This window comes from Coffea eugenioides, chromosome 5 (assembly GCF_003713205.1).
Source record: "Coffea eugenioides isolate CCC68of chromosome 5, Ceug_1.0, whole genome shotgun sequence".
Classification (NCBI taxonomy): Eukaryota; Viridiplantae; Streptophyta; class Magnoliopsida; order Gentianales; family Rubiaceae; genus Coffea; species Coffea eugenioides.
In genome coordinates, this window is record NC_040039.1 from 4,959,665 (window position 1) to 5,023,359 (window position 63,695).

The window sequence follows — 63,695 nt, forward strand, 5'->3', positions numbered from 1 at the left end:
ACTTGTCGAAGGCTTTCTCACATTTGTCATCGAATTCGAAGGTTACATCCTTTTGTAGGAGTTGGAACAACGGGGCTCCAATTTTTGAAAAATCTTTGATGAACCTTCGATAGAAACCTGCGTGTCCAAGAAAAGAACGCACCTCCCGCACGCTCGCAGGGTAAGGTAAAGTAGATATAATATCTATTTTCGCCCGATCAATCTCGATACCCTTAGCAGATACAATATGACCTAAGACTATCCCGTGGTCAAACATAAAATGACATTTTTTCCAATTAAACACAAGATTAGTCTCTATACACCTTATCAGGACCAGTCTCAGATTATCTAGACATGTATCAAAACTATCACCATGCACATTGAAATCATCCATGAAAACTTCAATTATTTTCTCCACATATTCAGAAAAAATACTTACCATACACCTCTAGAATGTTGCAGGTGCATTGCACAACCCGAATGGCATTCGTCTATAGGCAAAGGTCCCGAACGGGCACGTAAAGGTCGTCTTCTCTTGGTCCTCTGATGCAATTGCTATTTGAAAATATCCTGAAAATCCATCCAAGAAGCAATAGTAAGCTCTACAAGCCAAACGTTCAACCATTTGGTCAATGAAAGAGAGAGGGAAATAGTCCTTTTTTGTGACGGCGTTTAGCTTCCTATAATCGATGCACTGCCGCCACCGGGTGGACTTCCGAACTGGTACTAGTTCACCCTCTTGATTTGATTCCACCGTTATCCCTGCCTTTTTCGAGACCACCTGTACTGGACTCACCCACGAGCTATCCGATATTGTAAAGATTATCCCCACATCCAGCAGCTTCAGAATCTCCTTCTTTACTACCTCCATCATGAGAGGATTCAGTCGCCTTTGAGCCTGCCGAATAGATTTAGCACCATCCTCGAGTCGAATCCTATGCGTACAGATGGCATGGCTAATTCCCTTGATATCGGCGATGGTCCATCCTATCGCCTGCTTATGGTCCCTCAGGACCCGAATCAGTTTTTCCTCCTGAGTTTTTGATAGTGCCGATGAGATAATTACTAGGAGTGTCTAGTTGTCGCCCAGATACGCATATTTCAAGTGCGGTGGTAGCGGCTTCAACTCCAACACAGGTGCTTGCACCATAAATGGCAATACCCTTTGGTGAGGTTCGGGAATAAAAATGGGTGAGACTTCATACCTGTTCGTTGTGATCGGCAATGAGTGTAATGCCCCTACTGTACACTTCAAATTTTCACTCCACTCCACCTCAGGAGTTGTCTTCAACTCGAGGTGCTTGATTAGACAGTTTCGAACACTTCCTGCTCCGCAGGGTCAATAGTATTCACAAAGAAGACAGAGCTAAAGTTAGAGTTTGAAGGGTATTTCATAGCATCAAAGATATTGAAATGCACAACTTCCCCATCAAACTCCATAGATAAGGTACCCTTATTAACATCGATTTAGTCTGTGCTGTGCTCAAAAAGGGTCGACCTAATAGCAAAGGTGAGGGATGGAGAGAATGATCATCGTCTATGTCAAGTACATAAAAGTCAGCTGGAAATACCAAATCATTAATTTTTACCAACACATCTTCAACTAACCCATCAGGATATGCATTAGTTTGGTCAGCTAATTGAATGATTATCCCAGTTTCTTTTAAAGGACCTATATTCAAAGAAGCATATATAGACTTGGGCATCACATTAATCGAAGCTCCTAGGTCCAACATGGCCTTCCCAATCAAGATATTACCTATCTTACAGGGAATGGTGAACATACTTGGATCCCCGCATTTCGGTGGAAGCTTCCTTTGCAGGACCGCAGACACATTCTCCCCCACAATAACCCTTTCATCCCCCCTCAACCGCTTTCGATTGACACACAAGTCTCTTAGAAACTTGGCGTACTTAGGTACTTGTTTGATTGCGTCTAAGAGGGGAATATTAATCTCAACTTTACGGAACATCTCTAGAATTTCCTTCTCCGTATCCTGCTTCTTCGGTTTCTCTAACCTGCTAGGAAAAGGTGGCGGGATAGTCTTAACTGTAATGAGTGGGTCCGGGAGTACCTGTGGATTTGTGCAATTGATGTCCTCCTTCTCGAGCTCTTTCTCAATCTTTTCCTCATTTTTGTCTTTTGGAATCACGAGCTCTGGTCCCTGAATTTCTTTCCCGCTCCTTAGAGTCATCGCACTGACGTTCTTCGGGTTCAATTCAGTTTGAGATGGCAACTTCCCTTGAATCTGGGACTCCAGCCGGTTGATTACCACAACCATTTGATTTATCTGATTCTGCATGGATTGCATCTGACCCATATGATTTCTTATATCCCGTAGTTCGGAGTCCGCGTTCTGTTGATGTTGTGCGGTGGTTGCCAGTAATTGTTTCATCATCTCCTCCAGAGATGAATTAGAGCTCGATGGCAGAGGTGGTGGTGGACGCGGTTGATACTGCTGTTGATGCCCCTGCTGCCGGTTCGGTGTGAAATTCGATTGCCTATTTCCTCCATAGCTGAAGTTGGGATGATCTCTCCAACCCGGATTATACGTATTCGAGTATGGGTCACAGGGTTTTCTTGGCGCGGGCACGTGACCAGCCATGTTCACTTGCTCTGCACTTTCTTCCTGAATCGCTGGGTACATGTCTGTAGAATGGCCCATGTCAGTGCAAATCCCGCACACCTTGGCCTGAGATGCATTTCCTACAGCCAGTTGCCTAACAAACGAGGTCAACTCAGTTAGCTGCTGCTGGATAGAAGATGTCTCTACCTCATTCACCTTGCGTATTGGGACATCCTCCCTCGTACCGAATTGTTGTGAATTTTCTGCCATCCCCTCTATTAACTCTCGTGCTTCCCGAGGGGTTTTGTTCACCAGTGCCCCGCCACTTGCAGTATCAATTATGCATCTGTCTCTGAAAAGGAGCCCCTCATAAAAATATTGTATGAGCAACTGCTCAGTTATTTGGTGCTGGGGGCATTTGTTGCACAACTTCTTGAACCGCTCCCAATACTCATAGAGTGATTTCTCTGGGTGCTGCTTGATCCTGCAAATTTCTTTCCTTAGACTTGCAGCTCTAGACGCAGGAAAATATTTATCTAAAAATTTTTTCTTCAATTGGTCCCACGTGGTGATGCTATCTGGTGGTAGGTAGTACAATCAGTCTTTTACTGAATCCTTCAGGGAGAAGGGGAATGCCCTCATTTTTATTTGCTCTTCTGTGATTCTCGGGGATTTCATACTATTGCACACCACATCAAACTCCTGCAGATACTTATACGGCTCTTCACCTGGTAAACCATAAAAAGAGGGTAAAAGATGAATCAGTCCAGATTTTAGTTCAAATGAAGTGTTATCATTTAAGGTGGGAAAGGTAATGCATAAAGGTTGCTGATTTAAATCAGGAGCAGCCAACTCTCTTAATGTTCGTGCATTAGCCATGGTTCCTTCCTCCTGGTCAGAGTCACTCGAAGTGTCTCCAAACGAATCTGTTAATTCAACTTCTGGCTCAGGTCTCTGAGATGTAGCACTCGAGTGCTCCTCTCTGAGCTGTCTAGTCTCTTTTCTTGTCCTACGCGCAGTCTTCTCTACCTCAGGGTCAAAAATTAATTCACCTGTACGAGAAGAACGAGTCATACACTCGAAAAGCACCAGAAGATTGAAAACAAATTTGAAATTAAAAAGGAACAAATATTTAACGCCAGTCCCCGGCAACGGCGCCAAAAATTGACAGGTTGTCAGCCTGTGCAATAATAAAAATAAAACCTAACTACCATTAAAAGCAGTCAAAAATTAACCCTAGGTATTGGAGCAGAGACTCTAGGTGTGCAATGGGTTACTTGATTCATCCTGTTCCCGAAGAGTTTGCTTAATCCGATATACCCGAATTAATTAATTGACAAAAATTACTAAATAGTAGACAGTGACAAGTAGGGTCGTCTTCTCAGTGACTGGAGATATTTGTCTCCTTTAAATTCCAATTGGTAAGGGGGGGATTTCACCGGTGTGAAACTAAAAATAATTAAACAATTCAGCTAAAAATAAATAATTAACTAGCACGAATATAACAGGAATTAAATCAAGAATAAATAAATTCTAACCAAGGATACAACTACTCAGACATAGTCCATTTATCCGATCATTGATGCAAGAGAGGTCCACTTAATTTATTAATAAGCTAGTTATAGTCGCCGATGAACTCTAACGACCAATTCTTCTATAATTTATAGGTAACCAAGGTACGATCATTGATCACCCCTAACCAGAAAATACACCTAGGTACGACCGTAGGAATTAATTTTTCAATTGCATTAATAACTAGAAGAACCTAACCCTAATCAATAACACGCTACGAGGGTTATTTAAACTAGATCGCACGTTCCCCTGATGTGTAAACACACCAGTTGCCACTAATATTAATCAATCAAACAATTACGGATTTAATTGACTAAATTGGCACGAGATTAATAAATCACATTGAACATCGGGCCCTTGACATCCAATTAATAAAACAATCTCATGAAAATTCAAGCAGATAACGTGCAAATATTAATAAATTGAGGAACGCGTGAAAACTAATTGGATCTCACAGATTTTCGGGACTGCGCCGTCGAGTTGACCCTTGACTAGATGGTTAACTTAGCCACGCCGCATAATTAAATCACCACACGAATTACTTGATTGCAAAGGCATTGTATTTTTACTCGAAAGCTAGAAATAAAAGATATTTTTCCCGTTAGGGAATATTGTCGAACACCTGGCGTGTTTCATAAGCCAGTCCGAAGAAAGGAAAACTAGAACTAAACTAAAAACTAAAACTGGAGACGTCTGTCCCTTCTTTTTCGTCACTTAAAAGCCAAAAGAAAGAACCTAATCTAATCTCCAGTGGTCCCCACCCAATTGGTAGTCAAAGCTACCCCAAAAGAAAGGCCTGCCGATTTGCTAATTTTGCTTTTTGTTTTCCTTGTTTTGAGCCTCTGTACGTTCTTTCTCTTAGAGGCCAAAAGACCACTTTCTAATGCTTTCTCCCGTGGGACTTGAGCCAATGAAGTACAAAATGTGGACCCAATTGTCTCTTGTTTCCTTTTATGGCCCATGTTGATGGAGCTTTGCAGAGGACTCCCGTGTGAAGTAATTTGCTTCAGAAAGTCCCTCCTATTTTGTGTTTTTTTGTTTCATTTCCTGAAATTGAGTCCAATACCAAATATAAATAAATATTACTAATTAAAACAATATTTGGCAAGAATCTAAGGGGAAATTAATAATAAATTTGTTAACAAATAATACCCTATCAATTGTGTACTAATTATCTGTTGAAGTGGAAATGTGCAAAGGTTTTGGAATCAAGTATATTGGACTGTTTTCCCTGTTGTCTTTTCGATACATATTCGCTTGGAAATTTCTTATTCTCATGCTTTATCCCCACCGCCACATGAGAAAAGATGTTAACAGCAAAGGATGTCCAAAAAATGAAAGAACGCGAAATGCAGCATATAAAATGAAAATGGCTTTCTTACTCTTATTTGAGCAATACTTTGTTTATTCATTATTATATATGTTCAATACTCAGTAATTCTTCTTTTCGACGTGGAACCAATGCGAATCTGTAATCTTCTTGGTCTCCAACACTACACACTTTTGTCCTTTTATTTCAACCAAAAATTAAATAGTATCAGTTGTTTTCTATTCTACATATTTCAAGGATTAATTTCACTTTACACCACTCAATTATGCCTGAATTCCTACTTAAACCACTGAACTTTAATTACTTTATTAAAGTATAATATTTGTCTCACTTTGGTCTTTTAATGTACAAATTCTGTCCTATTTTAATTCCTAAATTATAAAATCTATTTCACTTTAATCCTAAAGAACGATATTTGTCTCACTTAACTATAATATCTTATCTCACTTTTGTCATTAATTTTACCAAAGTGGGACAAAATTTTTATTTTAAGGACCAAAATGTCTCATTTTACAGTTTAGGAATCAAAGTAAAAATCTGAGCATGGGTAAAAGGTGAAAAGTGTAATTAACCCTATATGAATTAGCAGAATGTGTTTTATTTTTTATTACCATTGTTTGGATGTATTATTTGGAATAATTACTTTAGTACTTTTTGTGATGTGATGTATGTGAGATAAAAAGGTGATTGAGAATATAAAAAAGTGGGTTAGAAAATGTGTTTATAATACAAGGAAAATATTATTTGAGATAATTTGTTATCCCAACAAACTCTTTATTAGAATAAAAGCAAAGCAGTTTGACGCGGTTGCTGGTAGTCATATGAAAAGATCCAAACTGTTTTCTGATTTTCTTGTTCGGCATCCTGCAGTGATTTTCATTCAATTCTGACCACCCACTCTATATTTTTGTATTCGAGCTAAATAACTCGTAACGAGGCGAACAAAATTCCCAACCTTTTTCCTTTCTTTTGCTGGAAAAAATGTAACAATTTTTTTTTTTTTTAAAAAAAGGACTGAAATGCATTGTCAAGTTAGAAGTGCAGAAAGTGCACTTCATTTATAAGTTTTGTGGAGCCAAGAATTTCAGAAGAAGATAAGGCCCATGTGCAAAGTTACAAAGGGTAAAGCAATTATTAAATATTTAGTAAGACTTTCTTACTAGTGCCTGAAAGGCTCTGATTCAGGCACCGGTTAATCAATTCCCACATCTTTGATTTTGAAAAAGGTAAAATTAATCCAAATTCTTCTAAATGCATGAAGTTTGGAAAATAACTGTGATTATAAACATTATTAAAATCTTAAAGAACCCACTCAGTACCATTAAACAAACCTTAAAAATATTCTAAACTGACCTGAGTATTTGTCTCCAGTCTAAGATAACTCTCTTTGGAAATATGATATGTAACGCGTTTTTACAACGGACAAGTTGAGACCGTCCTTCTGAGTAAATGGATGCCTTTGAATCTGAAAGTTCAGAGCAGCTTCCTTTCCTCAAGCATTTCAAATAGTACTTAATAGATTCACCATTAATTCAATAGACGAACTAGAGGTTTTTCAATTTCGCTTAAAAGCTTGAGTAGTAGGTAGAGCAGTCTATTCCCAGGTATGGAATCCAATTACCAAATACCCCTTCAATTGCAAATAGTTAGTGTAAGAAACGTTTGGGGATCTACCGTCTCAATACCTTAGCAATAATAATTAAATAAAAGTTGGCTGGGAAGACTCAAGTAAGTCGTCAACTCCACTAAGAAAACAAGTAGTATATAAACAATGTATAACCCACCAAGGGAACATGGATCCATCCCATTTTATATTAAATAAAAGTTGACTGGGAAGACCAAGTCGTCAAGACCAGCATGTTGGTGTAGCATGAAAACAAGTATATAACAATTGTTGTAGGAGTGGTCCTAAGTAACCAATCTGGTTGTCTGCCTTTGTATCAACCTTCTATTTGCAACCAAATATCCTTTCCAAATCATATTAGTAGTATTCTATCCTCGCAACATTTTATTGCCAATACTCCTTGTACCCCAAAAACAAAAAAGCAATGGCTGAATTGCTTGTTCCAAAGATAATAGGTGAATTGGGTGATGTTGCCGTGAAGCAGTTTGGAGCGAAGGTCAACTTGGTGATGGGGGTCGAAGAAGAGGTGGCAAATATCTCCTCTAAGTTGGCAACCATTGAAAAAGTGCTATATGATGCAGAGAGACGAAGGCTGAAGGACAGAAGTGTTGGAATTTGGCTAGAAAAGCTCGAGGACATAACATATGAGATGGATGATGTGCTGGACGAATGGAACTTCAAGATTCACAGAGCAAAGAATGAGGGAACTAGTCAGAATGCTAGAATACAGCCTACACTGCGGAACAAGGTTCGTTCCTTTATCCCATCCCTTTGTTCTTGTCTCAAACAAGTTCCTGTGCGTAGTGATATAGCTCAGAAAATAAAGAAAATAAATGAACAGCTAGAATTAACTTTGAAAGAGGCAGATCAATTCAAGTTTATTACAAGTGGGGGGATTTCTGATTCTCAAAGATTTCAGTGAATTATGACTACCTCAATCATAGACGAATTAGAGGTCTATGGTCGAGCAGCTGATATGGAGAAGGTTCTTGACCAAATTTTGTCCAAGAGTAGTAGTCAAGGAAGAGATGGGGTTCAAATTATCTCTGTTGTAGGGGCCGGGGGTAGTGGAAAGACCACACTTGCCTAGCTGCTCTTCAATAATGATAAAGTGACGAACCACTTTGAACTTAGAAATTGGGTTTGGGTATCAGATCCTTTCGACCAGAAAAGGGTCACGAAAGCTATCCTTGAGAATGTTGGAAAAAGTTCTCCTGATTTGTCAGAGTTGGATCCGTTGATCCGACGTATAAAAGAAACTTTTTCCGGTATGAGATTCCTGCTTGTCCTAGATGATATCTGGACAGAGGACGACTCAAAGTGGAAGCCTTTCCAATACTCTCTCAAGGATGGAGCTCCGGGAAGTGTAATATTGGTAACAACGAGGAGTCATAAAGTGGCCACAGTGGTGGGATCGACTGATACTCACGACCTAGGCATGATCTCTCACTCTGATTGTTGGTTAATAATGCAAAAGATGGCGCTTGCCGGAAAATCAGGGGACTTATGCAAGAAGGTGGAAAGAATTGGGCAGAAAATTGCAGAAAAGTGCAAGGGGTTGCCACTTGCGGCAAAGACTATGGGAAGCTTGTTACGGTTCAAAGATACTGTACAGCAGTGGCAGAATGTTTTGAATAGTGAGGTATGGCAATTGGAGGAAGCAGCTGTGGACCTTTTCCCTCATTTGTATTTAAGCTATAACGAGTTGTCCCCGGAGCTGAAACGTTGCTTCTCATATTGTGCTGTCTGGCCCAAAAATAGTGTGATAAATGTAGAAGAGCTTATTAGGCTGTGGATGGCACAAGATTATGTTCATCCAGGACTAAGAGGTGAGCGCTTGGAGCTGGTGGGCCGTGAGTACTTCAACAATTTGGCAATGCGTTCCTTTTTTCAAGAATTAGGAAAATTTGGTCATCAATATGGCGAATGCGTCATGCATGACATAGTGCATGATTTTGCACAATTTCTCACAAAAAATGAATGTCATACACTTGATGGAATTGGAAGAAATTCATCTAGTGAAAGACCACGTCATCTAACAATTATGGAAGAAGGCACTGAGGAGGAGATGTTTAGTTCTCCAGTCGTTGATTTTGGAAGGCTCAGGAGCTTTTTTGCTTTTTGTAGAATTGGAACAGCAGTAGTTCCCCAAAATCTGTTTTGCAGTTTAAAGTGCGTGAGGACTCTGACTTTAAGTCGTTGTGAGCTGGCTGAAATCCCAACCAAGATCGGAAGGTTGATTCATCTTGGGCACTTGGTCTTAAGTGGTAATCCTTTCATTACAATGCCAGAAGCTATTTGTGATCTATATTATCTGGAAACTCTGGATATCAGTCTCTGTGATAAGCTTTCGTGCCTTCCTGAAAGGATTGATGACCTTGTACACTTGAGGCACCTTGAGAATGCCGCGACCAATGAATTACGTCAAATTCCACAAGGACTCGGGAAGCTGACGTCACTCTGTAGTTTGACTTGGTTCATCGTCAGGTGCAACTCTGATGATTTGGTGATTCTGAAGGACTTGAACCAACTGGAAAGATTGGGCATTAAAATTGAAGGAGAAGTAGATTTTGGGAGTGCGGAACTTGGCAAGAAAGTCAACATGCGTAAAATGTATTTGCTCTTTAGCTATGGAACCCACTTTATAGAAACTCCAAGTTGCATTGAAACCATGCAACCACCTCCAAACTTGGAAGAACTTAGGCTAGATAGCTATCCAAGAACCCAGTTACCAAGTTGGCTTGTGACCAAGTCTCACGCCAATAACTTGACGAAGCTGTGTATCTATAAGCTCCGCAACATCTCATCCTTGCCTGCTTTGTGGAAGCTATCATCCCTAGAAGTGCTTGTGCTCGAGGGACCGGAAAAGCTGGAATGTTTGGGTAAGGAATTCTTCGGAGTTACAAAAGCACTACATGAGAATAGTCGTGATGCTCTTGATACATTGTCGGACTCCGAGTCATCATTCTCAGCTGAAGCAGTGGCATTTCCAAATTTGAGAGAATTATATTTTCGCCACTTTCAAAATTGGACAAATTGGGAAGACTTAAGTGAAGATGATGAAGAAGTTGCTATCTCTATCATGCCATGTCTGGAGGAGCTAGAAATTAGTCAATGTACAAAGCTCGAGACTCTGCCACATCGCATCCTCAGCAAGATACAATCTCTCAAAAATCTGGATATTCGATGTTGCGACAAGTTGAGGGATCGTTACTTTGACAAAACAGGAGATGACTGGATAACTATATCACACATTCCTCGAGTTGACATATCTGACAAATATTATTAATCTGCTCAGGTATTGTTATTCACACTTTTTTTTTTATGTGTCATCATCTTTGAAGTCAAATAATTACTATGTATAGAATTACAACAAACAAAGGCCTGCTTTGTAGAATATGACGTGCTTAATAATGAATCAAGGGTTGATAGAGCCATATGTATAATGAAAATATGATATATTCATTAATAATTTAGAGTGTTTTTTTTTTATTGAGAAGATGCAAGTCATTAACTACTAAATACAACACTAAATTTCTAACAATATCTAACTGTAAATTCTTGAGTTTGGAATTCCATTTATGTCTTGTCTTTTTATCCTTTTTTTTTCGCTTTTGTCCTTTGTTTTCTAGATAATGCTCATTGATGGCTCAAAGTGAAGCTACAGCAGAAGGCATTGATGGATCAACCTCTACGTCAACTTTTCACTTGGGTTCATGTAAAATTTCAAATAATTGTAAATATGGTTGAAGAGGCACATCCACTTGCTTTGTTCAAAATCATTTGTTGAAACGGTATGTAGCCTTACAAATTTTCAGATTGAATTTCAAGTGGTTATACAACCAGTCTTTATTTCTTCAAATTATTATTGTCTTATTGTATATAAGTTTGTGTAGATTTAATAAAAAAGAAAGTTTGCACATTGTACTTATCTGTATAGTGTATTATTGACAATCTATTATTAGCGCACCTATTTTATGGTATTATTCTAAAAATAACATGAATTCAAATTTGAAATTCAATAATACACATGTAGCATACATCCAAAACTATTAATAATAAAAAAATCACTACACTATGAGTGTATAAAAAGTTAATCCTTATTCTAATGGTTAAAAGTAAACAAATTGACAAATTATTCTTTATCTTGTTTCCTTTCTTAAAAAATGTTTACATAGATAATTAGAATAACAAAAACTCAGACTACAAAAGTGCATGTACACTTAAAGGCACCAAAACTCATGATACTTTTATAGTAGTAGCAGCAGTAGTAGTCCTAGTAGTAGTAATGACAATGATTTGTTAATAATACTTTCTTCTAATTAACTTTTTTTTAAAAAAAAATTTTAAGAAGGGAAGGAATAGAATTTAAGAAGCGGGGAGAGGATAAGGTGAATAGAACAAAATATCATAATAAATCTTGATAATTTCATTCACAAGACAAAATTACGGCCAGCAGAATTTTGAACTAGAAAGGTTGCAAGACATATCATAATAAATCAATTACTTGCATACTTCACATATATGAATCAGTTTAACAAACTATCCAAATTCTAGATTTGAATATCATCCTTTGTTCAATACTTAGTTGAAAATATGCCTTCCCCATCCCTGCTTCCTAATCATACCTCTTCATGATAGAAACAATTTTTAAAAAATAATTGAAAATTTCAGACATGTAATTAGTTATCTTCAAGTTGATTGAAGATAAAATGGACTTTGACACATCAGATTTCATTGTATTTATATTCAACTCCAGCAGTTAGTTATATTTTGATTCTTTCTATAAAGGCTGTTAAATCATTTAATTCGTAAAACTCACATTTTAACTGTGAAAATTGGGCAGCCCTGGCCTGATGACTTTCATATATTGAAGTCACTCTCTCTCGAGTAGACATTACAACAGAAAATCGAAATATGGATTATGAAAGAATTCCCAAAGAAACAACAGAACCTTGCCCAATGTTACTAGATTGCTACTTAAGTTACCAAGCTTGACAAGAAACTGGCACTGGTTTCACCAACAAGTTTGTTTACAAATTGACAAAAATCCCTACAAACATCAAATTAGAAACCAAAGTAGTGCATAAGAGTATAGAAGAAACTGTTATACTATAAGGTTTACAAAAATCCCAACAAATATTCCATGTAACCCAATGTAGCCCACGACTGAATGCATGCTGAAAGGAATTACAGCACAAAATCTTTGGAGAAAGGAATCCTATTCTGCCTGCTGAGAAGAGTTCAGAAGAGAGGAATTACAACAGTACAAAGCTCTAATGTTGGTCGACAGCGCCTGCTTCCTAAAATTTCAGATGGTGTTCAAACAAAGAAGCCATTTCAATCTGCAATACAACTCAAACAAGGAAACAAATTCATCCTTAGAGTCCTGCTGAGAAACTCTGGTTGGGAAACCACCAGCATCCCAGAGAGACCCACCAATGGTCGTTATGGAGTTCAACCCCTTATTTGCCTTCTAACTCCCATTTTTAACTCAAAAAATAATTTATTTTGGATGATCCATACCTCACTGCTTCAGTAAGAAGGCCCTTTCCAAGCATTCCTATTGGCTGTATTATACTAAATTATATTGAAAGAAAGCCAGTTACAAGGGCAAAACCCAGCAGAGATGGAGAAATTCATCAAATCACCCCTGGCCAGCATGCCGAGAAGTACTTATTATTCACGCGGTTCAGTAAGAACATATGAGACATCTCAAGGCTCGAGGCTCTAGAGTTATTCCTTAAAAGTTTTTCAAAAGAAAATTCTATGTACAGGCGACCATCTCAATGTTTCAAACTGCAAATGATTTGTCGTTTAACCAAAACGAAGAAAAAGCACACATCGAAAAAAAAAAAAAAGATGACTTAGAATCATGATACAAGCAAGAAATAGTAGCAATTGTCATTCAGGCTTTGTGGCTGTCAAATTGAGCTTGAGTTTAGATATAGGTAACACTTTGCTTTAATTTTTATAACGGTTCTTTGATATTATAGTTGGTATTAGATAGAGAAACATTAATAAATTTCTCTTCGAACTTTTGAAGAGAAATTTTCTAGTTGTATGAACTTTTAATTGACATCTGAAATTTTAGCAAAAAAAAAAAATCCTAATTTTTTTCTTGATTTTGGGATTTTATATGGAAATGCATTAGAATTTCCTGCGTAAGAGTTAAGATCAATGAAGGAAGGAAGAGTTCATGAGAAAATCATAACCAACGTGGCTCCCTCAACTAGTTGTTCTGCACTAGGCGCAAGGATGGATTTTGTGGCAAGTCGGATGGGAGAGCATGACTATTTGCAGAGATTGTACAGCAATTACAGCTACTAGGGAGGAGGACGACTGTAGAACAAGATGAAACTCCACATTTGAGATCCGAACCAAAAAGAGAAACAAAAAGGTTCTTTATTGATGACATTTGATTTGAACGGAACACAAACCAGATACTATTCACAAAGCAAACAATTCACCAGACAACAAATAAATACTCATGGAGTAAAATGACAAGAAAATGAAGAGACATGAAGAAAGCAACTCAACAAAATGAAATTGACTTACAGCTGTCAGCGCTGCTTCAGCACCTTTATTTCTGGACTTGCCACCAGCTCGATTGAGAGCCTGCATTTATCATAATGTAACTTTAAGAAATGGGGTACCAATGGGAAAAATTGTAGAATGCTGGTAAAGATCAGGGCGACAATTTCCGTCAGCATAAAAATGTGGCCAAAAACACCCACAGGACGATTATCATATTCAGCAACATGACAATTATATGATGAACTCTTTGATGATTTTCAATGCAATAACTCCCATGAAAAGGAGTATAGGAGATCAGAAAGGTCAACCATAAGTTTTCATTGAGTTGTATTAAGCAAAAGAGAAATTTCATGAATTTACCTGCTCCATGTCATCACAGGTCAAAACACCAAATATGCATGGAACACTTGGAATTCATTGAAAGGAAAATTACATATTTCACCATTAAGGTACTGTAAATGTTTTGAGACTGCATTCCACGGACAGAATTGTCTGTATTTGAAACAAAAAAGTGAAATTATAAGTGTGCACACAACAGAGCAAGTTGATGATTCCTAAACACCTCAAGTACCAGTTATGAGGTATGTATCCGTAAGTTCCTACACTAAACAATTTTCTCATCTTCTGACATTTGTGAATATAAGAACCTCTGCTTCTGTGTCTATGAGCACAAAATGAGAAAAATAGGTACAACCACTATGCAGTGCACTTATTACAAATCAGACAATTTCAAAGTGGTTCCAAGTTGCAATAAACCATGAACATCTTTCAACAACACAAGATGAGTGCTTTTAACACAAAAACCATCTGTCAACTAGGCAAAAATTTCCATCACTGCTACCACCTATGGATCTGTAGTATTACACAGTCACCAATATTTTGATTTCTTTCTTAACAAAACTTGTTTAACTAAGCTACTGGATATCTAGCTAATACAATCAAATCTACCAAAGCTCCTCTAATGACTATTTCCCCTAGGGCTGAATTCATGCTTTTAGTATTTCAAGTTAGTAAGAATTGTTTCTCCAGATCATATAGTGGTTTAGCTAGAAGCCAATCCCAGTATATGAAAACATTAAGATCAAGAAAACTTGCATATCATTTCCATTTTGAAGGGCAATAATATTATTACAGTTTGTAGGTTGACATTTATTGCTTCATTAGGTATTGAAATAAACCATACCCTGGGCTAGTAATCCATACGAAAATGTAGGCAGGATCTGGACGATTTTCTTTCTTGGAAACCAGACCTCTTCCTCTTCCCTCCAAACTTGTCAACAAATATAAAGTAAGAGGGAAGAATAAAAGACATCGTATTTTACTTGCTTTGCACAAACTCCATTTTCATATACATTAAAGTAAACAAAGTCACTTCTGATAATTATATAACTAAATCATCTCTCTTCTGCCCCCAATAAATTAAGCCTCATGCTTGGTATCCCAAAAATTTGAGAGTCAATAAGCGGAAAAAAAAACTAGGTAAATCACGAAAATCTACTATAGAAAGTTTTTTTTCTTACACAGCATATGAGGAACAGAAATCTCAGCTGAGCAGTGTACTATGATAATGCATAAATAAAAAGTGAATTAGCAAATGTGAGAGCTATAATACAGAAAGTTACCGCCAACAGTGGAAAGATATGCAAATAGTATTTCATCATTTCTTTTTGCGTTTGACTGCATTAACATTGACTAACCAGAATTAAGGCCTGCAGACAGTACTCCGGATGCAGCTGAATTAGCCACAGCATCATAATAGGAAGTATCGCCTCTAATCTACTGGCCAGAAAAGAAAGTAACAGGAAAAAAAAAAAACACATTAACATTGATTCATGCACTGACAAGTGACAACTGGCATGAAATAAGAAACTAGTAGCTGGTAATGAAGTAGAATGGTGCCATAATTCAGTAATTAAAATGAATGAACTCAACCCATGAAACCTCATGCAAATAACTGAGGATCTAAATGACCTACAAGATGTTTTGGCAGTCATTACATGTTTGTACTCTTTAAGAAAAATAAGAATCATAGAATCACTACTTTAAAGCAGAAGCGTAAAGTTACAAAAGTTGAAGTAACAATTTGTTCCCCAAATAGAACATTATCATCCAGATGCTCTCATATCCAGATTCAGGTTTTCAATTCTTCAAATGAGTATGAAGAAACATAACCACCATTTCTCTCCTTTTAGAAACTATAAGCAACCTCTTATAGTCTAGCTTTGTCAACAGCCAAGATCAAAAAAATATAAGTACAGGGGAAGAAAATAGGTCCACAGATGTATGTGCGCATGAGAGAGAGACAGATATATATATATATATATATATAGAGAGAAAGAGAGAGAGAGAGAGAGAGCATGACCTTATCATTATGTTTTAAGAGCCCAATATCCACTTGTATCCAATTTAGAAAGCAGTAATCACACCAAACCCCAATGAGTCCTCTTTTCATCAGCACAATCAAAATTGTTTCTCTACTTCCAACTGAAATTTACATTTTCAATTTTTGGAATACGGGTTCAAATGTGGAAGAAGAATTCGATAATGATGGTTGATTTTATCAAGTTTTATGTGAAGTTAGAGCCATCATCACCATTCAAAAGATAGGAATTCTATTACAATTAGTAAATACCAGAGAGCCCACTACTAAATAATCTAGCAGTATATTATCAACCCAAACATAAATCAGAATCACCATGACTGCTGTGAATTTTCATTGGAAGAGCCTTAAGTATGTGATTTTGTTAATGGCAGTAATGACCGAACTTTTCCCTATTATATTTGCTGCCTTAGAAAATCAATCCCGCCCATTCTACCCTTTTTTTTCCCGCGGGACAGCCAATACAATCAAGAAAGGCAAGGAAACGAGTGTTACTTAAGGTAATCCTGAAGCTCGCAAGAACAGTCAAAATGTAGATTAAGGAAAACTTAGAAATCTCATTAGCAGCAATAAGAAACCAGTCCTAAGTAGATATGCTTGAAACAAACAACCTAAAATTAAGTAGAATTTCTGCAAAAACTCTCCGTGCCCTTCTATAATGGAAGTTATATTATATTTGTAATTAGTTCATATCAACTTACTACTAACAAACGTTAAAAACCATTTTTAAGCATTCATTTTTAAGCTTCATTTTTAAAGACAATATTATATCAACTATTCCACAGAAAAAGCTTCATTTTTAAGCATTGCTAGAAGATTCCTGATGGTAACTACAGTGGCTTACATAGCTTGAAGCATAAGACAGCTCCTTCGGCCTACGGCCTCAAACAATGGCTCAGGTCTTAAGCCAAAGACATCTTAGGAACAATAGTAAACTATTGTGTCTTTGGTATTCAACAACACTGATCACAACAATGTTTTATCAAATTTAAATTTATGCTTGTACAATGAAGGGTGCATCTTAGGAACAACAGAAAACTATTGTGTCTTATGTGTTCAACAACACTGATCACAACAATGTTTTATCAAAGTTAAATTTATGCTTGTACAATGAAAGGTGCATCTTGAGCCTCCTTCTGGTTGTCAGCCAAAAAACAAATGTTGGTTATTTAACTTCCACGAACATGGCCAGTAAAATGCTCCTAAAACAATTCTAATTTTTAGTATTTGATCAAAATTTCCCAAGAAACACTATACATGGCTAAACCAATACTTGACCAAGAAGGTTTTTCACAACAACGTTTTATCAAAGTTAAATTTATGCTTGTACAATGAAAGGTGCATCTTTGGCCTCATTCTGGTTGTCAGCCAAAAAACAAATGTTGGTTATTTAAATTCCACGAACATGGCCAGTAAAATGCTCCTAAAATAGTTCTAATTTTTAGTATTTGATCAAAATTTCCCAAGAAACACTATACATGGCTAAACCAATACTTGACCAAGAATGTTTGCAGTTTACCAAGAAACACTATACATCTTTGGCCTCGTCAATGCATGGAAAACTTTCATTAGAGATGACAAACTTAGGTAGATGTTTGTCCTCAGATTCATCTGGACCTAAGGTGTAAAGGCAGTTATGTAGCTAACAGTGATTAAAAAAGGCAAAGACTGGCCCTTACGTGGAAATAGAACTGGATATTCTTAGGTAAAGGAGTTGTCAAAGAACTAGTTTTGGCAGTGAGTTACAAAGTGATTTCCAAAGAGTTAAATGGAGAATAATAAAAAAAGACAAAGCTGTTTCAAAGAGGTTTGACACAAAGATGCAGGGATGAACCTGATTCATAAGACTCTAGAAATTACTAATAAGACAAAATGATATAACATCTGCTTACCATCTTTAGGGGAATTAAAAAAATTTATGACACCTAAAAGCCATCTTTAGGGGTGTTAGGCATGGTGTTTTATCTCAGTTGGGGCAAGGTTAAAGCACCAAGCTGTAGGGCGTTAGCCCCGCAAATCTTGAAATTTCAATATTAATACATAGAAACTATGTATAATTTGTTATAAAAAATATTACTAAGTGCTTTAAATTTAAATAATATCACAGAGAATTACAACAGATGGATAAATAAAAAATACACTGCAAATTGAATTACCTCATAAATAGGTCTCTATCAAATCATTATCTATAGATCATCCAAAACTAAAAGGACAACTGTCGATCTTTCACTTTATAAACTACTTATTTTAATTATTTTCCACAATTGGAAAATACATACAAGGTTGATCCAAAGCACAAGAAGACCAAAATATAAAGTTGATAGAAACATTATCTTAAGCCTTAAATCACACTACATGGCATATTTATACTAATAAGTACAATGTTTTTTGTAATTTAAAAGAAAAAATGTTCATACGTAAATCAGAAAAGTAAAGGAGTGAAAAAATGATGGTCCGCTAAAAATACGATGGATTAAGAGATTGGACTTTGCAACAAAGAGAGACCAAGTGAATTTCTAAGTTTATAATTGTAAACGGTCCCACATTACAGAAGCAAATAATGCATGTGAACATATGCACTATGAATTACAAATTTCTGACTGTGAAGTACTCCTAACAAATATGCATTACAGCGCATATGCATCAAACTTTGGGGCACAAAAGCCGTGGCTTATCACCTAAGGCATATGCCTCAATTGTCTGGGCAAACACCCTTCAATACCCAGGCCCCACCTGATTGTCCCAAGGCATTTTCATTGCTGGGCACATGCCATCTTTGTTTTATCTATCACTTGTCAAGTTTATTTTTTTCCTTTTTATGATTTTTTTGTATTGTAGAACTCCTTGATAGATTGTATGCCATAGAAAAAGTAATAGAAGATTACAGTGTCATCCATCATGTGCACATACTGTTTTTTAGTATGTGTCTCCCTATGTCCTCACAGGAATAAATAATAATGTCACAGTTGATCTGTGATATTGGAGTAACCATTTTAGGGGCCGTTAAAGCTGAGAACACTGGAATCTAGCCAATGTCAGTTGCAATTAAGCTACAAATACAAGAGTGAAACAGTAGCAATCATACTTTGTTTTGTGAAAGAGAATACCATTTAATAGCCTGATGCAACTTATAAGCAAACCAAAGAATGCTAAAAAAAATTTACCATAACTAATGCTTCAATTGAATGGGAAAAGAGTATAAGTGGAACATAAACAACTAAATGAGGGAATCAAATCTACTCACCAAGCATTATCAAACAGGAAATAGCTGATGAGTGCTTACCACAGCTCCAATACATAAGATGGCTTGGTACTTTCTTGACTTCCCAAGTTTCTCTACGACCAGACCAATTTCAAAACTACCCGGAACCCACACAACCTGATGCAAAATGATCATAAGGATTCATATGTAACCCATTAAGAGAAGTTAAAAGGGCATATTTGAGTGATGTACATAATACATTTGGCCAATTTATTTTCTTGCATATTTAACAAACCACAATTGTAAACTGTGTTACTTCCAATACATGAACCATTTCTTAACTTCGTTAAAAGCTCCCCCAAGATAACATGTATAATGTGGTTTGATACCATATTGAACCTGTTGAGATATTCAATCATATAGCTATATATATTGTTAGCATATCTGTTTCTGTCATGACGTGATTGTAGGAGTAGTCTTAGCTTTCCATTACATGATTTTAGGAATGATTGTATCTTCCCTTTTTTGTCAAATTCTTGTAACTATATCAGCAGACTATTGCAATCAGTAATATACGTTTTTAATTTTTCCCAATCTGAACCCTTTTCTTCATGGTATCAGAGTAGGTTGAGCCTTAACAATTGTTGACAATAAAATATGTCAACTCCAGAGAATTCAACGAAAGGGGGAGAGTTTACAATCTATGATGACTCCCCCTATGTGTTGTACCTTTCAGATCATCCAGGGCTGCAATTTGTCTCCACACCATTCGCAAGAGAAAATTTTGCAGCATGGAAAAGCACCATGGAAACAGCCCTATATGCCAAAGGCAAGGGTGGTTTCATTGACGGCAGTCTAGAAGTGCCAGATCTAAAGTCACCAGACTTTCAACGGTGGAAGAAGAATGATGCAATGGTTAGGGCATGGCTGAGGAATTCCTTGGCCAAGGACATACAAGAGAGCGTTGTCTACACCGGCACGGCACGAGAAATTTGGACTGAGATTTGTGAAAGGTATCGACAAAGTAATGCACCTCGACTTTATAAAATAAAAAAAGAATTTTCCAACATGTTCCAAGGAGATGGGCAGCCTTTAACTCAATATTATACCAAGTTCAAAACTTTATGGCAAGAACTACAAATCTGTGATCCATTGCCTTATTGCAAATGCGAGGCAGCCAAGGATCACTTATTACGCCGAGAAAAAGAAAAAGCCCTTCAATTTCTACTGGGATTGAATGGAAATTTCGATCGGTTGAGATCTAATGTGCTGTCCATGGAACCTATACCTTCACTCAGTAAACTGTTTTCCTTGGCTTTACAGGAAGAGCAATCCTTTGTACGAGTAAATGAACAAACATCACACAGCCTGGAAGGAGCGGCTTTTGCAGAAAAAACTGATCGTAGGGGCAACAAAAATACCAGGAGTCAAGCCCCAAAAAGTCGATCAAGTAAAAAGTGTGAACATTGCAAGAAAATGGGACATCTCAAGGAAGAATGCTTTGAGATAATAGGGTATCCAGCAAATTGGAAGAATAATCAACAAAGCAGAGGTGGCAATCGGGGTGGAGGCAAGAACAATTCAGGGCAGATGCAAATCTATGGCAACATAGCAGCAACTGACCACCAATTTATCAACCCAAGTGAGAAGTCACAGTCACAACAACCTCTTGGATTGACAATGGACCAGTACAATAAACTCATGCAAATCCTTGGACCACCAAATCATGATAATGAGGCCTTGGCCAACTTTGCAGGTAAATGCAATTCATTCCATAACTCATGGATTTTGGATACTGGTGCCTCCAACCATATGGTTGGAGACAAAAGTATACTTGACAATGTTAAATGCATCTCTTCATATCCAAATGTGAGAATCGCAAATGGCTCTAGTCTCCCTGTAACTCATGTTGGTAATGCCTACCTAACACCAAATATCAATTTGAAAAATGTTATTTGTGTGCCGGTTTCAAGTTCAATCTCCTCTCTATTGCCAAAGCTACAAAGGAATTAAACTGCTCAGCAATCTTTCTTCCCGATTCTTGATTTTTCCAGGACCTGTGTACGAGGATGCTGATTGGAGTGGGTAGGCTCCGAGATGGGGTTTATCAATTAGAAGGAGGCCACGGGCTCGCAAGTCTTAGTGTTACTGAATCTGATGCTACCTTGTGGCACATGCGCTTGGGTCATCCTTCCTTTAGCCGATTAAAATTAATTTCTAGTATTCCTTTTCCTAGCAATTTTAATCACATTTGTGATGTATGCCATAGGGCCAAACAAACAAGATTGTCTTTTCCAAACAGCAATAAGAAAAGTGTTAAACCTTTTGCTTTGATTCATGTTGATCTTTGGGGAGCATATTCTGCCTCATCACTTAGTGGTGCTCATTATTTCTTAACTATTGTTGATGATTTTTCACGATGTACTTGGGTCTTTCTTTTGAAAAATAAATTCCAGGCCTATGATTTTCTAACCATGTTCTGCCAATCTACACAAACTCAATTTGGTTACCCAGTACAGGTTGTGAGAAGTGATAATGGGAGTGAATTTGTCTCAGGGACCATGAGAGATTTTTTTGCTAGTCAAGGGATTGACTATCAAACCTCTTGTGTTGATACTCCATAACAAAATGGGCGAGTGGAGCGCAAACATCACCACATTCTTGAGGTTGCGCGAGCATTGCGTTTTCAAGCCCATTTACCTTTGAAATTTTGGGGGGAATGTGTTTTGACAGCAGTTCACCTTATCAATTTGATGCCCACTCCTACTCTCAAAGGCAAGAGCCCATATGAGGTACTTTTCAAAAGAAAATCCAATTACAATCATTTGAAGGTGTTTGGATCACTTTGTTATGCTCATAATCATGACAAACACCGAGATAAATTCTCTACTAGAGCCCATCGGTGCATTTTTCTTGGTTATCCCCATGGACAAAAGGGCTATAAAGTCTATGATTTGGAAAGAGAAAAAGTATTTGTATCACGGGATGTGATATTTTATGAGACAGAATTTCCTTTTCAATCAAATAACGAGTCTAAACCTTCAATATGTAGTGTGCAACCCCATATAGATCAGCATGATTACTCACAATCTGACCCAATTCCACCTCCTATAAACTCCACTTCGATGGACACCACACCATCTCCTATTGAACATATATTTTCCCAACAAACCCAACATGAAAAAGATAATTCTACACTACAACTACATACTGGTGGCCCTAGTGGAAATATAATTCCTTCCTTGCAGCGTCCACATCGAGTAAGGCATGTGTCCATAAAGCTTTCTGGTTTTGATTATAAGTTGTTACCCTCCTTGGAACCATCTCGGGAGTCCCCTCCATCAGCAAACTCAGGTACAATTTATCCTATCTCTCATAACTTGTCCTATTCTCATTTCACTGATGCCCATAAAGCTTTTTTGGCCTCCATCACTTCATTAGACGAACTAAAGTTTTTTTCCCAAGCAGTTAGGGATCATCGTTGGAGACTTGCTATGCAGCAAGAAATTAAGGCACTGGAGGAGAATCAAACTTGGACCTTAGAGCATCTACCACCTGGTAAGCATGCCATTGATTCCAAGTGGGTGTACAAAATCAAATACAAGTCTGATGGCACAATTGAGCGGTTTAAGGCACGTTTGGTTGCTAAAGGTTTTACACAGGTTGAAGGACTCGATTACCATGATACCTTTGCTGCAGTTGCAAAGCTTACAACTCTACGTTGTCTATTAGCTGTGGCTGCAGCACGACATTGGGAATTACATCAGCTGGACATTAATAATGCCTTCCTGCATGGAGATCTACGTGAAGAGGTATACATGAAAATACCACAAGGCTTTGCAAAACCAGGTGACAATCGGGTTTGTCGACTTCGGAAGTCCCTTTCTGGCCTTAAACAAGCCTCTAGAAATTAGTTTCAAACATTTTCTAGTTGCTTGCAGAATATTGGTTTTCGTCAATCTGCTATAGATAATTCACTTTTTACATTCACTAGTGGAGCACACTTTACTGCTTTGTTAGTTTATGTAGATGATGTTATTGTGGCTGGAAATGATTCAACCACCATCAATCGTGTGAAGCATCATCTTGATTCAGCTTTTCGCATCAAAGATCTTGGGCAACTCAAATATTTTCTTGGTATTGAGGTGGCTCGTAATAAGGAAGGAATTGTGCTTAGCCAGCGAAAATACACTCTAGACCTCCTTGAAGAGACTTGTCATCTCAATGCACGTCCTGCTGACTTTCCTATGGAACAACGACACAACTTGGCAGCGGGAGCTGGTGCAGTAGTTAAAGATGTTGGTCAATATCGTCGTATCATTGGAAGGCTACTTTATTTGACGATAACTCGACCTGACATTAGCTATCCAGTACAAGTTCTCAGTCAATTTATGCAAGATCCACGTGTTCCTCACTTGGATGCAGCTTATCGAGTCCTTCGCTACCTCAAAAGGGCACCAGGCCAAGGTATATTCTTGTCATCTGCTAGTTTGCTGCAACTCACTGCTTATTGTGACTCAGATTGGGCCAGCTGCCCAACATCTCGACGATCGACTAGTGGTTATATCATTTTTCTCGGTAATAGCCCGGTTTCTTGGAAGTCCAAAAAGCAAACTACAGTTTCCCGCTCATCCGCTGTAGCAGAGTATAGGGCAATGGCCAATGCTACTAGTGAACTTCTCTGGCTGCGTTCTTTGTTTGCAGATTTGAAAGTTTCGTTAGCATCACCCATGTCTCTCTTTTGTGACAACCAAGCTGCTCTACACATTGCTGCAAATCCAGTTTTTCATGAACGTACAAAGCACATTGAAATTGATTGCCATTTCATTCGTGATCGCATACTAAGCAACGAGTTGCAGACTGCTCACGTTCGGTCATGTGATCAAATTGGCGACTTGTTCACCAAAGCACTTGGGAAAGCTCAGTTCCACCATTTGTTGAGCAAGTTGGGCATTCGCAATCTCCATGCTCCAACTTGAGGGGGAGTGTTGAGATATTCAATCATATAGCTGTATATATTGTTACCATATCTGTTTCTGTCAAGACATGATTGTAGGAGTAGTTTTAGCTTTCTATTACATGATTTTAGGAATGATTGTATCTTCCCTTTTTTGTCAAATTCTTGTAACTATATCAGCAGACTATTGCAATCAGTAATATACGTTTTTAGTTTTTCCCAATCTGAACCCTTTTCTTCAGAACCCAAATGTCATTTAATCATCTTGAAAAAATGAATCAGTGAGCAAACCATATCCCAGAAAGCTACCAAGAAAATGTGCTAGTACTTCTAGTAATAGGGAAAATGAAATTGTGTTGAAAAAAAATACAAGTTGATACATTTGCAAGAAAAAAACCAACATAATAAGGCATCATCAGTTTACGACCAAAATTCTAGGTTAAATATTATAATGTAAAACAAGAATGATTAGAGTTAGGAAATGACAATGCAACTGGCTTGACAGCAAATTTCATAAAGAAAAAAATACCAAGATAGGCACCAAATGAGTATGTACATCATAACATTTAAGTGATACATGAAAAGCCCAATCAAGGGAAGCAAGATCCAAAATGTAGAAGTCAAACTGTATGATGAAGTCACAACTAACGAGGGTGCAACTGTTGAATTTCAACAAATGTTGGCAGCCTCAATTCTTGAATTTGGAAGCAAACACTGTTGACTTCTCTTTGACACAATTCTAATCCCATATCGGTGGGATTATTGGTAGAAACTTGGCTTGAGAGCTATTAATAACTCTCAAGTCCTCCCAATTGAGATGTACCAAAAACACCAAAAATAAAAGAATTACCCAAAAAGGATTTTGTAATTCTTTTGTAATTTTTTTCTTCTCCTAAATTATAAGAGTAGGCTGCTTGAGTGGTGTTCGGAGATTAGACAAAATTGTCCGAACTCCGTTATCAATTTTTCAGGTGCATTCTTTCTTTATCTCTTTTATTTATTCCGCACTTATTTAGTAGTTTCTTTTCTATTGAAGTATAATATTCAATATATTTGTCTATATTTGTCGGGTTTATTTGTAGTGTTTTATACGATTCATTTGGGTGTATTTTCTTATTCGTATGTACGTAATATTTATGTATACACATGTCTAGTTGTGATAATACACCGTGCACGTAAATTCTGTCTAGAAGACTAAATTTTAAGTGGGATCGCTTATGACCCCTCCAGTCTTTCCTGAAAATTTACTTGGAATGGTAATTTTATCTAAGGAGATTGTTTAGTCGATCTTTCCTGAGAATTACTGAATCGATTTAATCACTAGTTGTATTTTTGAGTGAAAAATTACCCGATTTCCCCAACAAGGGGTATCAGAACCGAAGGTTCGTCCTTTGGCTTGTTTGTAGTTTGTTATATTGAATATTATCATTTGAGTCTGTAATGGCATCTGACAATTCCACGTCAAGAATTATAACTGGAGCATCTTCCTCGTCCACATAATCAAGGATTCCAATGTCAAGTTTGAAGCTGGCGGTGGAGATATTTTACGGTACTGGCCATTTCGGCATGTAGCAAGGCGAGGTCATGATTCTCTTTTCCAACAGGATCTTGACATTGCCATTGAAGAAAAAAAATCAGATGACATAGAAGAGAAGGAGTGGAGTACCATAAATTGATTGGCATGCGAAACTATTCGATCGTGTTTCTCCAGAGACCAAAAGTATACTTTCAAGAACGAGACTTCTGCATGAAAATTGTGGAGGGCATTGGAGGAGAAATTTCTGAAGAAGAGTGGTCAGAATAAACTCCTAATGAAGAAAAAATTGTTCCGATTCGATTACCAACCAGGTACTACTATGAATGCACACATCACTATGTTTAATCAGTTAGTAGCAGACCTGTTAAATTTAGATGTAAATTTTGAAGATGAAGATTTGACTTTGATATTGTTGTCGTCCCTTCCTGATTAACTTGAATATTTGGAAACTACGTTACTTCATGGGAAGGAAAATGTGTCTTAGATGCTGTATGTTCTACTTTGTATAGTCATGAATTGAGAAAGTAGGATAAAATGAAGAATAAAGTAGCTACAGCAGATGAAGCGTTAGTGGCAAGAGATCATCAACAAAGCCAATCAAAGGGGAAAAGAGGAAGGTCCAAATCGAAAAGCAGAGTTGCCAAAGATGAAGGTGCTTTCTGTTATGAGAAAGGGCATTGGAAGAAAGATTGTCCAAAGTTAAAGAAGAAAGGAAAAGTTCCGCAAGACGTAAATGTTGTAGAATGCAAAAGTGATGCGGAATCAGATTTCTCTTTGACTGTATCACCTTTGACATCCCATTCAGATGAGTGGATTTTGGATTCAACTTGTACCTACCATATGTCTCCCATGCGGAAGTGGTTCTTTGAATTTGAAGAACTTGATGGTGGAGTTGTGTACATGGAAAATGACAATCCATGTAAAACAGTTGCGATAGGTTCAATCAAGTTGCGTAATCATGATGGATCCACTAGAATCCTGAAAGATGTTCGGTACGTGCCAAATTTGAAGAGAAATCTTATCTCCTTGGAACTCTTGAAATCAAAAGGCTTGGAAGTGAAGATGCGAAATGGAATTCTTAAAGTAATTTCGGGAGCACTTGTGATGTTGAAAGGTATGAGGAAGAATAATCTGTATTACTACCAAGATAGTACAGTTGTTGGGACAGCAGCAGCAGTAACATCTTCCAGTAGCAAGAAGGATGTGGAGGCAACAAAGTTGTGGCACATGCGATTAGGACATGCTGGTGAAAAATCCTTGCAAAATCTTGCCAAACAAGAATTATTGAAAGGTACGAAAGTGTGCACATTAGAATTTTGTGAGTATTATGTTTCGGAAAAATAAAGAAGAGTGAAATTTGGCACTGATATCCATAATACCAAGGGTATTTTGGATTATGTGCACTCAAATGTGTGGGGACCTGCCAAGACTCCATCCTTTGGTAGCAGGTATTATTTTGTCACTTTTATTGATGATTTTTTCAGAAGAGTTTGGGTGTTTATTATGAAGAGCAAGGATGAGGTGCTAAGAATTTTCCTTAAATGGAAAGCTCAAGTTGAAAACCAAACGGAAAGAAAGATTAAGATTCTCCGAACAGACAACGGTGAAGAATACAAGACTGATTCCTTCCAGAAGATATGCCAAGAATGTGGCATAGTTCCGCACTTCACAATTAGAAAAACACCGCAACAGAATGGTTGTCAGAGCGTATGAACAAGACACTAGTGGAGAAAGTACGTTGCATGCTATCTAATGCTGGGTTAAGCAGAAAGTTTTGGGTTGAGGCTGTGACATACGCTCAATATCTCGTTAATCGCTTGCCATCATTTGCAATAGGTGGCAAGACTCCATTAGAGGTATGGTTTGGAAAACCTGCAACAGATTATGATTCTTTAAGTATTTTTAGTTCTACTGCACATTATCATGTAAATGAATCAAAATTGGATTCATGTGCAAAGAAAGCTCTCTTTATGGGCTTTAATGCTGGAGTTAAGGGATACCGTTTGTGGTGTCTAGAAGTAAAGATGACCATTATCAGTAGGGATATTACCTTTGATGAATCTGCCATGTTGAATAAGGTAACACAAAATGGGACCAGTGGTACTCCGCAACAGGATGAGTGTACGCCGAAACAGGTGGAGTTTGAGCAAATAATAGTGAACCCAGCAAATAGCACCATCAGTGACTCTTCCATGGCAGAAGAGGAGTCAGATGAAGAAGAGGTTTCAACCCAAGAACCTCAGCAGCAGCAAGAGTCAATTTCCGTTAATAGGGTAAGACGAGAAATTCATAAACCTGCTTGTTTTTTGACATGGTGGCCTATGCACTTCCAGTTATTGATGATGTTCCATCCACATTTTCTGATACAATTCGAAGTACAAAAAATATGGAAGAAGAGATACAATCTCTTTAGAAGAACAAGACGTGGAAGTTAACACAACTACCAAAGGGCAAGAAGGCAATTGGATGCAAATGGATATTTACAAAGAAAGAAGGATTTCCTGACAAGAATGATATTCGTTACAAGGCAAGATTGGTGGCTAAAGGCTACGCTCAAAAGGAGGGAGTTGATTATAATGGGTTATTTTCTCCAGTTGTTAAACATTTCTCAATTAGAATTTTGTTGGCCTTGGTAGCGTAGTTGAATTTGCAGCTAGTTCAACTTAATATGAAGACCGCGTTCCTTCACTATGCCTTGAAGGGGGAAATCTATATGGCTCAGTCAGATGGATTTAAAGTTGCTGGTAAAGAGAATTGGGTTTGTAAACTGAATAAATCGTTGTACGGATTGAAACAATCACCGAGGTAATGGTACAAATGATTTGACCAGTTCATGATGGGTCAGAAGTACACCAGAAGTAAATACGATCGCTGTGTGTATTTGCGCAAGTTACGAGATGATTCCTACATCTATTTACTCTTGTACGTTGATGATATGCTGATAGCATCAAAGAGTCAAGTTGAAATTGACAAAATGAAGGCTCAGTTGAGTAAAGAGTTCAAGATGAATGATTTGGGAAGAGCCAAGAAGATACTCGGCATGGAGATAAGTAGGGATAGAACGAGAGGCAAATTTTGTCTGACACAGAATCAATATTTGAATAAGGTACTACAACGTTTTGGTATGAATGAAGATTCAAAACCTGTAAGTACTCCGCTTGCTCCTCATTTAAAATTTAGTAGTCTATTATCACCAAAGACAGATGAAGAACGAGTATACATGGCGAAAGTCCCGTATGCTAATGTAGTTGGTAGCTTGATGTATGCAATGGTGTGTATAAGACCCAACATTTCACAGGCAGTTAGTGTAGTAAGCAGGTTTATGCATGATCTGGGCAAGGGTTATTGGCAAGCTGTGAAATGGATTCTACGGTATATCCAAGATACTATAGATGTTGAATTAGTATTTGAACAGGATAAATCACCTGGTCAATGTATAGTTGGATATTGTGATTCTGACTATGCAGGTGATTTGGATAACCGACGTTCTACGACTGAATACTTGTTCACGTTTGCTAAGGTGCCTGTGACTGCCCCACCTCCCCCTTAGGCGAACCAGAGGGTTCGGCAGGCCGCCTGCCCAGCTCTCGCCGAGACTCAGTCGTTCACTACGGTCCTCAAATATATTACAATACAAATCTCAAAAATACATCACATGGTCCACAAATATACATCCAAGTCTCCCATAATTACATGTCATAAGCGAAGCGGAAACAATTTCCAACTATACATAAAAAATGATTCCAAATCCAAACTGTACAAGATATATGCCATTCAGTCACGTGAATAAGTACTACAAGTCCTTCCTTCGCCACGAGCCCTGTGGAGGGGAATAAAATAGTTTTGGGATGAGTTAGAAGCTCAGCGAGTAACCAGTAAAATCAGTAATCAAATCGGTTTCACAATAGTTCATTTCAAAGATGTCATAAATCAATGATGGAGTATCAATAATTCAAGAAACATTTATAATGGAAAGCGATAGCAACATTCATTAAAAGGATACGGGCCCACATGGAGCTATTTGTTTGTTCGTTCGATCCCCTAACATTTCCCCTTATTCCCCCAATCATTTAAAAAAAATATTTTTGTAAGTAGAATCCCTCGTTCATCCTTTTGTTCGTTCATTCCTTTTCCGGACGTTGGCCGGACTCCACCCATCCGGACGTTGGTCGAACTCCACCCATCCGGACGTGGCCGGACTACAAGGTAATACTCGAGTATACCAAATTCAACCAGGGTCACCATATCGCCCGACCGAGTCCGCTTCTGGCTCGAGTCGATCGGTAACGAAGGGCAGGGCCCAATTTAGCCAAACGGCTTACATTCATGCGCAACTAGCATTTAATCATTAATCATGAAAATTTCACATTTATTTAGGTCGAGTGCGATAAAGTACACACTCGCCCAGAAAACTCATTTTAACAATCATTGAAAGCACTTAACACATTATCAATCCATAATAACAAGCCAATAAGTCAAGGAAATATCAAACAAGGAACACTCTCATATAAGCACGCATTATATGCAAGAAAACAGTTCAAAAGTAACTTTGGAAACAGTTCAAAAGTAAATAATGCAAGAAACGTTTCACAAGTACTTTGGAAATAGTTTAGGGTCACTCACCTCCATGGCTCAGAAACCATCCATCAAATATCATTGCCTTGCTCAAATCCAAGTATTAAATCACAAACTCAATGCAAACAAATCCCTTCAAAGTTCGGACAGCACTTCCCCTGAATTTGCTAACTTTTCCAGCCATCATGGCTTCATTATTTCCTCATTCCAACCCAAAGGTACACACACAACAACAAGTTCATCCAATAGCCATTCAGCAAGCTCCAAGTAGTACTAGTACAAGTCAAGCTAGGGAAAAGTCCGGAAATGAAAGTTAAGCTCAAAACCAAAAAAATAGTTTTGACGTCATTTTGCGGTAATGGTACCAAAGGCGCTACGATTATCGGATGAAGGTCCAAGACCCACCGTTTCGAAGATAAGAGACAGGGCTACAATATTACAGAAGGTCACTCAACCCAGTTTCGAGTGTAACCAGGTCAAAAATGCAAGATACCATACCAGAATCACAAAAACAGATTCACAGAACGCATTCAAGCGGAAACATCATAAATCAGGCTATCCAAGTCCAAATCCAGAAATTCCAAAACCAACTGAAAGCTAAGAAACAGGGATAAATTTCATCAGAAGACCTCAACAACCAATTCGGAAGCAATTCCAGCCAAAACAACCAATTACAGGCGCAATTCTTACATTCGGGTAAAACCAGAACAGCAATAGTAATTTCAACTTTTCTCATTCTACGCTACTCCGATTGACCTGAAATTTTGTAGGCAGCTCTAAAATGTCATTCTCTACAACTTTCATGTTTTAAGCCAAGGCCAATTCGGCCTCTATCTATGAGCTATAAATTCAGACAGAATGAAGAACATTGAAACCTAGTTTTCCACTTTTCCTTCCAAAACAGAAATTGATTGCAATTGTCAACTTTTTCCACCTCATAGAGTCCTTAAACATCATTTTCAATCATCATATATGACCACATAATCATACTCATATGAAAACAGAAAAATCCCCAAAAATTATAAAACTTCACCAATTCAACCAAAATCACAATATAATCCATAAAGTTGCACCTTATACCACCACTAAGCATAAATTAAGCATCATTAGAGGGAGGAGAGGGATCCTTCACAACTCACCTTAGAAACAAGAGAGAGAGAGCAACAAGTCCTCTTAGCTTTCCAAATAACTCCACACAACACTTCACTATCACTCCCTTAAGTGGTTTTATGGAGTGGTTTGCAATTTAATCGGTTGGAACTCAAGATTTGGACAAGAATTGAAGTGACCAAATGAAAGATTTTCTCTCTCAATGTGTTCAGCCAAGAAGTATGAAGAATGAAGATGATTTTGGTCAATTTTTGATATTTATTTAGTAAAGGTAAAGGTAAAGTTAAATGGTCAAAATCCAAGATTAAATCACAAGGTGACACTTGTCACCTTTTTGGTTTAAAACTTATCTTTTTGTCTCTCCAATACAAATATCTTAACACTTTGTAAAATAATATCACTTAATACAAATTTCCAACAAGTTGTCAAAAATATAATGCATTTACCGCACTTGCGAGTCCCACGTTCAAAATACGCTCTTAATTTCTCAAAAACTAACCGATACTAGAAAAATCATTTTAAAACTATCTTTGCTCATAAACTTTATCTGGGGAAATTTTCTAATAAAGAAAATGTAGAAAAGGCGGGCGATTAAATAAAATAAACCCTAGAAAATTAGAAAATTTCCGGGTTCTCACACTTATACTTTTCGGGGCGTCACAAACTCCCCTCCTTAAAAGAATGTCGTCCTCGACATTCCCTCTTGTACCAATCAAGTCAAGACATCCCGCAAAAATCACTAATATCCCAAGTAAACACTAAGAGTCAAATCAAACCCACAGTCCGGCATCCTAAACTTCAAGCCTAGGATACATTACCGAGATCTGAAACCTAAGCTCTGATACCAACTGTGACGGCCCCACCTCCCCCTTAGGCGAACCAGAGGGTTCGGCGGGCCGCCTGCCCAGCTCTCGCCGGGACTCAGTCGTTCACTACGGTCCTCAAATATATTACAATATAAATCTCAAAAATACATCACATGGTCCACAAATATACATCCAAGTCTCCCATAATTACATGTCATAAGCGAAGCGAAAATAATTCCCAACTATACATAAAAAATGATTCCAAATCCAAACTGTACAAGATATATGCCATCCAGTCACGTGAACAAGTACTACAAGTCCTTCCTTCGCCACGAGCCCTGTGGAGGGGAATAAAATAGTTTTGGGATGAGGTAGAAGCTCAGCGAGTAACCAGTAAAATCAGTAATCAAATCGGTTTCACAATAGTTCATTTCAAAGATGTCATAAATCATTGATGGAGTATCAATAATTCAAGAAACATTTACAATGGAAAGCGATAGCAACATTCATTAAAAGGATACGGGCCCACATGGAGCTATTTGTTTATTCGTTCGATCCCCTAACATTTTCCCTTATTCCCTCAATCATTTAAAAAAAATATTTTTGTAAGTAGAATCCCTCGTTCATCCTTTTGTTCGTTCATCCCTTTTCCGGACGTTGGCCGGACTCCACCCATTCGGACGTGGCCGGACTACAAGGTAATACTCGAGTATACCAAATTCACCCAGGGTCACCATATCGCCCGATCGAGTCCGCTTCTGGCTCGAGTCCGCTTCTGGCTCGAGTCGATCGGTAACGAAGGGCAGGGCCCAATTCAGCCAAACGGCTTACATTCATGCGCAACTAGCATTTAATCATTAATCATGAAAATTTCACATTTATTTAGGTCGAGTGCGATAAAGTACACACTCGCCCAGAAAACTCGTTTTAACAATCATTGAAAGCACTTAACACATTATCAATCCATAATAACAAGCCAATAAGTCAAGGAAATATCAAACAAGGAACACTCTCATATAAGCACGCATGATATGCAAGAAAACAGTTCAAAAGTAACTTTGGAAACAGTTCAAAAGTAAATAATGCAAGAAACGTTTCACAAGTACTTTGAAAATAGTTTAGGGTCACTCACCTCCATGGCTCAGAAACCATCCATCAAATATCATTGCCTTGCTCAAATCCAAGTCTTAAATCACAAACTCAATGTAAACAAATCCCTTCAAAGTTCGGACAGCACTTCCCCTGAATTTGCTAACTTTTCCAGCCATCATGGCTTCATTATTTCCTCATTCCAACCCAAAGGTACACACACAACAACAAGTTCATCCAATAGCCATTCAGCAAGCTCCAAGTAGTACTAGTACAAGTCAAGCTAGGGAAAAGTCCGGAAATGAAAGTTAAGCTCAAAACCAGAAAAACAGTTTTGACGTCATTTTACGGTAATGGTACCAAAGGCGCTACGATTGTCGGATGAAGGTGCAAGACCCACCGTTTCGAAGATAAGAGACAGGGCTACAATATTACAGAAGGTCACTCAACCCAGTTTCGAGTGTAACCAGGTCAAAAATGCAAGATACCATACCAGAATCACAAAAACAGATTCACTGAACGCATTCAAGCGGAAACATCATAAATCAGGCTATCCAAGTCCAAATCCAGAAATTCCAAAACCAGCTGAAAGCTAAGAAATAGGATAAATTTCATCAGAAGACCTCAACAACCAATTCGGAAGCAATTCCAGCCAAAACAACCAATTACAGGCGCAATTCTTACATTCAGGTAAAACCAGAACAGCAATAGTAATTTCAACTTTTCTCATTCTACGCTACTCCGATTGACCTGAAATTTTGTAGACACCTCTAAAATGTCATTCTCTACAACTTTCATGTTTTAAAACAAGGCCAATTCGGCCTCTATCTATGAGCTATAAATTCGGACAGAATGAAGAACATTGAAACCTAGTTTTCCACTTTTCCTTCCAAAACAGAAATTGATTGCAATTGTCCACTTTTTCCATCTCATAGAGTCCTTAAACATCATTTCCAATCATCATACATGACCACATAATCATACTCGTATGAAAATATAAAAATCCCCAAAAATTATAAAACTTCACCAATTCAACCAAAATCACAATATAATCCATAAAGTTGCACCTTATACCACCACTAAGCATAAATTAAGCATCATTAGAGGGAGGAGAGGGATCCTTCACAACTCACCTTAGAAACAAGAGAGAGAGAGCAACAAGTCCTCTTAGCTTTCCAAATAACTCCACACAACACTTCACTATCACTCCCTTAAGTGGTTTTATGGAGTGGTTTGCAATTTAATCGGTTGGAACTCAAGATTTGGACAAGAATTGAAGTGACCAAATGAAAGATTTTCTCTCTTTTCTCTCTCAATGTGTTCAGCCAAGAAGTATGAAGAATGAAGATGATTTTGGTCAATTTTTGATATTTATTTAGTAAAGGTAAAGGTAAAGTTAAATGGTCAAAATCCAAGATTAAATCACAAGGTGACACTTGTCACCTTTTTGGTTTAAAACTTATCTTTTTGTCTCTCCAATACAAATATCTTAACACTTTGTAAAATAATATCACTTAATACAAATTTCCAACAAGTTGTCAAAAATATAATGCATTTACCGCACTTGCGAGTCCCACGTTCAAAATACGCTCTTAATTTCTCAAAAACTAACCGATACTAGAAAAATCATTTTAAAACTATCTTTGCTCATAAACTTTATCTGGGAAATTTTTCTAATAAAGAAAATGTAGAAAAGGCGGGCGATTAAATAAAATAAACCCTAGAAAATTAGAAAATTTCCGGGTTCTCACACTTATACTTTTCGGGGCGTCACAGTGCCAGTTAGTTGGAAGTCTACTTTGCAGTCAGCGGTGGCTTTGTCTACAACGGAGGCTGAGTATATGGCGATTACAGAAACTGTAAATGAGGAAATTTGGCTTCAAGGATTGCTTGAAGACTTGGGAGTTTGTCAAAAACACATTGACGTGTTTTGTGATAGTCAGAGTGCTATTAACTTAGCAAAGAACCAAGTCTTGCATGCAAGAACGAAGCACATTGATGTTCGCTATCATTTCGTGCTGGAAATTCTCGAAGAAGAGGAGATATTTCTCCAGAAGATTCGGACTATGAAAAATCCTACAGATATGCTGACCATGGTGGTTACAAGAGCCAAATTTAAACATTGTTTAAACTTGGTTAACATCCTGCACATTTGAGTTGGCGCCTGACGGCGCAAGTTTGGAGGTACCGCTAGGGCCATTTGTTATTTGTTTGAGGGAGAAGGTTTGTATTTTTGCGTGGGATTAGAAATTATGCCAAGATGGAGATTTGTTGAATTTCAACAAATATTGGCAGCTTCAATTCTTGAATTTGGAAGCCAACATTGTTGACTTCTCTTTGGCACAATTCTAATCCCATATCGGTGGGATTATTGGTAGAAACTTGGCTTGAGAACTATAAATAACTCTCAAGTCCTCCCAATTGAGATGTACTAAAAACACCAAAAACAAAAGAATTACCCAAAAAAGATTTTGTAATTCTTTTGTAATTTTTTTCTTCTCTTAAATTATAAGAGCAGGCTGCTTGAGTGGTGCTCGGAGATTAGGTAAAATTGGCCGAACTCCGTTATCAATTTTTCGGGTGCGTTCTTTCTTTATCTCTTTTATTTATTCCGCACTTATTTAGTAGTTTCTTTTCTATTGAAGTATAGTATTCAATATATTTGTCTATATTTGTCGGGTTTATTTGTAGTATTTTATACGATTCATTTGGGTGTATTTTCTTATTAGTGTGTACGTAATATATATGTATATACGGGTCTAGTTGTGATAATACACCGTGCACGTAAATTCTGTCTAGGAGACTGAATTTTAAGTGGGACCGCTTGTGACCCCTCCAGCCTTTCCTGAAAATTTACTTGGAATGGTAATTCTGTCTAAGGAGATTGTTTCGACAATCTTTTCTGAAAATTATTGAATCGGTTTAATCACTAGTTGTATTTTTGAGTGGAAAATTACCCGATTTCCCCAACAGCAACAAGAAAACAAATACTAGCTCAAAATCACTTACATCGATATCTTCTTCTTTCACCGAGTACTTTTTGAAAGTGTCCAAAGGTCCCTCCAACAATGGCTTTGTGACAATTTCATTGAAGCGAGCCGCCACCTTTACACACAAAAGAATACAATCCAAAATAATAAAAAAAACGCTTCACAACTCAAAAGAAAAGCCACATGGATGTCAAAACTGTGCCTTAGGTCATTTCTCTTTGACAATGGATACTATACAACAAGAATCATCTATATTTTACAAGCCTGCATTCTACTAAATCTATTGCATCTTATATAGTAAAAGATTTGAATCCCCTGTTTTTTGAGTGTTTTTCAAAAATTATTTTTTTAAATATAATAAAATTTTTAAAAAGTACTTCAAAAGATAATTTAAAAATTAGTTTAAATTTTTTTAAAATTTTAAAAAATATCTCAAAATATATTTTAAAAACTCTTTCTACTCTTAAATATCCCAAAATATTTTCTAAAAATATTTCAAAATATATTCTAAAAACTCTGTTACAGCAAAATTTTTCAAAAACACCCCCCAAAAACAGCTAATCCAAACGGATTAACAACACTAATCAACAACTCCCAATATTAGATTTGCAAATAATCAGCCAAAAACCCTAGTTGAAGTAAGAAGAAAAACCAACTTAACAAAATAATGCTACTTCTAAGAAAATACCCATCAGAACAAATAAGATAGCTAAAATTAAAAAAAAAAATCTATAAATTAACTGAAAAAACAGAATTCACACAAGATATTTCAGTCGCTCATAAGCTATATATCTCGTCATTATTTTTCTACCCCTTTTGTACTCAAATAACTTTCATTTTCCAGAAAATCCTTTCTCTGAGCATTTTATTCACATTGTTGAAAAGCCAGTTAAGAACTTTTTCCAAAAAAAAAATGCTTCCAAAGTTGGCCCAGGAAAAAGGAACGCACATTTCCTTGCACATGTAATGGTACTACTAGTTATGATTTGAATAAGCTAAGAAGGTAGAGGGTGTAGCAGAGGGAAAGTAGGGAAGGAGGAGAAGTGCGAGAGGGAAGAGAGGAAAAGATTGTGCAACAGGGAAGGAAACTGAATTAGTTGTATCTCATTGCGTACTCTTTCCGTCCCCCTTATGCTTTTATTTATACAGAATGCTCCCTCTAGATTCTTCGGCGACTAACCAATCTCTTAACAGAATGAGCATGCATGCATGCATGCCTTTTAACAGCTAGCTGACTAACTAACTATCTGAAATGCTAACTAACTACCTGAAAAGGAAAGCATGGCAGATACATTTCTGCTCAGAAATATCTAGTGAAAATATCTAGGGTCATTACAGCACATTTGACGAAACATGAGACCTTTCTTTTCCTTATTGAATTCATGGCCCGAAAAAAAAAACCGATACTATAATATTAATTGTCAAGCCAACAATTGGACAGAGGAATTTAATTGACATAATAAAGCATCTCAAACAAGATTGGAATATAAAATAAAAAATGCATGGATGAGAGAAAGGAAAATTGTAATGACACTGACAATGCCAAAACGGAGACCCTCAGTAGTTGTGAGTGACCCAGTCAACTGTCGAACAGCTGCAAGACTTCCCAGCTGCAATTACTTCAGCCATTGATACATCTAAGCTCTCTTTAATAGTGATTGAGAGCTTTTTAACTTGGATTTAGGACCAGTTTCAAAATAAAAATAAATAAATATGTGACTCCATGATCTAACCTAAGAAGAAGAAGAAGAATTGAAAAGGCATGCTGCACTTGGTATCAATAGTGGATACGATTTAACATTAAGAAAAGCTAAATAATAAATGAATTAGGATATCTATTTCCATAGCTTTTTTCTATTCTACTTTTAGAAAAGAGTATTAAGTAGTGAGACCAATGTTTATTTTTTGCAAAAATTTAAATTTGGTGGGCAAAGTTTACGTAATTAAAAGGTAGGTGATAATGTTTGAATTTAATTGTTAGTCTACCCTCTCTATTTTGTGCGTTTATGCCCTAACGACTCACATCAATATAAAAAAAAAAAGCCTATTACCATATCTCATAGTACAATTAATTAACGAACTTGAAGTGACAAGTTTCCTTCATGGACGCTGAAACGCACCGTTTTGGTTGCTAAAATCATAAACAAAAATAAGCTCAAATCAAGTGACCAATTCGGATCCAATTTTTGAGTTTCCAGTGTTTTTCGTATATTTAGATTTTTGCCTACAATTCTGTCACTTCATTCTTATTGACCACTTTTGATTTGTAAGGCAAAAAATGCCAAAGAAAAAATCTTTAAAAAATAAAACAAAAAACTACAAGGAGAATATTAATGCTAACACAGAACTACTATTGAAATTAGATTAGAATTTTGAAATATAAAGTAATTTGACATAAAACACATTAGAAATCTTCAAAGATTATAATAAAATTATGAAGGAAGTGGATTTTCAAACATATAATTAGCTCAATAGCTCTTACCCTTCCCAACTCTATCCCATTTGATGTTTCCAACGTATCTTGGGATTAATTCTATTTTGCAACTCTATTAACTTTGGTCCCTGAACTAAAGTTCCAACTCCCTTAAATCTAAATTCGTTCTATTCTAATGTAATTGTCAGTTATCACTCTCAAGTAAGGTGGTAATAGGATATTCTAATTTTAGTTATAAGGTAACTAAGAGTAGTAACTATTCCATTAGTTTTGTTTGTGGATTCTATAAGTGATTGGACTATTCCAACAGTTGTGATTGCATGATAATGAGATAACCTTTTAAGGTATTAGTTCAAGTAGTATTGTCGATTGGGCCTTTTGGCCTAGGTTCTGATAAGCTCAAGTCCTAGTTATTCGGCTCGGAGCTGCCCCATTTGGGTCAGAAATATTACAGTCCAAACTTGTTCCTTTTTTCATTAGGCTTCAGGGCGAAAAAGGGATTAGCCCAAATCCAATGATTTCACCTTTAAAATTTATATTTACTAAAAACATAAGATAATGATTAAACAAATCAAAGTTTAACATACTTCAAACAAGAAAATATGATCACTGTAATTATTGTATGAATATTAGTTTTAGTTACTGAACATATAATTAATTGTTTACATATGGACATATGGGTTGGACTTATATCAGGCTGAAGTTGTATTTGTCTAAATTGAGTGCATGTCAATTTTGGGCTAAATTTTAAGCTAACAACAAGCCTAGCCCATACATAATGAAAGTCCAACCCCTATATCGTTGTGGGACGAAATGGGGCGAGATCAGGCAACCCCAGAGACCTATTGAAAGTCCAAAATTTGAGGTTGCAAAATATGATTAACCAATTTATCCTGCTTCATCCATTGTTTCCCAAAATAAATTGAAGCCAAGGAATTTTTTACCTAAAGGTTGTTAAAATAAATAATAGTTATTCTACAGAAATCTTACGACTTGAAAAGTTGCAAGATAACTGTTTGGATGGGAGTGTTTTTCAAAAACTAGTTTTTCAAATACAATGAAAATTTTTAAAAAATACTCTAAAAGATAATCTAAAAATTAGTTTAAAATTTTAAAAAATATTTCAAAATATATTTTAGAAACTCTTCTACTCTTAAATATCCCAAAATATACTCTAAAAACTTTGCTACAGCAAAATTTTTTAAAAACACCCCCCAAAAATAACTAATCCAAACGATAGAACATACTCTTTTGAACTGCCTTTCTTCCCCCAAGAAGCATGCCTTTCCCTTCATTAATGCTGCATGTTTTTCCCTTCATTAATTCAAATTTTGAGTGAATGTTTTTCCCTTCATTAATTCAAATATTTGCCATTTTGTTTGACCCAAGAATCTAATTTTTGTTGCTGTGGGTAGTACTTTGGTGAGTTTTTTTTTTTTTTTTTGCGTCCAACTGTGAAATTGTGAATATGTGGTTATACAGTGGATAATGCACTTCATAGTCCTTCTTGTCGCCATTGTAATTAATTGTACCCCAAATCCAATTTCTGTTTAGAGTAAGAGGAATTCGGTTAGTTGTTTTTACATGAAAAATGGTAAATATAGGGTGACGACTGACGATAAAGATACTTGAATCTAGATTTGATCCAGCTTCGTGTTGTCATTGTATTTGTAACCAAAGTCCATCTTTTGTTCCTACAAGTGGAATCTTGTTTCTTACGTTATGCTATGTAAATATTTCAATAAAAGCCAATCCAGAGCCTCTAATGAAAAATTAAACATTTATAACGAAGCTAGTCACGTACATAGTATGCACACGATAAAAAATGACCATTTTACTCTATTATCATTAGAGTCATATCTAATTTTATCCATTTATGTCACTGCGAAGGGCAACAGCTCCACCAAAAAAAATACCTTGGAAAAAATTTAAAAACAATAAAAGAAAAAGAACTTGGTATCAGTTCAAACTATAATTAATTAATTGAATCTTGTTTCTTACGTCATGGTATGTAAATATTTGAATCAAAAGCTAATCTAAGCCCTCTAATAAAAAATTGAAAATTTATAAAGGATCTAGTCATATACAAATATGTGCACCATTAAAAATGACCATTTTGCCATATTATCATTAGAGTCGTGTTTAATTTTGTCCATTATCTGTCATCGCGGAGGGTGGCAGCTCCACCAAAATAGATACCCTAGCAAAAATTTAGAAACAAAAAAAAAAAAAAGAAAAAGAACTTGGGATCAGGTTAAAGTAGCATTTTATAATGAATTAACTGAATCTTATTTCTCACATCATGCTATGTAAATATTTGAATCGAAAGCCAATCTAGGACCTCTAATGAAAAATTGAAAATTTATAATTGAGCTAGTCACGTGCACAATATGTGCATTATTGAAAATGACCATTTTACTCTACTATCATTAGTGTTGTGTTTAATTTTGTCCATTATATGTCAATGCGAAGGGCAGCAATTTGACCAAAATAAACACCCTATAAAAGATCTAAAAACAAGAAAAGAAAAAGAGCTTGGGATCAGTTCAGAATAGCATTTTGTAATGAATTAACTAAATCTTGTTTCTTACATCATGCTACGTCAATATTTGAATCAAAAGCCAATCCAGGCCCTCCAATGAAAAACTCCAAAATTTAGTGTACAAGAGGCAATTTTATCAAGGACAAACTCCAAAACTATTTTGGTGAACTTGCATGGGACATCTTATCTCATAAGAAATAATTTCTTTTCTAGATTACTCAATAATAATCGAGATATCTAGGAAGAATTATTTTACTTGAGAATTTCATTTCTTTTAAATAATTTTGAAACCCTTGAACTAAGCATTCTCCATTTTGATCAAATATTAGTATTCCAATACTTCACCTTAGAATAGGTATTTTTCTCCTCGATCATATTTAGGTGTTCGACACTTCACTAATTTATTCCTCTACTTTCTATTTAAACTGCTTAACTTCTCAAATACATTGAATTTGTACTTAAAAAGCACACATATTCATTTTTGAGTAGTCATTAACATAAGTAGTAAAGTATGAGAAATAATTAACTCTAACATGAATTGTTAATATGTCACATATATTATAATATGAATTTTAACAATTCTTTAAACCTTTTCGTATAAAAGGCCAACTTAGTCTTTTATTAGTGAATAAGATTTACATATTTCAAATAATTCATAATCAGTTGAGTCTAATCAAACATCATTATGTAATTTGGAGAGATAATACTTATTCACAAGACTAAGTTTACAAATTCCAAAGATAAGTGATAGGGCATAATTTGTTGTTAATTTTATGGTTAATTTCCCTCTTTGTCCTTGCCAATTATTGTTTTAATTGTTGAAATGTACTTATATTTGGTATTTGGCCCTAATTACAGGAAGTGGAGCAAACATGTGCTAAAAAGGAGACTTTATTGAGAAAAACACTCCACACATGGGAAGTTCTAAAAGGAAATACAAGCCGGGCTCCACAGGATGCTACAAAAAGGGATTTCCTATCTTTATGCTGAAAAGGGTGGACTTGTACTAGGAGTCTTACGAGTAAGAGGAAACTAAAAACAAGGACTTTGGCAGAGTTACCTTCTTGCACTTTGACTCTTAATTCGGCGGGATCCACGCACTAGGAGAGGCATTAGTCCTCTTTGGCTTTAAAAAGAAGTAGATGTATAGAGATCTCTCAATCAATAGTTTTAGCTTAGCTTTTAACATAGTTTAGTTTCTTTCTTTCTTAGTTCCTTTGATTGCCTGGACCTCAGTTAAATTACTTGGAGATTTATTTATGTGGGGTGGCTAAATCTCTCATCTAGTCGAAGGCCAACTTGAAGGCGGGGTTCCAAATATCTATGAGATCGAATTAATTTTATTTATTTCTTTTATTCATTGGTATTTGTACGTTTCCTGATTTAATTGCTTATGCCTGTTATGTTATTTGAATGTCAAGGGCCCGATATTCGAATTAACCTAATGATCTAATGCCAAATTAATTGATGAATCCGTAATTGTTCAATTGATTAATACCAGTGGCGACTAGCGTAATTGGTTTCATGTTAGGGAAACATATGATCTAACTTAAACAAACTCTCGTAGCGTGTTTGTTGGTTAGGATTGGGCTTTTCTAATTATTAATGCAATCGGGTAATTAAATCCTATGGTCGTACCTAGGGTTATTTCTTGGTTAGAGAAATAGTTAACGGTCGTACCTTAACTATCGAGAAATTAAGGAAAGGCTGGTTGTTCATTGCGTGTGTGACAACTATAACCAATCTAGTAATGAGTAATTGGATTATCTTTGCATCGATGATCAAGTAAATGGACCGTGTCTGAAAAGTTGTACCTTTGACTAGAGTCGTATTGGTTATTGATTAATTTCTATTTATTTCTATTCGTTGTTTTATTAGTTAGTTAATTAGTTATTTTATATTCTCCAAAAATCTCCCATGCACTGAACTCTAGAAGAAACAAATTATCCCCAGTCCCTGAGGAGACGACCCTGCTTACCACTGTCTACTATTTAGTAAATTTCGTCAATTAATTAATTCTGGTATATCGGATTAAGCAAACTCTTCGGGAACAGGGTGAATCAAGTAATCCATTGCACACCTAGAGTCCCTGCTCCAGTACCTAGGATTAATTATTGACTACTTTTAGTGGTAATTAGATTTTATTTTTATTATTGCACAGGCTGACGCCCTGTCAATTTTTGGCGCCGTTGCCGGGGACTGGCGTTATTAATTTGTTGCCTTTTGAGTTCATCTTGTTTTTATTTATTTTTCTCTCATTTTTTTTATATAGTTTATGGCTTCTAATACTCCGTATTTTGGTGATAGACTGGATTTTGTTTCCAGAGAAGGCAATAAGGCTTGTTTTTTTTTCTAAGTTTGCATATTTAGAGGCACTAAACTCTCTTAGAGAAAGAATGGCTGCTGCAACCTGTGAAATTTGTTATACCAGGGATCATTCAACCGGTATGTGCCCCGAATATCAAGACTACCTGAGTGACTATCTCAAAAAAAAATTTGGAGATTTTCCACCTCAATTTCAAACGTGGTATGACCCTTATTCAAACCGGTATGATCAAGGATGGTGGGATAACTCCAACGTTAATTATGAAAAGGGGCCAATGAGTTTTCAACAACAAGAGTCTCAACAATTGTCATTCATGTCAGAATTGCCCTCACAGACCATCAATGACTCTAAGGAAAGTAAGAGTACAATTATTCTGACAAGTGATATGGAACTGCAAGAGTCTCAAGAAGGAGGATCCAAAGATGCAGTTGAAAAGGAAGTTGAAGTGGAAGACATGAGACTCCAACATCAAATTACCCTGGTGAACGAATCCAGTGAGCAATTACTAAATGCGATGACACCCACTCCATCCCTTAATCTATATTCCCCTGACTCTTACTCTATAACTTCTGTTAATGAGATTGATTTTGTTATACCGGAAGTGTTTGAGTCTCATTGCAGAAATGAGTTAAGAGTAGCTATGGTCAAATATCTTGAATCGTTGAATGCTCTTGATGGAGGAGTGGATGAAGAATGGAGATCACTGTTTGATTATTTGGCGCCATCAACTGGTCCATGGAAGACCGTAGCTCGTGTGCTCAAGGATTACTCTATTTACGAGGGTTATCAGAACTATATAAAGGATGAAACATTGAAACGAGCCACAAGATTTTATCCTCCCTGAGCAAATATGACAATGTCTAGCCAAAGACATTACAAAAAAGGCGCTTTTTGGGAGACAACCCAAATATTAATTTTATTGTTTTTCGTTGTTAAATTCTTTAATTATGTCGTTTCTTATTTAGGTTGTGGTCGGCCTTAATGTTTTCCTCCACTGTGGTCAGGATAGCAATCTTGGCGTGCCCACGCGGTGTTTGTGACTCCTGAGGTCAGTGGACGTTTGCTAATTTTGGCGTGCCCACGCGGTGTTGGTCAAATCTCAACATCTCGTGACATTGGCAGGAAATGCAATCTTGGCATGCCTACGCCATGTTAGTGATTCCTGAGGTCAGTGGACGTTTTATAATTTTGGCCTGCCTATGCTGTGTTTGACGACCCAAAACCCAAAAAAAAAAATTTAAAATTTCACATTGAGAAAATTCAAAAATTTTTTAAAAAAACATTTTTTCTTCTTTTTCTTCAAAAATTCAAATTTTGAAAATTTAAATCCGAAAAAAATTGGGAAAAAACATTGAAAAAAGAACCCCCAAAACCATTTTATTTTCTTTTATTTTATTTTATTTTTCTCTTTTCTTTTTCTTTTTTCTTCTTTCTTTCTTTCTTTTCTTTCTCTTTTCTTCCTCTTCTTCCCCGCTGCCCCTATTTCTCCCTTTCTCCCGTCTCTTTCGCTCGTCCGCCGCCAGCTCCACCTCGCACCGCCACCGCCCACCCCAGATCTCCTCTCTCTCTCGAGCTCGTGCTCTACAGCGCGCCTCCATCAGCTCATCACCCACCACATCAGCTTGTCTCCTACCATGGACTTCCACTAGCCACCAGCTCCTCTCCGCCACTCGATCTCTCTACTTCGCGCGCCACCTATCACGAGCTACCCAGCGCCGCGAGCCACGGCCACAGCCGCACCTCCCTCCAGCTCATCTCCTTCTCTCCCGCTCTGCCGTGCGCAGCCCAGCGCCTAGCTCATCCTCCAGCTAGCTCTCCTGCTTCGGCTGCTCGCCTAGCCCCAGCTCACGTGCACCTCCACCTCGCGCAGCTCAAGCTCCACTCCAGCGCGCCTCGCCGTCCGTCGCTAGCCTCCTGAGCTCGCGCGCCCCTAGCAACCCATGGCCTGCCACCTGCTCGCTCTTACTCTCTCCCTGCCGCGAGCTCCGCTCCAAAGCAAGCCAGTCCCTGCACCAGCTCCTCGCAGCCCTCAACTTTTCCACGGTAGCGGCTACGTGCTCCACCAGCTAACAGATGCCACCACCACTCTTCCTCCATCTCCTCTCGCGCCCGCCACCACCAGTTCTCCCTTTCTCATCCATTGCCGCACGTCGCTGACCAGCTTCCATCGCCGCCACCTCTCGTCCAGCCCACTTCCTCGCGCACCACTCCACCTCCACTAGTCGCGACGCGCAGATCAACGCCGCCATCGGTAGCCCAACCTCCCTGGTGCCAGGTTTTCTTTATTAATTTTGTAGTCTCCGATTCCGATTTCTTGATGTTGAGGGGATTTTGATGATTGCAATTTCTTTGAGTGAATTTGATTGGGTTGCATCGCTGTTACGGGAGCCAATGGGTTGGGTTATGTCCTGCAACTGATTTGCCTAGTCTAATATAATTGTCATTTGTTTAGGCTCTTGGAGTACTGTCTAGTGTTGTTTGTATTTCTTAGTGGATTTGGTTGGCTCTTTGATTTAATTTTTCCCTGTGCATGCACCAGTGGTACTGGTTGTGGCAGTTGGCATAACACTTATTACTCCTGTGTTATTGGTTGCCTAGTTGACTACTGAGCATTTGGGTTGAGTTGTTCTTGTCCAACTTCTGAATTACTGCTACAGGAGTTGCCAATTTCTTGGATCATTTGCTAATTTTAGTAAGTGTAGTTGTGTAGTTGACTGTCCAATTGGAGACAGTTGTTGAGATTTTGGGTGGATTTGTGTCCAGTTGTTGAAATTTGTAGCTTTGTTTAGTCACTCGCACTGCTACTAGTTTGTTCGAGTGAAGTTGGTTGGACGTCCATGGCCGATGGAGTTTAACTGTTACATTGTTTGGGGCGATTTTCTGGTATTGATTGAATTGTTGGGCATAAATTGCTCAGGGCTTTACATTGCTAATTTGGTGGGCCATTTATTGTTCATTACCCTTTTGAATTGGGAGATACCTGTGCTTATTGGGTTGATTGTTGACTTCACTAGAGGATATTGATTTCTACTGATCTGTATTTACTTGTTCCTCTATTTGTTGGCAATTTTATTCCTGTTGATTGGGTTACCTGTTAGCGACAATGGTGAGATCAAAGTCCTCTTCTAGGTCCGGAACCTCTCGACCTTAGCCTACTCCAACCCAAATCAACCATTTCCGGCCTCACCCACTGCTGTGGCCCCGCCATGGTCCCCGTGATTTCAGGGAAGTACCGTTGCTCTTTTGCTTACTTTTGCTGTTAAGTTATAACATTGAGGGCAATGTGTGAATTAGGTGTGGGGGGGATTAGTTTGGATGCTAGTATTTCCAGTTTTCGATTTTTAGGTATTTTTCCTTTGTTTTTAGTTTGATATTTATCTCTTTTTCGTTTATTTTCTTTTCTTTTTTCTAGTGGTCAGTCTTCATATGAATACCAAGTTTTGATGTTGGATTTTTGTCTCTAATTATGATATTACCAAGTTTTAGTAATAAATGGGTATCAAGTTAATGGGGTTAAGTTCAGGAATATCTCTTTGGTGAATATCAGTAATTGCTGAACTTTTCCAATTTTTGGTTAACTTTTCGAAGCATAGGGAATGATTGTTGGCATTTTTCATGTGAATTGGTCCAGTTATTAATTTTAGTTCTCCATGTTTGGAAATTTGCGGCTGGCTGCTGTTATTTTTGTGTTATTTTTAGTTATTGTGCTATATGATTGTAAATAAGAGATGACTGTACTCCGCTAGTGGTGACTACTGAGTAACCGGGGATCTTCACCTAAAGTGTCGATTCTCGCGTCAAAAGGTAGTAGTTACTATGAGTGCGTGGTCCCATAGCGATTGGAGCTGAGTAACCGGACTCTTCCATCTGGCAAATGTTGGAGTTCGCGTCAAAAGGCTCTAAGGGCTATAGACTAAGTCTTTTGTTACTAAAAAAAAAAAAGAAGTAAAGTAAAGATTGTGTTAGTATGTGAATAATTCAGCTTGCCGGTTTGTGATCTTAATGTCGAGATTTTGGTTAATAGTTGGACCATTTGCTGATAGATATGAGCAACCATTCCTTTTTCTTAGATTAGTTTGCTTTAAATTGGAGGAGTTGGTGGTTGGGAAGCTAACCAGAGTGATTTTTCTTGGATCTTAACTTGTGATGCTTGATATATGTTTTTTCTGGGTATCTTGACAATATGGTAGTCGGAGCAATAGCCATTGTCAAATTTTGGTGTTCAATTGCTGTTCTCATGCTTAAGGGCAAACATAATTCAAGTGTGGGGGGAATTGATAGGGCATAATTTGTTGTTAATTTTATGGTTAATTTCCCTCTTTGTCCTTACCAAATATTGTTTTAATTGTTGAAATGTACTTATATTTGGTATTTGGCCCTAATTACAGGAAGTGGAGCAAACAAGTGCTAAAAAGGAGATTTTATTGAGAAAAACACTCCACACATGGGAAGTTCTAAAAGGAAATACAAGCCGGGCTCCACAGGATGCTACAAAAAGGGATTTCCTATCTTTATGCTGAAAAGGGTGGACTTGTACTAGGAGTCTTACGGGTAAGAGGAAACTAAAAACAAGAACTTTGGCAGAGTTACTTTCTTGCACTTTGACTCTTAATTCGGCGGGATCCACGCACTAGGAGAGGCATTAGTCCTCTTTGGCTTTAAAAAGAAGCAGACGTATAGAGATCTCTCAATCAATAGTTTTAGCTTAGCTTTTAGCATAGTTTAGTTTTTTTCTTTCTTAGTTCTTTTGATGGCCTGGACCTCAGTTAAATTACTTGGAGATTTATTTATACGGGGTGGCTAAACCTCTCATCTAGTCGAAGGCCAACTTGAAGGCGCGGTTCCAAATATCTGTGAGATCGAATTAATTTTATTTATTTCTTTTATTCATTGGTATTTGTACGTTTCCTGATGTAATTGCTTATGCCTGTTATGTTATTTGAATGTCAAGGGCCCGATATTCGAATTAATCTAATGATCTAATGCCAAATTAATTGATTGAATCCGTAATTGTTCAATTGATTAATACCAGTGGCGACTAGCATGATTGGTTTCATGTTAGGAAAACGTATGATCTAACTTAAACAAACCCTTGTAGCGTGTTTGTTGATTAGGGTTGGGCTTTTCTAATTATTAATGCAATCGGGTAATTAAATCCTATGGTCGTACCTAGGGTTATTTCTTGGTTAGGGAAATAGTTAACGGTCGTACCTTAACTATCGAGAAATTAAGGAAAGACTGGTTGTTCATCGCGTGTGTGACAACTATAACCAATCTAGTAATGAGTAATTGGATTATCTTTGCATCGATGATCAAGTGAATGGACTGTGTCTGAAAAGTTGTACTTTTGGCTAGAGTCGTATTGGTTATTGATTAATTTCTGTTTATTTCTATTCGTTGTTTTATTAGTTAGTTAATTAGTTATTTTATATTCTCCAAAAATCCCCCATGCACTGAACTCTAGAAGAAACAAATTATCCCCAGTCCCTGAGGAGACGACCCTGCTTACCACTGTCTACTATTTAGTAAATTTCGTCAATTAATTAATTCTGGTATATCGGATTAAGTAAACTCTTCGGGAACAGGGTGAATCAAATAACCCATTGCACACCTAGAGTCCCTGCTCCAGTACCTAGGATTAATTATTGACTGCTTTTAGTGGCAGTTAGGTTTTATTTTTATTATTGCACAGGCTGACGCTGTTGCGACCCCACCTCCCCCTAAGGCATACCAAAGGGTTCGGCGGACCGCCTGCCCAGCTCTCGCCAGGACTCACTCACTAACTCAATCGAGTCATGTACACACATCCATGAACCATAATTAACATTCACAATTCAAGCTTATAATTTACATTGATAGAAAACGGGGTACAAAGTCTTAATACACCAAACTAGCTCAAAACGTATACAATCCAAGTACATCATGTTCCATTCAAGGAATAGCGCGAGTACAAGACCAAAAAGTCAAAAGTCAAAACAAAAGGCTACGCTAGCTTTTACAAGTCTCGCGCGTCACTCGTATCCCTGTAAGGAAAACAAATAGCGTGGTATGAGCTAAAAACCCAGTGAGGTTCCAAATAGCAAATTGACCATTATTTTTTTTTTGTACAAGTTTCGATATAGCAAAGTAACGAGCATGAAGAGTTCATAAATGTGAACAATAACACGTCAAGTAGCAATCTCAAAATGAGCGAGTGTAGAAGTTTTTCACAAGCAACAATAATCCAATAAGCAATAATCACTCCAAAGTATAAGGATACGGATGACTCTCAGGAGCCAAATTCCCATTTCATTACCAGAAGCTTGATCACGTAGTAGTTGACACTCCGTCAACTTTCAAGTAAGTAACCAATCCAGTAGAACACCACTTACACGACTCTCCGTCCACCATTCACACCCCCTACTGGGCCCAAAATCCTCAATAAACATGGGTGGTAATACTCGAGTATACCGTTAGTCGAGGAGATAACACTCCACTCGACATTACAAGTGACCCAGGGTTTGTTATCTAATCGACCAGGCCCTTGCCGGCTCGACTCGAGTAACTCGCCACAGGGTTTCCGGAATTCCAGGAAGTGCGCACATCATGAACGAGTATATCAAGTCAATTGCAATCAATAAACAAGTATATCACGTAAGGGCAAGTGCGATAAAGTACACTCTTGCCCTATCAATTCACGTATATAACATGTACTCATATTGGTCATGTATCAAGTTCAAGTATCAAGTTCAATTCAGTATTTGAAAGCACTCACCAAAAGATATAGTGCCTTTATTGATCACTTTCAGGGTATACTCCGGGTTCGGAGTCCAAATCTGCGATAAAACTCAGTTTGAGAACTTTGAAATATGACTAAGATTCGAAACTTAGACGTTTTATTCAATCAAAATCAAGAAACTGGAATTCACTTGGAGAGTAGTCGTGAAATAGTTGCTCGCTCTTCAAACTGAAAAATTTGATAACATTTTTGCTTGAAGATGACTCTTGAGTCAAAAGTGCAAATAAAACGGTTTCGTAGTGATTCATATCGTTTTCCTAAGGGTACAAGTTCGGTCAAGTCCTAACATATAACCCTTGATAAACAAATGACAAAGGTCCTCGATAGTTCAAGGAATAATCACTTAACCTTCACTCAAGTCACAAAGAGAGTTTTCTAGACCTCGAGTAAACATTCGGGCAGCATGCCCTTTGTGTTTACCTAATTTCCAGCCATTTAGGCTTCATTATTTTTCTTCAACAACATCCCAACATCATACAAATAAGCAATTTATGTCAAGAGCCGTTCCATAGGCTCACAATATCATAACAACACGAATCGCATCAAGTACAAGTGCAGAAACGCAATGTAGTTCAAGACAGATTTGACGTACAAATGCGGTAATACCATACCTGAGGCTACGCTTATCGGATTAAAACGAAACCTATGCCGTTTCGAAGCTAAGACACAGAGCTACAACATTCATGAAGGTCACTTAGTCCATTTCCTAATGTAACTTAGTCAAAATCTCAGATTACTAAACCAGAAACCAAATCACCGGCAGTTTAAACGCATTATGCTGTAACGGACCTAACTCAGTGTACACAAGTCCGAATCAGGTTTTCTTTGAGGCATTTTAAAGCTACTTCAGAACAATACAACTTTTATGTTTTGGCCCAGAGCTAAATCAGAATGGATCCTGGCCAAAAATCGTGATAAACTGGACTGAACTGAAGAAACGGACTGTTGGGAAATTCTTAAAACAGTAGGGGTATTTTGGACTTTTCACATCCTACGTTGCTCCGATTGAGCTGAAATTTTACAGGCACTTATAAAACACCATTCTCTACAACTTTCCTTCTTTGACCAAAGGCCAATTCGGCCTCTAACATATAGGTACAATTTCGGACAGAATGCTTGGGAAATTTTCCAGAAATCTGGAATTTTTAGCTCTAAGTGTAATTTCCTCAAATTTCTGGTTCTAATCACCACTAAACAACCTTATATAACCTTAATTGCAACATTTACACATCATACATCACATTGAGCAGAAAATCAGAACCCCTAGTTCATCAAATAAATTGGGGAAAACCTCTAAATCATGCTAATCATCCATGATTCCACCACTATAATCAAACTACTAGCTTAATTTAACAAAATCAAAAGCAAAACTTAGAGAGATGAGTTCTCTTACCTTGGTTAGAAGTCTCTAAAAGCAGCCCCAAGCTTTCCTTTTCCAAACTTTCACCACCAAACACTAACTAACCACTCAAAGACAAGATTAATCGGTTTCTTTTGTTTGATTTCTCACTTTGTTGGTGGATTGAAGAAGAAATGGAGAAGAGTTTTGTTTTTCCTCTCTTGTTCTTACTCTCTCTCTCTCTCGGCTCTTAGCAGCAGAAAATGAAGAGAAATGAAGCTGATTTTTGTCTTATAAGGAGTAAGAAGGTTAGAGTTAATTAAGACCACAATTTGGCTAACACTTGGACAATTCTTAGCCACTAATTTTTCTCTTTCTTCCCCTTGCTTATAAGCCACAAATTTCGGTCCCCTTAGCTGTAATATAAGAAGATATTTTGGCTCAAATATCAATAAGCTTGTGGTGCAAGAAAGTGGTGGTCCAGTGGTGCGTTCAAACGGTAGTGCGCGGGACCCGCCGGTTCGCGCCGTTTTTCTTAAAAACTCACGTACTAGGGTTTTTACTTCCCATTCACTAACCTTATATTACTGCTACTACTCACATATTATTTTTCACTTAAAAGTCACTTTTAATCTCCAAATTTAATCCTTACTCTGTACCGAAAATTTATCCGGCGAAAAATCGCGAAAACCCTAATTTTGCTCCAAACTTGAAACCGAAGCGTAAAACCTTATTTTCTAGGTTTATTTACACTTAGAGTGAAATATTTGGGTAGTGGCCTTTGATAAATACTAATTTTCAAATAAAAGGGTATTTTTGAGGAAAAATACAAGGAATTTGCGAGTCCTCACAGACGCCCTGTCAATAAGATGGTTACATACCCAAGGAACTTAATTTAAAAGTAAATATATTAGTTATGATATGAATATGGGATCCATGATTCGTGTTCAACTCATAAATGAGGTTGATTCATAGAGACTCATTGAAGATTAGCAAAACCAACGGTTCCTTCCTTGAAGTTTAATGTGTTTAATTAAGTTGTTTGTTCTTTAATGACATTTGTTTAAGTGTGTCACTTGTTATTATTTTCCAGCAATTGTTAGTTGGTTAATTAGTATTCATTTGGAGTTAAATTGAGTCATTAGTTTGGTTAACTAAAAGGGTAGGTCATGTTGACTATAGTTGAGCCTTAAGTCAAGTAGTTTCCTAGTTCTAGCTGAGTTAGGTTTAATTAAGTGTTTTCTAGTTGAATTAGGCTTTTGAGTCTTTGTAAAGGATATAAATAAGCCTTAAGTTTGACCTTTTCAATAAGACATGGTGAATGAAAAAAATTGCAGCAAAATACACTGTGTTTAGTGAATCTCTCGTCTAAGAGATCCAAACTTGAATACTTGAGAGGATTCTTAAGTTTTCAATTAACTTATCAATTCAAAATCATGTTGAATTGTGGCATCATTCTACCTTTCTAATCAAACTCAAGTGGTCCTTGATTAGATTAGAATCCATCCAATTTTGTCCATAGCCTGATCAAGATAGATCATTTCATTGCCTAAGAGATCCAAACAAAAAGCTTTGTGTTTAGCGAGTCTCTTGTCTAAGAGGTCCAAACTTAAGTACTTGAGAGGATTTTTAAGTTTTCAATTGACTTATCAATTCAAGATCACGTTGAATTGTGACGTCATTCTATCCTTCTAATCAATTTCAAGTGGTCCTTGATTGGATTAGAATCCATCCAATTTTGTCCATAACCTGGTCAAGATAGATCCTTCTGCTACCTAAGAAATAATTAAAAAAAGACTTTGTGTTTACTGAGTCTCTTGTCTAAGAGATCCAAACTTAAGTACTTGAAAGGATTCTTAATTTTTCAACTGACTTATGAATTCAAGATCACGTTTAATTGTGGCATCATTCTACCCTTCTAGTCAATCTCAAACGGTCCTTGATTGGATTAGAATCCATCTAATTTTGTCCATAGCCTATCAAGATAGATCATTTTGCTGCCTAATCGACCCGTTTTTTTAAGAGCAGGAGTTTGGAGATTCGAGACTCGCATCAGTTGGTATAAGAGTTTCGACTCTTGATTCAAGTTAATATTCTTTTCTTTTTTTGTTTTTGTTTTTGTTCTTCTACCAAACTCTATCTTATTAAAAAAAATTATACTATTCATGTTACTGTTCACAGTAATGTTCATCATTACTATAGCAGTACTGTTCATCATACTGTAGCGATACTATTCATCCAAAAGAGGAAAAAAATTTTCCACCCTAGGGTTTGAATCTCTATAGTTTTATTTGTGTCATTCATTTCTAGTTGTTTCCTTGGTATCTTGTTGGAGTCGCTAGGGTTATTGATTGATCTTGTTGTCCGCGTTCGTTTCCTTTGCTGGTTGCATGTTTATCTTGCTATCCATGGTTGTTTCTATCCTTTGAGTAGGGTTTTGGTCTTGCTTTGTGTCTTGTGTCTTGGGGTCTTGTAACAAAACAAATTCGGTTCCTAGTTTAGGTTGGGAATTCGTGCGCTATTCTTGAGTTTTGAGAGCAATCTATGGCTGTTTTCATTTACTTAACCGGTAATTTCATTTGCATGAGTAGTAAGGAATTCCATAGCTCTAGGAGCTTTCTATTATTATTTTTATTACTTTTACTTCATGTTTGTAGTGCCTATTTAATTTCTTGCACTTGTGATAGTTTAAATAATAAAGGATTTTGAAAACGATTGGTAATTGACAATCTTCCTTGTGGGATTGACACCTAATATTCCCTATGCTCGATAAACGATTGTATACTTGTAGAAAACGGGGTATTAGGTTTAATTAAAATTTGGTGCATGGTAGAACCTCGTTAAGTCTTTGGCGCCGTTGCCGGGGAAGATATGGTTCAATATCGATGCGAAGAACAATTTTATTAATTTAGATACTTTTACTTGCTTTTCTTGAATTTATTATGTGAAGTTTCTTGTTTGTTATGTTTCGTGCCTTGTTGAGTCTTTAGTTTTGTGATTAATGTTTTGTTTTTGTTTGTGTCTTTTAAACCATTCTTCTTGACTAATTTTGCTTTTGAGAACATTTGAAAGTATTTTTAAGTTCTAAGGAATATAGTAAACAAAAAAGGATAAAAGCTTGAGAGGTGAGAGTTTGGCAATGGACCCCTACTATCAATGCTTCTACAATAGAGGTAACCAAGGAAGACCTACCAGTATGTATGAAAATGATGGTATTAGTGCATTAAATGCTCAATTGGACATGTTGACATATATACTTGAACAATAGAGGAATGTTAATGCTTTCAAATCTAATCATGTTGTTTGTGACTTGTGTGGAACTTATCATGCTACTTATGAATGTATGCAAGTACAAAAGATGGATTATTATGATGAATTTGGGCATTACAATTCTCATTTTGATCAATGCAACCCTAGTTGGGGTAATTCTTATGAATATGGTTGGAATAATCATTGTACATATAATGAATTTTCAAATTCTTATGATTATCAACCCGAATGTGTACATATAGTTAGCTAATGCACCTTTGTCTTGGGTGCAAGTTAGTGAAAGATTAGCTAATGAATTTAAACCTACTTGGAAGGTAGCTATAGAAAAGTTAGCTAATCAAATTGATTCAAATTTAGAAAAGCTAGCTAATACGACTTCCGATCGTTTTGATAGGGTTGAGGAAAGGTTAGTTGAACTAACTTCTCACTTTAGGATAATTCAAGATCAATTACATGTTTTGTATGAAGTTATTTATTCTAATGATATGCAAAATGACCCTAACATGAATGGTGGGAATGTTGTATATAAAAATGGATTACATTTTGATAAAAATGATGCATCTAACATGTGTGTCAATGAGAAAGTGTATCTATTTCACATGATTGTATCCTTGAAAGTAATGTTCAACCTCAAGAGATGAGCATGAATAATTTACATTTGACTCCTCTTGAGGAGTATTTTGAAGAAGTTTTAAGGATATCATCACCCAGGAAGGATATGCGGACGTTCCTTTGGACAATTTTCAAGTGGTGTTCCTAAAAAGTAATATCAATGAAACACTTGGAATAGGTAAGTCTCTTTCATCTTTCACATTATTTGAATATGTGGCTTTTTGCTCTCAAACCATCATTTGTTGATCCACCACATTCTAAAATGGTGGATTACTTATTAACAAAGTCTCCTTGAAAAATGAGGTGAAATAGTCAAGCTAATAACTATAAAGAAGCACTTGTTGGGAAGCAACCCAATATTTTACTGTTTTATTTTAATTTTGTATAATTTTAGGGTTTAGTTAGGTATTGATGTTATTTTGTTATGTTTGTTTTGTAGGAATGGGAAATAGAATCAAAGGTGACCAAATGAGGTGAAAAGGCAACATTTGATCAAGGATCTCAATCCCTCAAATTGAGTAATTGTTGTTTTTGATATGTTAAAGAGGGTTAAAATGTATGTTTTGATCATTTTACATATACGTGCATTGATTATTTTGACAAAAGAATGATCTAGAATGTATTTTGAGAAATTGGGGTGAAGTGTGTTGTGAGAGCTTGAAAATTTTATGTCTTATTTAAAATTTAATACATGTTCCATTTTCTTTTATTATTAATATACATATTTAATTACTTCTTTTCGGTAACAAATGAACCAGTATTAGCTTAAGAAATTGTATCACCTACACCATTAAATATTAGTATTTGTTAGAATTTGTTGTTGTAAAAAAATAAATAATAAAATAAACATGGAAAACATTTGCTCGAATGCATGTAAATGCCTAACATGTGCAAGAATCAAAATCTTGTATTTTCCATTCTAGTTAGAAACTAAAAGGAACTACTAGTACTTGTTAGAAATCAAAACTCCTTTTAACAAACAAATGAATCGATATAATTTAGGAGAAATCGTATCATTATATCATAAAATCCTAATAGCAGTCGAATTTTGTTGGGAAGTAAAAAAAAAAATAGCAACAACAAAACATGGAGAACATTTGTCCTCACCAGCTGTCCAAAAGGCATGCAAATGTATTACTCATCACCAAAGAATCAGAGCTAGTTCTCTATATTTTAGTCGGCCAAGAGATAGGGTAGAAACTATCCTTAGCTTTCTTCTTTCTTAGTCTCCTAAGTTACCCGAAAGACATTTAAAGGAAAAGGAGGGAAAGACATTGCTAAGTTGTAACCTTTTCCCTTTTTTTACTTTATGCAAGTCTTTCCTACCAAAAAAAAAAAAGGAGGGAAAGACCAAAAACAACTGGGAAACTATTTTTGGCATTCTTCAACCATGAGAACCAGCCACCGAACAGGAAGGAAGAAAGCACCATTCACAAGGCAAGAAGGAACGTAGTCCACTTAGCTAAGAATCGGAGAGAGAGATCAGAATCTTGTTTTCCTAACTTAGAGCCATAAGAACCAGAGGTAAACTATAGCCTTTCTTTCCATTTCTTTTGCGTTTAGCTAGTAGTCTCTTAGGCTGAGTTAGAACCAAGTAAAGAAGGAAACTTTCTAGAAAACAAAGATCAACAAAGCTGGAAATGTTCGTTTGAAGTTGTTATCCGATATTTGATGAGCTAAGCTGTAATTTTCTGGTTGTTTCTTATGTTGCATATCTTATATACACTCTCTAGCCATATATCTTGACATACATACAGATTATATCTTCAAATAAAACCTGTTAAGATGAAATTATGATGAACTGCTGGCTGGAATTCTTGATACAATGAAGGATGATTGCCGATGGGGTAAAGTTGGAAAGAATTCCAGTTTCTAGCCAAAAGTTTTGTTGAAACTGGTTAGGACTTGTTTGGTGCACCATCGGTGACCTTAATTTGGTCATGCATGTAATGTTTGAAGTGCTAAAAGCAAGAAAAAAATGAACTTTGAAAGCAACACGAAAGCTGGTGAAAGGAAAACTTGAGGAACCAAAGCAGAAATAGTTTAGGCTGCAACTATCGAATTCTAAGGAAAAGAGGTAAGATTTTGTAACAACCACTCACTTATTTTGTATAACTGAATGTATATACGAGCTGCATATGAATTTAGCAAAGAAAATGGGTCCTTAGCTAAGGTGAAACTCTGCTTTGAAGGAGATAAAATTGTTGGACAGATTTGGAGGGAATTAGGAGCTGATGTTTGGATTTCAGCCTATAAATGATGAAAAATTTGTGTAATAACCTCTTAATCATCTAGTATATTTGAATACGCATGTTGTGTACTGGATTCTAGCCAAGAAAACTAAGTTTTGTTGCAGAGATGAAGGGAATGGAGCAAGGAAACCTGATGCATGCTGCTATGCATCAGATTTGTAGTTAGGTGCAGATATGAGTCTTAATTCAGTTTTCCTCTTGAATTCTGGTCAGAAACTTCCACGTTTTGTTCAGGATAATCTGTGGTTGAATGAATATCCTTTGCATGATCAGTTTGAACACAAAACTGAAGAGGAACTTTATTGAAGATCATGGAGTAATGTTGCTGGAATTCTCAGCTTTGGTCGGGTGAGGGAAATGAAGAAGTTCCAGCTGTTCTTATGAATTTTGGTCTTGAAATTTTATATTAAGTTGTAATATATTGTATAATACATTGGTCTTAACATGCATGTAAGATTTAAGTCTAAAATGAGGAGTTTATTGGTGAATTTTCGTGTCTCAAAGGCTGATTGCTGCCAAAGCTTCTCCAATGGCCGAGAGAGGAAAAATAGAACTTTAACCAGCTTTTCCCTTCGAATCTTTGGCTGCAAATTTCATATTACTGCTTAAGATACCCTGTAGCATGATAACTACTCTCTGCATGTTAAGTTGGAGTGGAAAAAAAATGAAGAAATAGTGGAGAAAGTTTCACATTTAAAACTGCCAAATTGTTGGAAGATTATATCTTAGCTGATGACAGATTTATGGTGGCTTCTTGGTGGAATAACATGCCGGAATTACATGTTATTTGTTTCATTTCATGTTGGATAGAATGTATATTGTGCGATTGGTGATTTAAGCAAGTAAAAGATGGAAACCTTGTTGAAAATCTTGAAGTGACTTTGCTGGAAAATCTGTTTTGCTGGTCGAGAGAGTGAAGGCTGAAACTCTCATGTTAATTCCGAAAATTCCATGATAATTGGCTGTAATCTTAAGTGAAACATCGTATAACATCTTGTCCTAGTTTTCATGTGCATCTTATTGATTTTTAACACTTAAAAAGCTGGTGAATTGGAGCAAATTTAAACAAGCAAACTAGAATTTGGTTTAGCTTAAAAGGAAAGAAATGAAAAGTTCACCAGTCTTAATCTTTAAATTTGGATTGGAAATAGTTTAACCTTAGTTTAAACACCTCACAAGACCTTAAATTTGGAGTACGTGTATATTTCCCTTGTTTGAGTTGATAAATTTGATGAATTTTGAAGAGAAATATGAGATAGGTTGCTGGAATTTTTCATCTTGTTTGATAAGCTAAGGAACTTGGTTTCTAGTGATTTAAACCTTAAATTGGTGAGATTCTGACGCTTTAAACTTCTCTCCTTACACTTTAGAACTTGTGTTTGGGGCTGCACATAAAATTCCTAATCTTAAAAGTGTGAATCAAATGGAAGTTTTAAGAGTACTAGATTGCTTGGAAACTCTAAATAAACTTATTAGAATTCACATTAAGAATACTTGAATGATTGTAGTTGTAAGTTACCTCAGGAATTGAGAGTGATCAAGGGTTTAACCTAGAAAGCGAAGCTTAATTGACCTTTAACGGTGAGTGTTTCCATATTTGTGTATTTAAATTGCCTATGTGTTACTTAAATGATGTTTATATGATTATGCGAGTGCTTTATTATAAAGTGTTTTCAATTGTCCCTCGTCTTCTAAGTCGGGAGTGTACTTTATCGCACTCGACTTAGTTTAAGGTTGAAGGTTAATAATTAACCAAGTATTATTGTAAGTGTGCATGACTGTAAGCTGTGTACGTATCTTATCATACCGGCTGAACTGGGCCCCAAAACCCTTTGTTCAACGGACTATTCGAGCCAGCAAAAAGGGCTTGGTCAGATAGAACGGTAGCTTTGGATAAGTGCATTGGTATGCTCAAGTACTACCGCGGAGTAGCAGATTACTGATATGGCCATCTAAGTAAGGACCCCAAAAATACTACACATAAAGATTTTAAAAGAATATTCCACTATATGTCAACTTCGCCAAACACTCCATCTGCCACACTTAGGATGTTCTGACAATTAGCCGATAATTCGGCCAAAAGCAACAAGTGAATGCTCGATAGCCATTGGTGGTTTCCAAAGTCCAAGACAAATTTCGCATCTTTAATTGTTTTGACAATGTGTGCTGGTCAGGGTCTATATTGCTACTGAAAATCATTGGGGGCTCTATTTCCTGGGATAGTCAAGAGATTCTTCAAATAAATTTGTTTAATGAAGGTTTATTTCATGCCTGCCATACGCTTGACAAAATGCCTGAATAACAAACCGAACTAAAGAAGCAGTTCAGCTAACAACTTAAGCTTTCCCTCGGTCTCTGCGAGCCATGGTTGCTCTTCAACCCTCGGCTGAGGGGCAAGGGATGTCACCGTCAGCACGAAAACCCATCCATGTGAGGCCGGTGACAACTTACAAAGGAGAAGCTGCGGTAATATTCTCCAAACAAGATGCAGAAAAATTGGCAGCACCATATCGATGGGCACTAGTAGGAAAATTCTCGCATGGAAGGCCTTCATTGGAGGCGAATATAGCACGAGTTTGTGTAGAAGTAGACCTGCTTAAACCTATCTGCACCAGGGTGTGGATAGCAGTAGAGGGAGCGATGGGATTTTGGCAGAAAATTGTACCTGAAGAAATGCCATCTTATTGCTCTGCTTGTTGGAAATTGGGACATTCTGTGGACGAGTGCAGGAAGAACTCTTCAGAGCAACATGTGACTCATGGTATGAGACAAGATTGGAGGGCGCGAGAGACACCGAAAGTTCCTGCAGAGACTGCTGATACCGCGGTACTTACTGTTGCGGGGGAAGCAAGTCGGGGCGACAAAATAAGCATGGAGGAGGGGAAACTAGCAACTGTGGCTGAGCATGGATATGAAGGTGAACCTGAATTTGCAGACCACGAAAAGAAAAAGGAGGCTGCTGTTTCAGCTTCACAGGAACAACACTATTCACTTCAGCAGCCAGCAGAGGGACAAAACGAAACCTTGACTAGGAAAATTCTTTCAGTACATGAGGAATCAAGCCAACCAGCCAGCATTAACTTGCATGTGGAGCTGGTTGGGGAAGACATGAACAAAGGTTTGCACAGTGAAATGGCAGAGGAATTGAACAAGGAGGATAGTGATGCCAGTGACAATGACAGAGAGTTTGAATTGCCCTAGGTGGCAGGTAATTTGTCGCCAAGACTGGTGATCACGCGGAAGCCGACTCTAAATAATACACTTATGCAGTTAAACATCGATTCCTTCGAGGAAAATGAAAGGAGTGCTAAGAAGGCAAGAGGAAAGGGACTACGGGCTCGATTTCAATTTGACAGGCAGCTTCGATCCACAACTTCTATCAACAAATCATTCCAGGTATTGCGTTATGATTAATACACTGATATGGAATATTAGAGAGGTGTCTAAAGCGGCCAATTTAAGAAGATTGATAAAAATTATGCGATTGCATGGTGTTCAGTTTTTAGCAATTTCTGAACCAAAAATAGATGTGTCTCGACTTGAGTATATTCATATCAGATTATCATTTGATTATGCAATTGTTAACATATCGGAGGATCTTTGGATATTCTATAGTGCTCCATTTCATTGTTCGGTAGTTGGTAACTCTACTCAGCATATTTCACTGTCTATCCAACACCCGTGGTTACCGGGACCCATGATTTTCTCATTTGTTCATGCTATGTGTTCGGTGGAGGGACGTCGCGATTTATGGTAGAATTTATTATCTGATAAACCTCGTTCCTTGCCTTGGTGTATTGGGGGAGATTTTAACGTCATTGTAGATGCCCACGAAAAACGAGGTGGGAGACCATTTTCTGTGTCAGAAGGGTTTGAGTTTTTGACATTCATGAAAAAGGCCGAGGTATTTGATGCTGGTTTTTCAGGATCGAGTTTTATATGGTGCAATAATAGGAGGGGAAGGGCTAGAATTTGGAAGAGGCTGGATAGAATCTTAATTAATGGAGAATGTTCAGATTTGGCTTCGGTTATTTCAATAGTTCATTTAGCAAGACACCCGTCTGATCATGCCCCGATGAAAATTTCTTTTAATTCAAGGCTGAACAATGGGCCATGACCATTCAGGTTCTTGAATGTCTGGACGTCCAAACCATGTCTATTAGATGTCATTAGGGATTCTTGGACCACAGAGATACAAGGATCACCCTTACGAGTTTTGTGCTCTAAGTTGTTGGCAACCCGGAGAGCGATTCAACAATGGAATAAGCAGTATTTTGGAAATGTTTTTAATGCTATTAGGGAGGCTGAAGCTACTCTTTTGAGGGCAGAGGAAGATGTGGAACATTACGAATCCGAGGATGATCATGAAGAGCTTTACAAGGCACAAGCAGAGTTTAATAGAGCATTGGCAATAGAAGAACAATTTTGGAGGCAGAAAGCTAGAGTAAAATGGCTTAATAGCGGGGATCGGAATACAAAGTATTTTCATGCAGTAGTCAAGCAAAGGAGAGTACAAGGGCAATACATAGGGTGAAAAATTGAAATGGGACGCGGGTGGAGAAGGATGATGACATAGCAAACGAGGCAATTGAGTATTTTTCTGGTCTTTTTTCGGGATCTATGGATTCCAATCCAAGGGAGCTGGTGCACTTAATACCGACAATGGTCACAGGAGAGGAAAATACACGGTTGGAAGAAGTTCCAGATATGGAGGATGTTAGGCGTATGGTGTTCACCATGGATAGGGAGAGTGCTGCTGGTCCGGACGGTTTTACGGGTAAATTCTTTACCTTTGCTTGGGATATCATTGCTCAAGACATGCATAGAGCAGTTATGAGTTTTTTATGTAGAAGTGATCTGCCTAGATTCATTACTTCCACTTTAATTGTTTTGATACCTAAAACTCCCAATCCCCAGGATTTCTCTAAATTCAGACCAATTAGTCTTTGTAATTTTTTTAACAAATTATTATCCAGAATTTTGGTGGAACATATGGCCTCGATTTTGCCGAGAATTATTTCTCCCCAACAGACGGGATTTGTCAAAGGCCGAAATATTACGGATAATTATTTGTTAGCTCAGGAGTTGATTTCAGATATAGGCAAGAAGGCAAGAGGAGGGAATGTAGCTTTAAAACTAGATATGACTAAGGCATATGATCGGATGTCATGGAGGCATATTATTACCATGTTGCGCAAATTTGGGTTTGGAGAGCAATTTATAGACATGGTCTGAAGGCTTATCTCTAACATTTGGTTTTAAATTATCATTAATGGAACATCACACGGCTACTTCAAATCTTACAGGGGGCTACGTCAAGGAGATCTATTATCCCCAGTGCTATTTATTATTGGATCAGAACTACTCTCGCGAGGACTAAATAATCTACCAATGCAGCACAATTTTGTAGGGTTTAGAGCCCCAACGAGCTATCCTATCGTCACGCATCTAGCATTTGCTGATGACGTGCTGATTTTTACTAATGGATCTACTGCTGCTTTAAAGAGAATTGTGCAGGTGCTCGATGTTTACCAACAATCCTCAGGACAACTAGTAAATACACGAAAGAGTGGCTACTTGGTCCATAAGACCCTACCAACAGCTCGGAGAAGGGTGGTTAAGCGAATTACGCACTTTACTAGACAGGAGTTTCCAATTCGCTATCTTGGTTTTCCTATGTACACAGGCAGAAGTAAATCAGTGTACTTTGGAGAGGTGTGTCAGACTGTGCTGGCTAGAATTATGTCTTGGAAGTCAAGATTGATTTCCTCAGGGGGAGGGGAATAATTTTAATAAAGCATGTATTATCATCCATTCCAGTCCATTTACTATCAGCTGCAGTGTGCCCTGACTCGATGTTTAAAAGAATAGGCAGGTTTGTGTGAAT

At 37.1% G+C, this 63,695-nt stretch overlaps 2 protein-coding genes and 1 non-coding gene across 3 annotated transcripts; 2 read left to right on the top strand and 1 right to left on the bottom strand.

Moving 5' to 3' along the window:
- The first annotated feature begins 2,946 nt into the window (after positions 1 to 2,946).
- LOC113772677 lies at positions 2,947 to 3,053 on the top strand. Its single transcript, XR_003468638.1, has one exon. It is a non-coding gene; the product is annotated as a small nucleolar RNA R71 (small nucleolar RNA).
- Positions 3,054 to 7,997: 4,944 nt separating this feature from the next.
- Positions 7,998 to 10,314, top strand: LOC113771055 (putative disease resistance protein RGA3). Its single transcript, XM_027315682.1, has 3 exons — positions 7,998 to 8,136; positions 8,227 to 10,139; positions 10,300 to 10,314. Exons 1-3 carry the CDS (start codon positions 7,998 to 8,000, stop codon positions 10,312 to 10,314), a joined length of 2,067 nt encoding a protein of 688 aa, XP_027171483.1.
- A 1,981-nt stretch (positions 10,315 to 12,295) lies between these two features.
- On the bottom strand, positions 12,296 to 45,806 carry LOC113771056 (6,7-dimethyl-8-ribityllumazine synthase, chloroplastic-like). The gene is made up of 8 exons (XM_027315683.1): positions 45,629 to 45,806; positions 37,794 to 37,849; positions 36,275 to 36,370; positions 19,273 to 19,368; positions 15,303 to 15,385; positions 13,970 to 14,015; positions 13,631 to 13,690; positions 12,296 to 12,417 (listed from the first exon to the last, which is right to left on the bottom strand). The coding sequence occupies exons 1-8, from the start codon at positions 45,804 to 45,806 to the stop codon at positions 12,376 to 12,378; spliced, it is 657 nt and encodes a 218-aa protein (XP_027171484.1). The 3' UTR covers positions 12,296 to 12,375.
- Between the last annotated feature and the right edge of the window lie 17,889 nt (positions 45,807 to 63,695).

Bases quoted from the DNA above. Each gene is read 5' to 3' on its own strand.
- LOC113771055 (XM_027315682.1), top strand. From the start codon at position 7,998: ATGACTACCTCAATCATAGACGAATTAGAGGTCTATGGTCGAGCAGCT. The intron at 8,137-8,226 runs GTAGTGGAAAGA...TTTGGGTATCAG, and splicing joins CTCTGTTGTAGGGGCCGGGG to ATCCTTTCGACCAGAAAAGG.
- LOC113771056 (XM_027315683.1), bottom strand. From the start codon at position 45,806: ATGGCGGCGTTGATCTGCGCGTCGCGACTAGTGGAGGTGGAGTGGTGC. The intron at 13,691-13,969 runs GTAAATTCATGA...TGATAAATGCAG, and splicing joins CCTGTGATGACATGGAGCAG to GCTCTCAATCGAGCTGGTGG. The intron at 12,418-13,630 runs GTAAGTCAATTT...GTTGTATTGCAG, and splicing joins CTGAAGCAGCGCTGACAGCT to ATTGAAATGGCTTCTTTGTT.